The following is a 70,464-nucleotide window of genomic DNA, read 5'->3' on the forward strand; positions in this document are numbered from 1 at the left end:
CAAACTTGGTTTTCTGTTGGAATTCTGCTCAAGCAGGTGTTTGGGTTGCCTTACCCTGACTCCCTGTGAGCCAGGGGAAACAAAGCCTTTGTGTCTATAAAACCCAAGAGAGGACCAAACGCTTAAGTCACGCCAAGCCCTGGGACCCACATGATCTTCTCCCAGGCTCGTGAGCACAGGGACAGACTCACAGAGACAAGGACACTCAACACCCAGAGGGGCCGTTGTTACCCAGAAATCTTTATTACAAAAATATTTTGCAAGCCAAAAAGTTTAAGTTGCAACTATATACAAAATAGGGCCTGTTTCCTTCCCTGCAGTTTGAAAATAAACTCCCGAAACCATGCTCCTTCCATACTGTTGTTTCGACTGCTTCCTTTTCCTGGGGTTCGGTCCACAAGGTATGGGAATCTCCAGGCTGCCGGGCTGAAGCTAAACTACGTGACCTCCTTGGTCTCATTCCTTACTCCCCTTCCAAAATTCAAAATAAAATAAAATTAAAATGGCACCAAGAAAACATTTTTAAAAAAATTCTGTGTGTGTGCTCACATGTGTGTGCTCTCTCTGGGCAGAAGAGAGAGAGAGCAAGGTTTACAAGCCAACCTTTTGGAATCTGGAAATAGCTCGAGCCAGGTGGCTGGGCCACTGTGCTCCTAGATGCCACAGAGAAACTCTGGCTTGTGGGGCCAGAGCTGCCCACACGGCCTGTTGGCTCAGGCAGTTCCTGCATGCCATCATGTAAAACAGATCACTCTCCCCCAGAGAGCTGGGTCTGCCCTCGGCTCCTGGAGTTCCACCTGGAGGACCTGCTGATGGGCAGGATGGCTCAGCTTCTGCCTCTGACAGCCTGAGCCAGGAATCCCTCGGGCATCAAGTGGCTGGACCCAGGGGGCAGTGAAGATTCGCATCTCAGCTCTGAGAGCTGATCAGTTACACGTGAAGACCGAATAAACAGAGCTTGCAACACCTGCTTGCCCTGGGCCCAGCCAGGCCCCCACCCTGAATTGGAGGGGTGCGGGGTCCGAGGATAACAGGGTCATGGCCTCTGCCCAACCTCTTGAGACAAGAGCGACAGAAGGTGGGTCATTCCTGGCTTCACAGCTGCCCAGTCCTCCTGGCTGTCTTTGATTTATTCCAGTTTGATCTCGACAGGGTTTGGGAGCAGAAATGGAAGATTCCACTTTCAGAGATGAGCTCAGAGAGCTGGAATGGGGAAAACAGCCAGGCACAGCTTTCTACCCTGCATGGCCCTAAAGTGCTTGTGAGTGATGGAGGGGAGGGATGGCATCTTTCCTCTCCCCTCTTTATAGGTGAGCAGAGTGGGGGCGTTGGGTCTTGGCCAGACAGAGGAGGCAGCCTGGAGAAACACGGGCAGGTTCAGACTTAGCACACTGGGGGCTCGGAAGGCAAGAAGTACCAGCCTCGTGGAGAGAAAGCTAAGTGTCTCCGTGGAGCAGCCAACCTGGAACCTTCTTCCCAGCCCTCAAGCCTCTGGGACTGGGAGGAACTCAGTTTCCGCTGTAAGCGAATCCCTCCAGGACAACCGACCGTTCCACCTTAGACTGCACAAGACCCAACCACGCACTTCAACACATGACAAAGAGCCAGGATAACACTGCTGTTGTTTTAAGAAAAATACAGAACAAAACACCACAGATCAAATTTTCTAACACCTCAGTTTCAAGATTGCACATTTCACATTTCTCAATAATTTACAGGCGTCCACAGCGAGAGGTTGTGAGTTAGTGCTTGCTGAAGGAAGCGAGCTCAGGTATGGAAGGGGGAGGTGGGGCCACGTGGAGTATCACCGTTGGAGGTCCTTCGGGTCTCGAGGGCGGTGAGGAGGAGGGGCGTTTTGTCCCTCAGTCCTTGGTGGCGGAGGAATTTCTCAGACGGTCCTCTCCTCCTCGGGGCTTGTGGCTGGTCAGTGCAGGGAGGGGAGGCCAGGACTGCTGCAGTCACGGCACCAAGTCTCGGGATGCACGTCCAGCTTCTTCTCCATGGATGGGCAGTTCGATCTAAAGGGAAAACTTTCCCCAAAGCCCCAGGTGGGTGGTGCTGGGAGGAGGAGGGGGGTTTTCTCCCTCCTCACTCTGGAAGATCGGGCTGCAGAGTGTCAAGGAGGCAGTCAGTGGTCTCCCAAGACCATGACAAAGACCCACAGTTGGACAGAGGCGTGAGAGTTCTTGCAACCCCTGATGGCTCTGGCCAGTTCCCAGGTCGGTTCCTTGCCTCGTCTGGCAACACCAGCCTCCATGTGTGGCCACGTAGAGGGGCCATGGCTGCCGTGGAAATGCTGGAGAGCCAGCTGGGCTGCGGAGACAAGAGCTACCCTCACTGTTGGGTCCTGTCCCACCCTGGCCCTCCAGGAACTGGGCTGGCTGTCCTCATCAAGGCTGCCCGCAATGGGACAGGAAGGCTCATGGGGACGGACCCTAGAGATGACCACGGCCCTGTTCACTTCCTCTGGACCTGGACACTGGCATACTCCGAGTAGGATGGCTCAGGCTTGGGGGCTGGCTGCTTGGGGTTCCGGTTGAGGTGGACCATGTCCAGGTCGGCGTAGGTGAGGGTGTCCTCGGACACAGGTGGTGGGCGGGCCTGAATGCTGGCATACTCCGTGTGGCTGTTGGGTTCGTCGGCCTTGGGGGTGGACTTCTTCCCCTTGGGCAGGTTCAGGTCTGCATATGTGATGTCGTTGTTGTCCTGGATCTAAATGAGATGGAGAGAAGGTCATTCTGGAGCCCCCAGCCACTCACTCACCCTCAGTACCAAGTCTGGTTGCTTCTGTCTCTTCTTGGCCTCCACTGGCTCAGCCCTAATTCATGCCCCCTCTTCTCCAGCCAAGGTCACCTGTCTCCAGCCTTGCCCTTCCAATCAGCCTCCTCCTCACACGGCCTGAAGGGTCTTCCTAAGCGTCCGTGTAGTCGCCTCACGTCCCTGCTTCAATGTCACCCCCTCCTGCAGTTCTCGCCTGCCTTTCCCGATGCACTTTCCTCTGCCTACAGTGTCCAGCCCTCCTTCTTCTTGTAATGAAACCCAATCCACCCTGTCAATTTCACCCTAAGACCCTCCTCTCAGCTGGGTCCAGAGCTCCGTCTCTGTGCTTCCTCAGGCTGTGCTTCTGCATCACAGCACCCATCACCTAGGACTGTCTGTGCCTGTTTGGAGGTCTGAGAAGATGCTGACCCCCCAGTGGATGCGGACATTCACTCATTTACTCGTTTATTCAACAAAAATTCACTAGGCATCTGTTATGATGCAGAAACCAAGGCTGGCACAGAAGAAGCCCCATGGATGTTAAATGAACGAATGAATGAGTGGTGGATGGATAAATGGATGCCAACAGTTTCAGCCCTGCTCCTGGTGAAGCTGGGGACTGGGGGACAGAAGACAGGGGTGTGTGAGAATGAGGCCAGCAGTGAACAGGAGGTAAATGTTCTGTAGGCAGAAGTCGGAGTATGAATCCTGGTTCTGCCCTCTCTGGCTGAAGGACTGGGCAGTTCACTTAGCCTCTCTGGGCCTTGGTTTCCCTATCTGTAAAGTGGGTCTAATAATAGTATCTATTGCCAGGGTCACTGGGAGGATCCGATGAGATGGTCCAGGTAAAGCTCTTAGGACGGAGCCTGGCTCATGCCAAGTGCACATATGTTCAGCACGTGTCAGCTGTCATCTGCCACCTGGCAAACCTGAACCTCTCCCACATGCTCACCTTATTACCCACAACTGCCGCCTTGAAATTACCCATCATGAATGACATGCTTTGCTCCTTCTGTGCCTGGCACCTGCGCTGTAGAAGTGGAGGGGAGCTACCAACACCCATGATCCTACCTGATGCACAAAAATAACCTCAGTCCCCAACAGCTGACAGGCGCCCTGCTCTCACGTGGATCACCCGATTTAGGCCCTAACACAACCCCTCTTGGTAGGAATTATTTACTCTATTTTACGGTGAAGAATCTGAGAGCCAGAGAAGTTAAATAATTGGGTCAAAGTCACACAGCTAGAAAAGAGCCAAGGTCTGCTGGCCTCTAAAGCTGTGGTCTGACGGCCCACAGCACTGGGAGTCCTAGTCACAGGGCTGCAGGCTCCACAAGAGCCTTGCTCACTGCCCAGGGCCTGGCACGTAGGAGGTGCTCAGGAAGTCCCAACTGATTGTAAATTCTCTACAGGTTTCAGTGCTCTTTTGGCCATCATTTTTTCCCTGCAAAGTTCCAGAAAGAACTTTGACTTTGAAAGCCCCAGAAAGTAAAATGACGGGGGAGAAGGCCTTCCTGTCCCATGACTGGAAATGGTCTTGGATTTCTAATCACCACCTGAGTTCATGCCCAGGACCCGCTGGAGGCAGGAAGGGTGGGGTGGGGCTGTCCTGGGTCAGGAGAGTTTTGGCCTAGAAGCACCGTGCCTCTCACCAGCCCTGACTCTCTTCAACAGACTACAGATACGACGGTGACAACTGCCAGGGAAATGTCAAGGACAGCTGCCATGTTCTCATTCCAGGTTCAGGGTAGGGCTCAGAGGAGCCCTCTGCCTCCAAGGTCTGACAGCGTCAGCCGGTGCAGACAGGGCCAGAGTTCTCGGAAACAGGCCAGCCACGGTGCCTTGAAATCCCCTCAGTGATGCTGGGACAAAAGTGCCAGCTCAAGGGAGTGCGCCCTTGCATGAGGTCATTAATGACATGGGGTCTTCCCATCAGCAAAGGCAGTGCAGTGCTGCGGGTTACCCCGTGTGAGAGGCACAGGGCTGCAAGGGTGCTCCTGGTGGAAGCACTGGCTGGGCACGTGCACGGAGGCTGGATGGCGTGATGAACACTAAGCCCGACTCCAGGGCACCGTTTAGACAGAACACATGGTGGACGGTGCCCTTCCAAGCTGTGCAGTGTTTGGCACTGAGTCAGACAGGCGGGGACAGACTCTCGGTGGTATGATTTCCTTGCATCGACAGGAGTTGCAGATCCTGTTCTAAATTAAGACTCCTTCGCCAGGGTGGGTGGGTGCCAGGGGTGGAGGATCCTTGCTTTCCTGAGTCTCCCCCCCCCTCCCTCTGCTCCAGCTGGGAGAGTCTGTCCCAGCCTGTTCCTGTTTCCCAGGAAGGGCATCTCACCAAGCACCATACCTGAGTTGTTTCTCTAGTGTTCTTCTCGGGCTCATGCAACCTAAAAAGGAAAGAGACGCACAGATAAAAATACCCTCACTATCTCCAGTGCTCATGCAAATGGATAAGAATAACATTTAGGTTCCACTTCCTATATGGGTGGAGGACATGGATGAGCGATTCCCAACAGAAACACAACTGCTTATCACATGTTTTGACCAAAGGGCTTTTCAGCAAAGCACTACCTTTTTTTGTTTAACCTACTTTATCATCAAGGATCTTTAAAAATTATAATACTCGGTGCTGGGGAAGGTGCAGTGAAACTGGCAGGTTCACACACGGCTGGCGGGAGGGGCCGACCGGCACAACGTTTTCTGGAAGCCGCTTGGCAAAGTCAAGAGCTTGGAAGTTGTTCTCATCTTTTGACTCATAATCGCACACTTGGCCGGGTGGCGTGGGGGGGGGGGGAGTCAAAATATAGAAAAAGCTTTATGCACAGAGGCATTTACCACAGATCGAGATGGGGGAGGAAGGTTTACACCTCACAGCTCCACCAACTGGGACTGGTTAAGGAAATTAGGATAGATTTGTAGATAAAGACTTAAAAGGTTTATGAGGAAGTTTCTTTTTTTTAATTACAAATGATTACATTAAAATGATAAGTATAAAAGCAAAATTCTCTGTGGAACGATTTCGATTATGGAGAATGTGTGGATAACACTGGAAGGAAACATAGTAAAATGCTAACAGCAGGGGTCTTTGGGTGGTATTTTTTCTTCTTTTTAGTTTCCCATGTTTTCCCAGTGTTCTATATTATACACATCTAAGTCGCCATTAAGAAAGGAAAAGAAAAGGACCAATTGTTCTGGTTAATCAAAGAAGCTCTTCAAGCACTTGATTCGGTAATTGGAGGCTGTGGCTTGGCTCACTGCAGGGTCACAGTCAAGGTGGTGAGCAAACTAGAGCCACTGGCTCTGCAGGAGTTGTGTAAATTCTCAAGCTGGCCACTCTGGGGATGTTCGCCTGGATCATGTCAGAAATGAGCAATGGGGCTTGGCAGTGGGGTTATTAATGGATTTGGCATGAGCGTTTGGATCAGAAAGCAGTTCTGGGGCAGGACAGGCCCCACGTGGCCACAGCAACGGCCCTCCAGGAGCAGGGACATCATCTGGAGAGGACCATCACTCACTCAGCTCCGTCCATACCCCTCCTGCTTCCAACGGGTCTGGCTTCCCACTGCCTTTGGTTCAAGTCCAATGCCTCGCCCTGTTCGTAAGCCCTGTGCAGTCTGTCCCTGGCTGACCTCCCTAGGTGTCATTCACTCCCTCGCCCTCATTCACTCACTTATTCACTCACCCAATATTTCTCAAGGGCTACTTGATGCGGCCCACTTTACATGTCAACAACAGCCTTGAAGAACCCCCTCAACCACTTTTCCTCTTGGTTAACCTTTGTTCATCCTTCAAGACTCAACTACGTTGTCACTTCCTTGGGAAGGCTCTGACAGTGCTGGGCTGGCTGGGCTGCCCCTCCGTGACAATTTCAAACTTCTTGCATACTTTCCCATCTGGTTTGTGTGTCTGGCTGTCTGCCATGCTTCTTCACCACATAGGTATGGGTGTTCAAAACTGACTTGGAATGAATGACAATCAGGCTGCCCCAGGGCCTTTGCACACACATTCCTCCTTGCCTCTTCATCTGATTCACTCCTCTTCCCTCAGAGCTGTTTCAAATAGTTCTTTCTCAGGGAAAACTTCACTGAATCCCAAACTCCATTCTCAGAACACTGGGCTCCTCTCTCAGAGCAATTATTACAGAACAGAAGCAGTTAACCATTTTTTCATGTCTGTCTCTCCTCCAGTCCCTCCTGTCTCAGTGAACGGCATTGCTGTTACTCATCCCTGTGCTTGGCTAAGGAAGTGGGAATCACCCCTGATTCTCCTCCCTCCTCCTTTAAAACCTGTGTCTAATCCACTGCAAGGTTTGTCGACTCTGCCTCCAAAGTACATATCAAATCCCTCCACTCTGTCATCACCACGATCCAGGTTTTAAATTTCTAAGGAGCCTCTGGCGTCTCTGCTCTATTCCTGTCCTGCCTGCCCTCCACTCCCCACATGTAAAATGCATCTGCGATGTCACATCATTTTTCTGCTTAAAACCCTCAACTCCTTCCCACCACGCAGTGAAATCCATCTCCGAGTCCTGACTGCCTGGCCTGCGTGATGTGCCCCCACCAGATGCTCTAGTCCTCTGTCTCCGCCCTCAATCACTCAGCTCCGGCCCCCTTGCCTCCTCCATGGTCTCTGAACACGTCCAATTGCTCCTGACTCAGGGTCTTGGCACTGGCCATTCCCTCTGCCTGGTCCACTCTTGCCCCCGATATTCCCATGGCTAGAGCCTTCTCGCCCCTCAGCTGTCTCCTAAATGTCCCCTCCTTAGATGGCCTTCCCTGACCACCGACCACACACCCACCCCCTGCCCTCCCAACCTCTGCTCTGCGCCTGACTTTGTGTTATTTAGTCAGTGCCTGCAGCACATCATGTATTAACCTCCTAGCTTGCTTGGTAACTTGCCTCCCTGTGGACCACGAGCTCCATGTGGGCAGGAACTAGGCCCGTGTCATTCACCACCGGTGCCCTGACACCTAGTAATGGGCCGGTGCACCGTCACCATGCCATAGATGTTTGTTGAATGAATGACCATCTCTCCCATGGGATCAAAAGTGCCACGAGACCAGGGCTAGTGTCTTTTTTGCTACTCTTTGCAATCCCCCAGCTTAAGACCTGGCGCTTAATCCAGATGAATAAATGAAAGAGTCAGGGAAGCCTTAAATATTCCAAGAATAAATTCAGTGAATGTCTGACAAGTGAACAAATGGCCTACCGAATGAACCCCAGTGTCCAATTAAGGGAGCAGAGCCACATTTTTCTCTCATCTGAGCTGGGGAAGATTACAACGTTCTCCTGTACGTTCCTAACCTAGGGAGTTAGAAATAGCCAGTCTCCCCACTGGCCCTGCAACCTGATGGGCCCTTTGAGCTCAAAGTGGTGGTATTGCCCCCTCCCCTGCCCCGCCCCCTCCCGGGGTGCTGGGTTGTTACCCGTGCCAATGTCCTCTGGAAAGCGTCTGATCCCAGTCAGCCTAGCTGAAGCTGGCGGCTGCATGGGAAAGCGCCATTACCGCTCACTAGCTAATGCTTTGGCTCAGAGAGATGAAAGGGAGCAAGTGATCTCACGGCTCCCTCGGTAGGCTCATGCTGGAAAAATAAAAAACAGGCAGAAAACGGTTGGCTTCTCTGGGGAAGAAGAAACAGGCAGCAAGAGGCCCTGGATCAGGGATGAAGAGCCTCAGCTTCAGTGTCAGAGAAATCTGGGTTGACTCGTGCCTCAGCACTTACTAACTGTGGGGACTTGGGAAGGTCACACGACTCCTCTGAGCCTCAGTTTCCTCAACCACAACATAGGGACAATAATAAGCTTCTAGAGCAGGGGTTCTCAAAGTCCAGTTTGGAAGCAGCAGCAACAGTGCCACCTGAGAACTTGTTAGGAATACAAATTGCGCATCAGAAATTCAGGGGGTGGGGCCAGTAATCTGCATTTTAACAAGCCCTCCAGGGAATTCTGCTACACACTCGAGTCTGAGAACCTCTGCTGAATTAAACTGGGACAAGAGTAAATCATAGGATTTTTGCAATTATTAAATCACCAATGGGCTAATATAGGTAAAATCATAGATCTGTGCCTGGAACACAGTGAATGCTCAGTAAATGTTAGCCGCTGATGCTGTTGTCATTATTATTATTGACACACCCCTTTTCTTCCAGAAACGCATTGTCTAATTGAGGAAATGACATGTAAAAAATAGTGACAACAATAAAAACAAAACAAAAAAGAGAGATCTTTCCATATTTGGGGCTGCGAAGCCACTGACAGGGAGAGTTTCAGGGATTCAGGAAGTTAGAGATCGGGGATTGCTGTGGTGGTTTGGGATGGCATTTATTCATTCATTTATTCAACAAACCTTTACTAAGCACCTATTCCATTCCGGGCATGGTGCCAAGTTCAGCAGCAATTAGCAGTGAACCTGAGGGAAGTAACCCCTGCCTTCAAGAGGGGTGGGTTATACTATGGGGACAAGTGCAGACAACTTGGACACACTGGGGTGTCCATCCAGGGGCATCAGGAGAGCTCCCAGCAGGGGCCTCTGTCCCTGGAGGAGGTAATACCCTTGCTGAGCCCAGAAGGAAGAGCAGGAGTAACCAGGTAAAAGGAGGGGCGCCTACACTAGCTTCCATGTGGCACAACTCCCGGGGGCGCTGTTCAGAGCCGGCCGTGACTGTCGCCCCCTGAAGTTGTGCAGACCCTGGGTGGTTCGGGAGCAGGGGTGGGGAGCACATCTCAGGGAGAAAGGCCAGCGCACAGGGCGAGGAGAGCGAAGATGCGGCGTGAGGGAGGAGGTGAAGGGGGGCAGCGTTGGCTGAGCCACGGAATGTGAGCTCCGGGAGTGGCTGGAGGTAAAACTGTCCAACGCAGCAGGGCTGGACCACGAGGGGCTTGAGGGCCTCAGGAGGGCATCTGGACTACCTCGAGGGCCACAGGGAGCCACTGAGGGGTTTTAGGCAAAGGATGGAAGCTGAGCCTTGCGCTTGAGAAAGAGTGTACTTGGGTGGGAAGCGTGACAGGTGAAGGCCCGGCAACAGAAAGCACGTTTCCCTGGGGGCAGCAAGGAGCCTGGTTTTGCTGGATTGGTGGCTCTGCCTGTTCAGGGATGGGGAAGCTGGGAGGCTGGCCAGGGGTCAGAGCAGGAAGCCACCTGTGGAGGTCAGAGCAGAAAGCAAGGCTCTCTCCCAAGGGCACCACAGACTCCCGCTGTGGGGCAGGAGGGACACATAGTGCTTCCCGGGGCCCTTCAGACAGGTCAGGTGCTCTTGCTGTGTGCAACTGCAGTGCCTACTATTTCCCCACTGCATCTGTGGTCCCCAACACAGGACACAGCACCCCTATGCCCCCAACCTTGGTATTGTCCTTGACCCCACAATCCATCAGCAAGTTCTCTTGGCTCTACCTCCGAAATATATCCAGAATCTGACCATTTCTAAGCCCATCCCATCACCCTGGTCTAGGCCACCACCATCTGCTTGGACTACTGCAGCAGCCTCTTCTCTGCCTCCACCCTCACCTCCTTTAGCTTGGTCCACACAGAGTGGTCAGGGCGATACTTTTAAAACAAAGTCAGACCATCTCCCTCCTAAGCCTCCTCATCCAACCGGGAGTAAAACCCTGAGTCCTAACAGCTACAGGCCCTAGACCCCTGGCTTCCCGTCCAGATCCTCAGCTCTGCTTTGTAATTCTGAAATCCACAAAGCTCTAAAAATATCAAAAGATTTGCAAAACTCATTTGGTGGCAAAACCTGTCCGGAACCAACATGAAGCTATTTATAGTTTGTATTTATCGTCCTTGGCGTGGACGTTCATGTTTCCATGCAGGTACATTCACGTGGTCGATGATGGGGTGCTGCCTCTACTCTGCTGGGGTGAATGTCGGGGGCCTTCCCCAAAGCTGCAAAGTCTGGATTAGTCACCCATCTGCTGCATGGGCCGAGCTAAGGTGCGTGCGCCTGCACCTCCTGACCTCAACCCTCCCTGTCGCTTTACTCCTCCTGTTCCAACTGCTGGCCTCCCCTATCCTCCTGGCACTGCCCACCTCAGGCCTTTGCCTCGCCTGCTCTCTCGCCCAGCATGTGTCCACTCACAGGTCCCCAGCTCCAGGTCCCTGCTCATATGTCCTCTTTGGAGGAGGCCCTCCCTTCCCCTGCCCTCCCTGCCCCCCAGTCTCCATCCCCTTGCTGTGTTTGATTCGTCACCACCTGACAGGGCATTATACACTGTTTTGCCTCCAGGCTTACTGCCTGCTTCTCTCACTGGCATCTGAGCCTCGTGAAGGCCCAGACTGATTCTTGCTCACTGCTGTATCCTGAATGCTCAGAACAGAGCTGGTGCACAGTAGAGACTCAGCAAAAATCACCGATAATGTGAATCAACAAACTAATGTACCATCTGTGATGTAATGTCATCGGCTTAGCTTCTGACCAGGTCACGGGTTTCAGGAGGGCACAGATGCTTCTATCCTACTCATGCTGGCATTGCCAGGGCTGTCTGTGCCAAAGCACTCAATGAATATTTAGTGAACGAAGGAAAGAGCAAAGTATACAATTTGGATTCGGGGGCAGAATGTGCAGGAGGTTTCTGCCACAGTCCACATGGGATTTGATAAGAGTCTCACTGTCTGTGGACAGCAAGTAAGAAATCGGTGCCTCTGTGTGCAGAAATCCCCTCAAATCCCCTCATTTGAGATAGTAATTAAAGATGGACCTGGTGAGAAGAGCTTACAAAGGAAAGACACGGAACGGTTGACTGGCACAGGAGGGAGGGTCAGTGGGTGTGCATTATGCTTTGCAGTTTTGGAGGCAAACAACAAAATAACTACAAAAGCACCCTAGCCCAGTGATGCACTTACCTTGTAGAAGAAGTGGAGCCCTTGGCTGAAAGAGAGAAGAAACAAAAGCCAGTTATTTAACCTAGAAACACACTTTTCTCACGTAACTTTGTGTGTGTGTGTGTGTGTGTGTGTGTGTGTGTGTGTAGAGGGGGAGACAGAGGTTTACCTCCAAGGATGTTGGGAGGAATTATTGAAATCACCTCTAAACCACAGGAAACCCCATGTCCATCCCACTGGGGTGGGCGGCCCATTATCTTCCATGGAGGAAGACTAGTGAGCTGGGCCTTCCTGCTTTCCCATCTCTGGGAATTGCCAAAGGTCAGATCCCAAAGCAGCCTTCAGCCTGGCAGGGGTCAACTGCCCTACCTCTGTCTGAGCCTCTCTTCCATCCATCACACACCTTACCAGAGACCCTACAGCAAGCCTGGGCCCCCATCAGGGCCCTTCACCGCTGGAGAACAGGTTTTAGCAGGTCTGCTAGGTAGGGGAGTAAATGGGAATCCCACTTCTGCCACCAACTCACTTGCTGTGTGACCCTCTGAGGGTCATATTCCCTCTCTGAGCTTGGATTTCAGTGCTCTAACTCACAGGGTTGGGCTGGACATTCATTTTCATCTCACCACTTTCCAAAAAAGGATCTTGCTCAGAGATTTTAAGCCTGTGATATGGGGCATCCCACAGAGAAGCCACTGGGGCTCAGCCACCATTCGACTCTCATTTTGCTGTAAAATTGTAATTAAAAAGCAACACGCACGGGCAAATGTGCTCTGCACCACATTTTAACACGCTGGAGGCTGCCACAATGCAAGAATTCTCACTGCCAGATTGACGCTTGGTGCCTGAGCAGGTACTGGATTTTTAGTTGAGTGACACCAGTTAGATGCTGCAGCTCAGCATCTAACATTTGAATGGAGGCTGATGGGTTGCCAAGTGCTGGGTCATGAGTCATCTCAGGGAGTCCAGTGATGGGACCAATCATCTCCATTTTACACCAAGGACACTGGATGACTCCCTAAGGTCACACAACTGGTAAGTGATAGAGTTGAAATTAGGATATTTCACTGTGAGTATGAGGTAGAGGATGGCAGATACCTCCAGGGACCAATGGAGGGAGAAGGGGTGTCTCATTAGGATGGAGGTGAAGTGCAGAGTGGTCTCAAACGTAGTCCCTGGAGACCCACTGCCCAGGTGTGGATCCTGGCCTCAGCACTCACCAGTTGTGAGACCCTGAGCAAGTTTTATAACTTTCCCATGCCTCAGTTTTCTCATCTGTAAAGTGGGGTTAGGTCTGTGAGCAGTGCCTGGCACATCAGAAGGTCTGACTGAGGGCCAGTTGTCACTGTCTCTAGAGACTATGTGTGAGAGCTGGGCTCTGCACACAAGCAGACGCACCACGCAGGGCTGGGTGGCCTTCACCAGCATCTGCAGTTCTCCAACCCCCCGCCCCCTTCTGGAACGCTGGGTCACTGATGCCCAGGCCTATGGTTATGTGCTCACATGTGCCGGAGCCTGATGTGGTGGCCAGGGATGAGGCTCCAAAGGGGACTGGGACACTAGTGGATACCGTGAATGCTCCATCCAAGGACTGGCTTGTCACTCTTGGTGGGCAACAGACCCTGCTTCCCCACCTGAGGAGGAGTCCTTCCTGTGCGGGGGCTCCAGGAGTGTTAGGGAAACCACCCTGTAGATCATCTGGCAGAACCTCTTCTGGATTCCAGAGATGCGGGCCCTGATGCCAGCCCTCCTGGACGGGAGCTGGAGGCTCAGGCAGTGTCTCAGAGCTGAGTCCCTCCAGCCAGCCCAGCGGGGAGGGAAACTCGGGGACCAGAGGAAAGGGGGTACAGGAGGGGTGCATGTCTGATGCACAACATTCCTGTTGAGCTCTGCCTGGAGGTCTGGGCGCAGAAGCACAGCTCGGGACCACACTTTGCACTTTATAAGCTGCGGCACGTGGTGGGTCACTACCAGCATTTTTTAAAGAATATCGTACAAAATATGACAAAAAGGAAAATATCAGAGTTCCAATTTTATAGATGGGGTGTGTGTGCCTTGGGTTGAGACATGAAATGTATTTCTATCACTTGTAGCCAAAAAAGTTTCAGAAACACTGGCTTAAAATAGTCTCCTTCAAGAGTGGGAAAGAGAACATGTATCTTTTTAGGTCTGAGAATGTGTCAGAGCTGCTGTTTCACATGAGCTTGTTTGTTTCATAACTATCCTCCAAGGCCGGCACTGCCACACCCATTTTACAGCTGAGGAAATGGAGGCTCGTGGAGGCCAAATTGTTTAGAGCATAAAACAAGGGTCTGGAACCCTAGTTTGTCTGACCCCAAAGTCAGAGGTCTGGCCACAGCAACAACTACACACACACACACACACACACACACACACACACACACACACACACAACGTGCTTGCCCACGCACATGCATGAGCATGCAAACAAGGGGACGATGTCCTGGATTTGAACTTATACCCTCCTGCTGCAGTCAAAGGCCACACATCTTGCCACAGTGAAGGGAGCTTTCCAGGCAGGTGGCTCACGTTTCCAGGCTCATGTACAATACTGACGACAGGAGTTCACATTTATTGAGCACTTGCTGTGTGCTGGGCATCTTGCTAACATTGTACCCACAGTCAGCCATTTAATCCCCCCAACGGCCTCAGAAGTAAGTGGTGGTATTATCCCCACTTCCTTCTAGCCTCCTGCCAGGGTGCTGGGCAGGTAACCTGGACAGGTAAGGGGAAAGCAGAAGTCTGCCCGGGGCTCCTGGGAAACAGTTTCCTCCCTGAGGGCCTCTTGCCACCCTGGCATCTCCCTGCTTCCCACCTTGGTAGCGGTCCCGTGAGGATGTGAGGCCTGGAGCAGTGCTGGCTGCGGGGCTGCTGACCTACGCAGATTACAGCCTGGTCAAGGGCCCACACAGCCATGCCACGGGTACCTTTGGACTTCTTGTTACTGGGAGTAACTGGACATCTTTATGGCTTAAACAGTGTGAGGCATTCCCCTCTAGGAAGGACAGCCCAGGGGCAAACTCATGAGGAGGAATTGAGGGATGCACCCACCTTTCTTCTGTCTGATTCGGAGGAGGTAGAGGGCGGCGATCAGCAGGGCCACCAGCAGGGCACACACTACACCCACCACGATGAAGATACTGTTCCACTTGTCAGCCTTGTCTAGGACCACACAAAATAGAGGCTTCTTGTAGGAAAATTTAAAACAAAAAAAAGGAAAACCCACTGCCCTTATTCACCACGAGGCAGACTTCATTAACTGAAAACATCTGGCTCAGACATTTCAGGTCACATGGGCACATCCATGGGTCTGCACACACCTCTCCTCATGGGTTACCCACCGGCAATGCAAAAAACGTGCCGAGGTAACAGGGGGGAAACGCTGCCATCAGCCTCGGAGAGGCCCAGCTGCAGGACATGGGCAGGAACCTCCCTCCCGAGGAACAGACATATGTTCCTCCTCATCTGAGTGAGCCGTGGAGCGGCCACACAGGGGCGCAGGTCTGCCTGGAACTCCTAATCGTAGCTGGGGCATCACACAGCGCAGGGGGCAGGGGTGGCGAGGAGTGGTGGACGTTGTGTCTGGACATGCAGAGCCCCAAGGCTGTGCCCTGGTCTGTGCCCAGGGCCCGGGCCTAGGAGCGCTGAACCCAGGACATGGGACACGGAGACAGGACAGGGGTGGCGCCGGGCACAGGCAGGGGATCCCACATGAGGGCACAGTGGGAGGCCAGGAGCAGGTCTCAGACACATGGGTTCAAATCATTGCCCTTTGTGGTGTGACCTTGAGCAGGTCATTTAAACCCCCCTCACACACTGGCTTATGTTATTGAGGCCAATAGTAATCTCTACCTCATTGGATAGCTCTGAGGATTACCTCACTAACTAAACCAGCTCGCACATCAACCAGCTAACTCACTCTTTCATCCTTTCTAAAAGTATTTCTTGAGTGTCTACTGCATACCCAGCCCTGAAGCTATAATGCTGCGACAGCTATGGTCCTAGCAGCTGAGACTCAAAGCTGGGGGATCACCAGGGTCACCTCCCTCAACATTGCCAGAAGCCGGAGGAGCAGCCCAGAGACGGGCACCGACTTGTCCAAGCTCCCCAGCAAGACTGTGACACGCGGAGTGGATCCACACAACCTGTCCCCAGGGGCAGGGCTCATCCTGTGAAAACCAGCCATTGGTGGCACCAAAGGGCACCGTGACAGGCCCCAAGGCTTCTTTGGAGCTGTTCCCTTGAAGGATGCACGAAGGAAGGAAATGGACTCTATTCTAATCCATTCAAAGGGTCGCTACATACAAGCGTACAGGTGATGGAACATTCCACAGTGGTACCAAAATGCCAACTAGGTGCTGCCGTTTTGAAGAAAGAAGGGAGACACATCGACAACAGGTTGGATGGGGGCTGACGCTTTTCACTCTCCCTCCATCATCTTAAATGGGCCTAGAAATGTTCCCTGGGAATCATCCCATAGAAATAGCTGCGCATGTAACAGAATATGTACAAGGACATTTAGGGCAGCATTGATTTCACTTGAGATAAGCCGCAGACACCCTGAAGCCCCCGTCCCTACTCCCAGTGGGGCACCCTTGCGATGGCAGCCAGGGAGACAAGGCCCAGGTAAGAAAGAGCAAGCCAGAGGGAGGTGGGCGGACATGGAATGGTGAACACAATTACTGTTAGTGAAAGAAAGCAAGAGGCAGGACGCTATGGACAGGACGATCTCTCTCCTTCCCTACTTTCTTTCTTTCATGGATATTTATGTCAAAAGATCTATAAAGAATACACCAAACTCTAACAAGTGGTCACTCTTTTGGGTGTGGGGTTTGGGGGTGGGAACTCACTCTAAAGTTCTATTTTACACCTATTGACTTCTAGATTGTTCTATGATAAGCATGAATTACTACCTTTAATATTAAAAAAAAGATAAGGAACTGGGTCAGTTGGAGTGGAGGCCTCACCAAGAGGTTCTTCTGCATCCTGGTTCTTCTGGGGAGCAGAGGCCTCCAGGGTATGGTTTTTGGTGACCGCCGGTTGTCCGTCATGCTCCACCTGGCAGGTGAGCAGCACAGCCTCCCTGTGGACAGGTGAGTTCACCAGGATCAAGCTCGTCTGGTTAAAGGTCCCATCCTTGTTCTCTATGAGGGTCGAGGCCGTGTCTATTCGGGACACATTTCCGTTCTCCAACCAGGTCAGCTGTAGGCGCTGGGGGTAGAACTTGTTCACCTGGCAGGTGACATTCACCTGGTTCCCCGCCGTGGGGTGTTGGGTAATCGTCAAGGTAGGCGGAACTGAAACAGCAGAAGCAGAAGCTCTGACCTTATGGAACCAACAGGTCACAGGAGAGGGGCTGGATAACAGCTTCCAGCACAGCAAGGGAGTCACCAGAGGACAGAACCAGGCATGCAGCAGGTGCTCAAACACCGAGGGTCTCTGCATATAAATGAAATCATAAGCACCCTGCAGGGCACACAGTAGGTGCTCAAGGACTGAGCTCCTATTAGGTTAATAATGTGTGCCATCTACAAGCACAGCCCCTGACATGCAGGTGGAATATAATAACTGCAGCAAAACATATGAAATCACCAAGCACATAGGGGCCTGGCTTATAGTAGGTACTCAGTAGTTGGAGAAGCTATTGGAAAAGTAAAGGAAACTACTTGGCACAGTGCTTGGCTCATGATGGGTGTCCACCTGGCAGCTGCCATTAAAACAGTAGTGAGTGACCAGCTCATCTAGGAGCCTGGTGATGGGGCAGGACTGTCAGGAAGTAGATTCCAGGCAATTTGAGGCCTGGAGCTAAAAGCAGGGAGGAGGAGGAACAGGCTGGGGCCTTGGGGGCAGGTGTGGGCTTAGGCTGGCGTGAGGGGCTTCTACCTCGGATGGTCTCAGACAAGTTGGCTGTCCCACGAAGAGGAGGGTCTCGCTTCAGGGTGATGTGGGTCACCTCACAGATGACCTGGGAACGAACATCCCCCGGAGCCACCACCACCTTGGTTGTGCTGGAGATGCTGTAGGAAACGTTGTTTCCCTCTGGTTCCACGTTGGTCTGGGAGGCTGAGAGCTCGTTGCCATTTTTGAACCATTTCAGGGAGATGTTTCTGGGGGAGAACCCGTGGGATTTGCAGGTGAAGTTCACTGTCTGCTCAGGTGTGACCCTCACTGCGGGGCCTGACACCACGGGAGGAGAGGGTTTGGCTACAAAAGGAACATTTATAAATGATGAACATGATTGTAATTATCATCACTAATGATAAAACTGTGACACAGTTAAGAACCACCACACACGTTATTTTTTAAATTCTTCAGATAGTTCTGGGAGGGCAGTGTCATCATCCTCATCTGACAGAGGAGACACACAGGTTCCCAGAGGTGACTCTGAGTCAGGGGCAGGGCAGACATCGAATTCCAGGCCTGAGTTCAAAGTCCACCTACTTACATCTGCCAGGTGATTTCCCACCAGTATGGGCAAAGGAACAAAAGTACTGATTGGTCTTACTCTCCTATTATTTTTCCTAGCTGGGCTCCCCCTGGAAAACTTAGGTAAGTTGGCAGAAGTGTTTACAGAAGTAAATGCAGGGGAAGCGGGGTCATAGCGGGACCACATGGAAGCTGAACCAGGCTGGCCGTCCAACGAGAGGTGTGGCCACGGCAGCTCGCAGTTCCTCGTCTGTGAAAGGGGACAGCAGGCATTACCCTTCCCGGGCTGCAGTGAGGGTTAAATCAGGTAGTGGGAGCATTTTTGCTATGAGTAAAACACAAGTTGATTCACAGAACCAACAAACACAGATCTCTCTTTAACCGGGACTGTGTTTATATCCAGAGCTGTCCCTTCAGGTGTTTATGCAATTACTGCATAGTTTTCCTTCTTTCCACGAATATTCCACTAGGACTAATGTGCCAATCTTTGAACTTGAAAGGAAGGGAGCAAAGGCATGTTTTTCTGAGTCTGGGTTCCTCTCCTGGGTCAGTTTTAGGTTGAAACAAAGATCAATGAGTGCTAAGAAACCAAAGGTGGTTAATTTCTTAATTGTTATTAAATCAGAAGAGACATAGACACAGGCCTATGAAGCAGCAGAAGCACCTCTTGTGTCCTGAAAATGTACACAAATCAGCAAATCAAAAGTGAGGGCAGGGCTTCCCTGGTGGCGCAGTGGTTGAGAGTCCGCCTGCTAATGCAGGGGACATGGGTTCGTGCCCCGGTCTGGGAAGATCCCACGTGCCGCGGAGCGGCTGGGCCCGTGAGCCGTGGCCGCTGGGCCTGTGCGTCCGGAGCCTGTGCTCCGCAGCGGGAGAGGCCACAACGGTGAGAGGCCCGCGTACCACAAAAAAAAAACCAAAACAAAACAAAACAAAAAAAAAAAGTGAGGGCAGTTTCTCCCTGTAGAAGGGTCCTCTAGGGTGTCTCCAAATTGTTCATTATTACGTAATACCTCCTGTAAAAGTTGGCAGACAGCAACTATTATAAATATTTGCATTTGTAAATATTTAACTTGCTTCCTAAAGCTCATCAAACATTTTGAGGACATAGTAAGGAGGTGTTACTTGAATAAATCAAGTCATAAAAACACCTGCAGGCTTCCCTGGTGGCACAATGGTTGAGAGTCCGCCTGCCGATGCAGGGGACACGGGTTCATGCCCCGGTCCGGGAAGATCCCACATGTCGCGTTGCAGCTGGGTCCATGAGCCACAGCCGCTGAGCCTGCGCGTCCGGAGCCTGTGCTCTGCAGCGGGAGAGGCCACAACAGTGAGAGGCCCTCGTACCACAAAAAAAAACCCCACCAGCATCCTGGACGTAACTAAAGGAGCAGATACTGTGATCAGTTAGCACTTATAGAGAGTTTTGGGGAGCCTGATGCTGGGCTGATTCCTCTAGGAACCTCAGCTCTCTCATTCCCCACATCAGTCCTGAGAGGGAGGCTCGAGAGTGGGCCCCATTTATGGGATGAGGCTCAGGGAGGATGCAGCTGGCCAAGGGCACCCAGCGAGGAAAGGTCAGAGCTCATCTCACTGCACACAGGACTGACTGATTTTAGGGTCTCTGATCTTTACTCTTAAGCCTCAGTGTCTGATTCTAGACAAAGTGGATAAAGCACCACCTGGTAAGATGAGTGAGGATGTATGTAAAACACAGAGCCTGGCATATAGTTGCTTAATCAATAACACAATAACATCTTAATCATAAGATCTGGTCATTCCTAGGTCTGAAACTATGTATTTATTCTCTAAGTAAGAAGGCAAAACAAAAGTATTATGGAAAAAAGAAAAGTATCAAATCTTGTTCCCTGCAGTTGCCATGAAAAATCCACATGAATAAAGGAGTAGGAAACCACCAAATTATGATTCTCTCCCTCTTTTTAAAAATAATCCCCTCAGGGAAAAATTGGGGGGAACTGGCTTTCAAAACACACAAGGGATCATAGGCATTTTCCTGCAGGTCAGCCCTTTACAGAAGCTAGAAGCATTTTGAAAGGAGGGAACACAGACTTGGTCAGTGTCACTGTGGTGTACTGAGGCAGGAGGGCTCTGGGCTGAGCAGGGAGTGTCTGCAGGGATTCTAGCACCTGTTTACACATACACACGTGTTTAAAATATGGGAAAGTTTCCCCAGAGATGAAGCTCGGGTCTGAACAGGGTGGTGTGAGTGGGCAGGAAGCTCCTCTCAGCCCAGATGAGCTCACTGGGGAGGTGTCTCTGCCTCTCCACTCAGGCTGACTTCTTTGGGCCTCCTAAAAGCTGTCACCGTCCTGGACTATTCTGAAGCACCCACACCCGGAAGAACTGTTCTTACAACTCAGGCACCACGGGGGACCCACCTTTGTCAGGGAAAAACCACAGCTTTCCCTCTGTGACCTCAGAGAACATGTAGATCAGGGCTCCTCTGTCCTGGCTGGGAACCAGCATCCTCTGCGGGAGTTAAAACACTCACCTGCCCAGGCCCACATCTGGCCAATTAAATCAGAATTTCTAGGGTGGGGACAGGGTCTGGGGAGCTCTTCACTGTCTCCCAGGTGATTCCAATGAGCAGCTGAGGTTGAAAGGCACCCAGCCCCACCCCAACTCCAGTTGTACTTAGTCCTGGAGGGAAAGTGACCCATCTGAGGTCCTCTGGCTCCGGCACATCAGAGCTCACGTTGGTGGAATACGTTCTGGGTGCCAGGCTCTGCTCTAAGCTCTTGACATGTATCCTTCATTCAGTCCCTGCAGCAGCTCTGTAAGGGCAGTGCTGTCACTTATGGATGAGGACACCAAGCCCCAGTGTGGAGAGGGACTCATCAGAGGTCCCAGAGGCGGGATGGGGCAGAGCTGGGATGGAGGCCCAGGCAAGGGGGGCTCAGCCCAGTCTCTCAACCGCTGTGCACTGAGCTCAGTGATACCCAGCCCACTCCATCCAGGGCTTCCCAGATCCTCCTCAGTCATCACAGACTCCTGAAAGGCAGCGTGATTACCACCATTGCACAGATGGGGAAACTGAGGACTAGGGGGAACTAAGATATGCCCAAGATCACACAGCCTGGGAGGCCGGCACCAGCACTCCCTGAGGGGCTGTCCTGTCACCAGGTCGTTGTACCCTCAGGACATAATGCAAAGGCTGTGTGATTATCCTCTTTCTACACGTGAGCAAATGGGGCCCAGTACAGGGAACTGGGTCACAGCCTTGAAAAAACACCTCGACTGGGGGGCCCCTACTCTGTGCTGGTGATTTAGACAGAGCACCTCAAATCCTTCCAGCTATCCTGAAAGGAGAACATGATGATCACCATTTTACAGATGAGAAAACTGAGGCTGAGAGAAATGAAGGGACTGTCTCCTCACCCACCCACTCTGTCCAAGAAGTATTTCCTGTTGCCTCCAAGTTTTCATGTCCATCAGCAGAGCAAGTGCCCCACATTCACAAGCCCCCACACTGACCACCACCCTCCCCTTTTCTCTCTGAGATTCTTGACTTCAAGCAACTACAGGGAGGAGTGGCTTCTGAGTGCCCAGGCCTGGGGACCCTGTAGCAACAAGGGAAGATATGGGCTCCTGACACCTGAGTCTAGAATATGAACTCTTGCTCATGCAGGGCCCCCAGCACCCTCTAGGGAACACCTCCCCCTCCTCAACCTCAGTCTGCAGAGCCAGGAATGGGCGTGCATGGTGCTGCTGGGATTACACTGGTCCCTCTCTGTGCTGTCCACGCTACACTTCCTGGAGCTGCTCCCACATGAGGCCTAGTGAAGGAGCAAGATCGCAACAATGGAGAGAAAAACTCCTGATGCTTTTAAGTGTGCTGAGCCCTGCATTTTAGGAGCATTCAGCACATCATGAGACACTGTAGTATCTGTCTGATCTGGTTGTAAAGGTAGTCCTGCCTCTCACATAGGACTTTTTCTCATAGTTATTACTGAAGAACAGAACAACACAGGATTTTATAGGAGAGGGTTGAAGCTTTCTCTACACTCTGACAAGCACAGTGGGGGTGCAGAGAGCAGGGTGTGAGTCAGGATGTTGGGGGTTCAGTCTTGACTCCCCTACCTGCTCACCAGCCACATCCCTGAGCCTCAGTGTCCTTATCTGTAGAAGGGAAAACAGACAGCCCTTCCTTCTAAGCACTGGTTACAGGGAGAAAAGGCCATGAGGAAGATCCAGCGTCTGTCAGGCTGCTGTCCCCTGGTCCCCTCCCCTCGCTCCTTTCTCATCCAGGGAACCCTCTGGGCAGGCGGCCTGGGGAGGTAGACAAGCAGCCTCCTGGGAGGCAGCAGATCTGAGTGGTGGAGGAGCCACTTACTAGCTGTGATTGGCTGAGCAAGGAACCGACAATCTGGGAAGTTTAGTAATAGATGCAAAGTCAGGATAAAGGCACCTTCCCTATGTCCAGCCGTAATGTGGAGATTTGATTGCTACCACATCTAGGAGGGAAATTTGGCAATATCCACACGAATTAAAATACACATAGTCCATGATCTAGCAATGCCACTTCCAGCGGGCATCTCCCACTTGAGTAGAGTGACGCAGGACAAGATTATCCACTGCAGTGCTGTTCTAATATCCTAAGTTTGGGAACAACTTGATATTTGTCAACAAAAGACTGACAGACGCTGTCTCCATATGCTGAGTGCTTTGCAGCTGTTGACACACTGGGCAGCTCCAGGTGCGGATATGGAATGAGGGATTTGTGGCTAAGAATAGGGAGAGGTTCCCAGTCACCTTGGGCCTCAGGGCCTGAATGTGAGGGGCATTCTGAAACTTGGGGAATCCTATGAAAAGCCTCCCTGTTCAATGGATAATTCAAGGAGCTTTTACCTTGTCCCCTCTATGTGCCAGGCTCTTTCATGAAACCAGTTCCAATGGTGGTGCAGGAAGGAGTCTGGCCTGGAATTAGATTGGGTCCTGGAAGGATCCCCTCACTGACCATGTGACTGCGGTCTAGGTCCCTGTCACGTCTTGGCCTCAGGCTCCCAATGTGTACATTGGGGGTTGCACTGGATGGTGTCTAAAGGTCCTCCCTGTGCTGACAGTCCAGGATTCAAGAGTTAGTAAGAGGATCCAGGGTCTTTGTCAGAAAACTCTTAAGGAGTGCCTTTGCTGCCTCAATGGGGCGGCCCCTAAGTCACGCACATGGGGAACCTCTTCCCTGGGGAGGGACATTCTGAGATGACCCAGCTCTGCTGGGAGCCTTCAGTGACTGTGTGAGTCGGTGTCTGAAACACAGGAGGGTTTTCCCAACAGACGCCCAGGAAACACCCAACCTCTGGGCATCTCCTCTAGCCTGGGCCATCAGAGTAAACACTGAACCTATGCCTCTAGGAATTTCTTCTCAGTGTGATGTTTCTGAAGAGGAAATAAAGAAACCCTGCCCTGGATAGACTTCTCTTTGGAAGGGGAGAGAACATAAGTTTCATGGGAGAAGAGCCCTTGTCTGCTTTGTTCACTGCTGCTTCCACGACATCTGGAGCAGGGCCTGGCACACAGTAGGTGCTCAATAGGTGAATAAAGAGAAGATTCAGCCACATTGAGGGGAGCACTCTCTGCAGGCAGAGGAGATACCTGGGCTGTGATGGGGCAAGTCACTCAGACTTTCAGTTCCCTCATCCCTGGAAACAAAGGGCTAGACGGGATGGAAAAGGCAAGGGCTGTGGAACCAGGCAGACTGGGGTTCCAGACTTTTCCCAGCTTTACCAGTTGTGGGGCCTTTGGCAAGTAGCATGACCTCTGCAGGCCTCAGTTTCCCTGATCTGTACAAGGGGGTGAAATCAGATCATGATATAAGCACCCCCTGCTGCACTTGATTCTTTTTTTTTTTCTTTTTTCTCAAAGGGTGGAGGGCTTGTTGTCACAGACCAGGGGGACAAAGGAGACCCAGGCCATACTCACCACTCACAGTGAGATGAGTGCCTGGTCCAGACTTAAACTCCACGTCATCAGGGCTTCCTCTCTGGAACTTCACACAGTAGTACATACCGGCGTCTGCTGGGGTGATGTTACTGATGCGGATGGAAAAGTCCGTGTTGTTTCTCCTTGTAGTATCTGAAACATTTGTTACTCGAGGGAAGGGGCTTCCTTTGAGACTGATTAACTCTCGGCCTGGCCCTGTGCCCCTGAACCACTTGAAGGGTCCCACGGGGAGCAGGGAGGTCACGTAGCAGTGCAGAGTGGCCGTCTCTCCTGCTGCAACTGAAACTGACCTCTCAGGCTGAATCACCTGCAGCTCCTTCTCACCTGCCACTCCTGGAGGGAAACACAATCCAGTTACTTATTCATCCTTAGGTGATCCTGTAGGTTTTCTCAAGTGTTTATCAACAACAGTTTTCACTGACTTAGTGCACCATGAGCCACACCTGAACTCAGCACCTTGCACGTGTATCACACGTAACCTGCACAATGAGCCTGTAACGTGAGACCCTAATACAAGAGAGGAAAGTGAGGCACAGAGAGGTGAAATGATGTGGCAGAGAGTAGGTTTGCGTACTTGAGCCCGCTCTGGAAGTTATGTCTGAACTGGGCTCTCAATTCAAATCTGAATTTATCAGGAATAAAGAAAGGGGGCACAGTGTTCCTGAGAGAGGGAGCTGCCTGGGCAAAGGCTCAGAGGTAGGTGGCAGCATGGTGCGCGGGGGGCTCTATAAGGAGTTTAGATTCTGTTTTGGGTCTGGCTCAGGAAGCAGGCCCTGGAAAAGTACTCAGCAGTTGGGGCTTGTCCGGGCCGTGGACTTGTGAAGTACAAGGACTTGGGTGTGAGTCCCGGCTCAAGGCTTATTGCTGTGTGACCTTGGCTATCACTCAGGCGACCGTGAAGATCCCATAGGGAGGCCTGTGAGTATGCTTGATAATTGCACACTTGATATTGCTTGATACCTTTAGTTTGGGCAGGTCCCTTTCCTGCCCTCTGAGCCTCAGCCTCCTCATCTGTCAGTTACTATGGCCCCCTCTCCATGGATCTCTAGTAGGAACAAACAACATGCCTAGGCCAGGACAGTGTCCCAAAGAAGGGTCTGGTCTTTGGAGCCATCTGAACTGGTTTGAGACCTGGCTCACTTTTTATTCACCCATGACCTGAGTTTATGCATTGCTTTAGTATCAGTTTCCTCATCTACAAGATGGGGAGACCACCCCCAGGCCTCTGCGTGTTCTGAAAAGAAAATGAGATCACACGCAGAAGTCACTTAGCACCAAGCTGGGCACAGGGGAAGCCACTGTCATCACACAATGAATAAATGAGGAGGGTCGGCTGCTCAAACTTCACTCCCACCAGATCTCGCTGATGCTCTTTCAGGCCAGGCCCGGGCTGGATGCTGGGACACACAGGGGCTGGACCCAGGTCGGGCCTCCAGGGCTCCCAGGCTGGACAGCTGGAAGGGGTCCTAGAGGTTGGCGGTGGGGAGGGACCTGAGCCCCAAATTGGAGAGGACTGGGGCACATGAACAGGGACTCCCAGTAGAGGAGGTTGGGAGGGAGGGGGACACAGGAGGAAGATGGACAGGCCTGGTGAAGATGCTGTGAGAGGTGCTGTAGATGCTCGGAGTGAGGTGTAGCCAGGGCCTTGATTCTGAACAAGGTGTGGGGTGGGTAGAAAGGACAGATCATGAAGACCTTGGAGAAACACACACACACACACACACACAGAACCACCCAGATAGGCGGAGGGGCAGGCAGACAGAGATGGAGTGAGAGACTGAGAGGGAGGCGGGGGGGAAGAGAGAATAAGACAGAGACACGGAGTGGCAGCAGCCTGGCAGAGGTGTATATGGGCCAACTGGTCTCTGCCTGGTTGCTCCACTGACCCTTGATGTGACCCTGTCCTGTCCTGACCGAGGCCACCTGGCCTTGTGCATTGGACAGGGTTGCAGTTGATGCCCCGAGCAGCCCCTCACCTCTGGCTGAGCTGGAGAGAGACCTTGTGAATTTACCCAGCCACAGACTCCTTCACTGCAGGTAAGCCCAGGGCCTCAGGACAGGCCTCTCATCCCCTTCCTGTGGTCCCAGCCCTGACTCCCATGCCAGGGATTGCCCGTTTCTCATGGCCAGTGAGTGGAAATGCAGAGTGGCAGCCTGAGGACAGCCTGACCCTCATGGTGCAGAGAAGAAACCACTGTCTGCAGAGGACAGGGGCTCGGGGTAGAACTGTTGACCAGGTGTGTGGGAGGCACATGGAGGAGGCCCACAGAGGCAGGCAGGGACCCCGAGAGATCCCAGGCAGCATCAGCAGCTGCCAAGAGCATCCAGCCAGGACCATTCCTGAAGGGTCTGCATTCTACATTGGAGACTGGATTAGAAATGCCACTGGCAGGAAGCATGGGCGCTGAGGCCAGCAGGCTTGGGTGAGAGCACGGTCCACCCTCAGCCAGTTCAGCACCCGCCCTCCCTGGGCCCCCACTCCGTCACCCACAAAGTGGGGTACTGGCACCCACCCACCCCAAGATAGTCATGAGGACACAGTTGGAGATAAGTGCCTGCAGCACAGGTGCTGGTTAAACTTTAGTTTCTGTTCCCATTATTATCACACATACATTATTATATACTTGATTTTCTCTGGATTGTCATGTTCCCCCCAAGCAGGATGCAGGATCCACAAGGAAGTGTTTCCAGCCCCCTACCTAGAACACTGCCCGGCACACACCGGGCCTTTGATAAATACACGTTGAATGAACGCATTAATGAAGGAAGGAGGGATTTCACTTGCTCCTGAGCAAATCCTCTCCCTGAGGCTCTTTCTTCATCTGTTAAAGGGGTTGTCACAGGCAGGTCTGGGAGATGGCGAGCCTGGAGCCCGGGACTGTGCCTGGCCCATAGACACGCAATCAATGGTGGTTATTATTACCCTTATCAATACCACCGCACAGGGCTGTGAGTCAGCAGCTGGCGAGGGAGCTGGGAGCAGGAGAGGAGGTGCGGAGCCAGGCCTGCGGCTGGGGCAGGGCTATTCTCGTGCTGCAGCCGGAGGCCTGCAGTCACAGCCAGGAGGCGACAATAAAATCTGGAGTTGTGTGGGGCTGCACCCCCCCACCTTTTTTTAGCTCCTCTCAAGCTCTCTCCACCAACTGCAGCCAGATTTAGGAGGCTTAATTAATTAGCTAGTGTTTATAAAGCGTTTGAAGAATTTTAAAAGTGCGACAGAAGTGCCAAATATTATTTTAATCTGCTTGTGTGTGTGTGTTTCCAGCAGAGTCTTTCCCTCGCTTGCTTGCTTTGCTTTTTCTCTGCAGGTTCTGTTCTGGGAATCGGCCTTGTTAAAAATCACTCCCGCGGTTCTGGGCCTGGGGTCATCATGCTGGCATCACTGACAAACCCATTTCCCGCTCTCTCCTGCCCTCCTGGCAGAGAAAGCGATGCTTTAGCAGCCTGAACTGTCTCTGGAAGAGGAGGGCAGCTGGGCATCGTCACATGATGCTGGTGGGAGTGGAGAGTGGCACATCCTTTCAGGAAAGCAGTGTGGCAGGAGGTACCACAGGTGTGAAAGCTGTTCTCCAGCCTTTGCTGGGCTGTTCCATGAGGACATGACCCCGAATATGGAGTGGGGTTCCCATGTAATGATCTTGAAAAAGTTGGGAAAAAACCCAAGTGGCCAATGACAGGGGATGGTTAAATGAACAGTGGCCTGTCCACTAGATGGAATTACAGGCAGCCGTAAAAAACCACCACCGTGAAACTGTAGTAGTCTGGAAATTTTTGCATGGCATAATTTTAAATGATACTGTGGTTAGCAAATAAAATCTGTTTATTCCAAAGCATTTAGAGAAAACAAAAAAGTATAAAAAGAAAATAATAATCTCATAGAATACCATCAAAGATAACTGTGATCAACATTTTGATGTTGTTAAAATATGAGTGAATAAATATTTAAAATCATACTCAGGTTACTAAGGATATGTGCAAACATTTTGCTTCATTCGTTCAGGTGTTGTTATAAAAATAAAAAATTGGAAATATTCTAATTTGCAAGAAAAGGAGGCTGCTGATCCCCTGATGATCAAATCACATGATGACCAAGCCTACATGTAAGGATTATAATTATGGACACAGAAATAGATTTACAAGATCAGAGTCAGTTCCTGAGTGATGTTTTCAGTGTGATCCCAAACTTCTAGTTTTGAAAAAAATGTATATCTGATATTAAAGATTAGTAGTAACTAACTGTGAGTAGTAGACTTCCAAGGGATTTTGCTTTTATGTCTTCTGTTTGTGTTACTTGTGCAATAAAATAGCAGGAAAACTGCTTTCAGTATGATCATGACATTGTAAACTAAGACTATGTATAAATAAACAACTGCAAAAAAAAATAAAATAAACAACTGCAAGGTACTATACAAAGCTATAAAACACAGCTCTCTTTGGATCATGAATCTCTTTGGATCATGAATCTAATGGGTTTTTCCTTTTTTTCCTTCTATTTTGGGTATTTTCAGATTTTCTAAACTGGATGCCTATTAAAGAATATTTACAGTATCCCATTTTGTAATAAGAAAATACAGTGCTTGGCTCAGAACAGATGCTCAATAAACATCTGCAGACTGACTGATCGAATTGTCTAGAGAAAAGGCCTAGAATGATAAACATCACGATGTTGAGGTAAGTTATGACTAGGAAATGGGACCAGCGGTGGGTGGACACAGGGATAGGCATATTTTCTATTTTATAGCAAATAATATATTGAAGTCTCTCTCTCTTTTTTGTAGTGAACATTTGTTGCTTTTGGAAAAATATTAAGTAATGAAATAAAACACGTGAGTAAGTTATCTAATGGCAGAAGTCAGCACAGTGGGTGGAACTGTCCCGTGTACTTCTTGTAAGAGGAACCCTGTCCACAGGATGCAGGGAGCTCACAGCATGGGTGGACAGTGATGAATTACCAGAATCTGCTGTGAGCCAGGCCCTCAGCTCAGGGATGCAGAACGACTGTGTCCTGCCCTCATGGGGCTTGCACACGAGCAGACAAGGTAGACTTTAAAGAAATAACTCCAATGCTACATTTGGACTGAGCCCCAACCCTTTAGACAAGGGACTCCTGCTGGCATCTCTGACCCTGTCTCCTGCCCCCTCCCCATGACCTGCTTCCTCCCACCACGCCCACTTTGTCCTCCATGAATAGGCCAAGGAGGGTGTGAGAGATGAAATAAGATGGGGACTGAAAACTGACCATTGGACTTGGAAAAATATTTGATTTTTTTTGCAACAATCGTGTACTTTTTGAGATTAAGAAAATATGAAAACAATTTCATCAGAAGTGAAAAAATAAGCATGGATGCTTTTCTAATGGAAAAAAACAAATCAACTTAGAACTGAAACTTGCTGGGAGGGAAACAGGGCCACTGTGATCTCTGGGTGTGATTCCTCCTGCTTCATCAGGATGCAGAGGCAAAGCTGAAATGCACATTTCCCAAGAGCCAGCCTTTCCCTGATGGGTGCTCACTGCCACTTGCATGGGAGCCTGCCTGCCCCTGGAAGCAGTGGGTCACCAGAGCAGGGGTCTGGTGGTTACCCCTCAGATCTCCACAAACTCAAGGAGCCTGGGGCTTGGGAGGTTATGGCCGGAGGTCTGGCAGTGCCCAGGGCTCAGCATCCCAAGATGGCATCCACCGCGGCCCCCACAGCTGGGGCAGCTCAGCATCCCCCTTTCCTGACCTCGATCGTTTTCAGCCATCCTCAGGGGGCTGCTGGTTTATCCCCCCGACACAGCAGCACCTCATCAGGTGCTGCCTTTGGTATCTTCTGGGTTATGATTTGATGTCTGTGTACGAGAGTGTGTAGTGCAGGAGTGTGGATGGCAGTACGCACACAGGGGTGAAAGAGGGCAGATGCAGGAGTGGGTACACGAGTGCACAGGTGCGCCAAGGACACGTGTTCACACACATGTGCATGCGTGGGCATGTGCATGAGATGCTCGTGTGTGCAGGAACGTGCTCTGGTGCAGCTCAGAAGTGTGTCAGAAGAGGACCAGGGACCAGGGGCAGGAGGGGGCCGTGAACTGTGCCCAGGAGAGTATCTGAATGTGGGTGTGAACCTGTTGGTGGCATGAGAGGGTCTGTCTGCACCTGAGGTGTGAACAGATAGATATCTGGGAGGGGTGTGAGCATGTGGGTGCATAGAATGTGTGTGTGGGCAGGGGAGGATAGAAGTGGGATGTGTGCACAAGTGTGTGTGTGTGTGTGTGCGCGTGCACGTGTGTGTGCACGCAGGGAGGGCACGTGTGTGATGGAAATGGTGTATACATGAGTGTGAATGTGAGGGTGTGTGTGCTTTAAGTGCTGAGGAGCAGGGGCGCAGCGTGTGTGGAGACCACTGTCTGTGTACACTGTGTGTCCACGCACCCGAGTGTGTGAGTGTACCCAGTGGTGAACATGCCTGCCACATACAGGGTGGTGAGAGAGGAAGGAGGGCAGGGGAGATGCTTCCCTCAAATCTGGCTCCTGGTGGGCAAAGTGCTGCATGTCTCCTGGCCCAGGGTCCTGCCCTTGACCAGAGACTCAAACCTTTATTGAGCACCTACTGACTGGGCGCTAGCCGTAGGGCACAGTGGTAAAGAAGCCAGCCTGGAAATGCCCTGCTGAAGTTCATGACCCTGGGTGGGGCAGACGGTCCCCAGGATGCATTCAGGAGGGGGTTGCATGGGTGATGGCTGTGTAGACTCTGCAGTTCCCAATTGGGGAGCCTGGGGCTCTGATTCAGGAATACCAGCTGCAGCTAGGCACTAATTTTCCTCTGGAGTCATAATGATTCATTCATGCCCTTTCAAACCTCACTCTATTGCTAGGCCCTGTCCTAGATGCCACAGGACACAGAGCCAAGTAAGATGGATCCCCACCGTTGTGGGGCAGAGTCCTGGACACAGGCAATGATCATGTGCAGGGTGATCAGTGAGCAAGAAGAGGCTTGGGGATAGGGTATTGGAAGAGGGGTGAGATCTGAGAAGACTTCCTGGAGGTGGTGGTCCCTGAGCTGCATCTTGAAAACTGACAGAGGCTGGGGAGAAGGGAAGGCATTCAAGAAGGTGGAACTTTTCTTCCTCTGCACAAAGGTGCAGTGGAGTGAAAAGGGCTTGGCACAATTCAGGGATCAGGGCAGTCTTTGGGACATGCTCAATGGCTGTGAGCCAGCTGGGGAAGGGCTAGGGAGTGGGCTAACCTAGCACCTGAAAGGATGGCTTCAGTTACCATCTGAACAGCAGGTCATCACTGGGAGCAGTCTACTGGTACCCATTGGGTGGAGATGCCCCAGGTTCTGTGGTGGAAACTAGCACCTGCCTTGGAACCAGCACAAATGAGGATACACATGGCCTTGTGAATAAGGTGGGGGAGGGCCCAGTGGGCCCAGGGTACTTTCTCCTTCATCCCCACTCCAGGCAACTCAGAGAACTGGGTACTGTCCATACCCTTGCAGGGAAAGGGCAGACCCTGGTAGCCCCTTCCATGCAGCAGGTAAACTCCTAAGGTGCCAGGACAGTCCATAGCTTGGGCTCTGGGGCCAGAAGACCTGTATATCTCAGCCCTAGTGGAGTGACTTGGCAGAGTCACTTTTCTTTAAGCCTCCACTTTCTCACCTGTAAACAAGGGGGTACCATCGTCTCTCTCCCCAAGGCCAAATGTTCAGTGGTTGGAAGAGCTGGCCTGAGATCTGTACGTTTCCTCGACTCCCATCTTCCTCCTGACCCACAGCCAGCTATTAGCAGAGCTTGCTGGCTCACCTTCCAAGATCTGGCCAGACTCTGACCTCTCCCTACCACCTCTACTGCATCACCGTCCCTCACCTAGATCCTTATCTCAGCTTCCAAACCGGCTTCCCTGCTCCACCTCACCTCTGTGTAACATGTATCCTCCCTGCAGCCAGAGGAGCCTCTAAAACCTAAGGTAACATCATTCCTTTGTGCAAAACCCTCCTGCACCCTTCACTGTACTCAGAGTGAGACCCGGGATCCTTGTGGTGACCCCCAGGGCCCTGCAGCCTTGCTCTCAACCATGCCAGATTCTCTACTCACCTCAGGGCCTTTGCACTTGCCATTCTCTCTGCCTGGCACTCTCATCCCCTAGATATCTGCATGTTGGGTCCCTCACCTCCTTCTGGCCTAAGAGGCCTTCCTTGGCATGGTATATAAAACACTACGCCCCTCGATGTCCCTTGCTCTGCTTTATTTTTCTACAACACATATCACCCTGTATCTACAATACATACCACCTGACATTATTACAAGCATTTGTCAATTTCATTAGCATCTATCTCCCTACCCTAGATTTACTTATAAGCCCTTTGAGAGGGACTTAGTTTTGTTCCCTGCAGTTTCCTTCAGGTTTATACCAGTGCCTGGCATTTGTTGAATGCGTGTTCTGGTTTAGATTCTAACTCTGCCACTCATGAGACCCCGGGAAGTGTCTTAACCCCTTTGGACTTCTGGTTTCTCATCTGTAGAATGAGAATGATGATGATGATAATAATAATAATAACACTAGGGCTCTTCTAGGATGAAACAGGCTAATCTGTGTAAAGAGCTCAGTGCTGCTCCTGGCACAGAGGAAGCACTTGGTGCAGGGCAGTGTTACCATGCAGTGGATATTTAAGGATGAAGAGGATGACGGAGGATCACAGCCTTAAGCCTGAGAAGCTAAGGATTCTCTCTGAGGCAGAACTAGCTCTGCCCCAATGTCTGCACAAGACCACTTGGAGCTGGACCTGTGGGCAGGCTGTATGCACTGTTGGCGGGAGGCCGGGAGGCAGGGAGGGTCAGAGCCCTGGTGAGCATTTGCTAGGTTTAGATGGGACCTGGAGGCAATGAAGAAATGCTCGCAGCGCGGCCCTGTTTGTAAAGCAGCAGGGAAAGAACTATGGATACATGTGCGCTGTAAGCACCCTTCATATTCGCCAGGCCTGGTGGGGGCCAGGTGAGGCTGGGAGAGCATGCAGGGGCACTAACACCCCCCATCCACTTCCTTGACAACCTAAGGACCTCCTTCCCACCTCCCCATTTTGCAGAGGGAGAAACAGAGGCCCGGAAGTGAGGCTTGGAGAGGCTGAGAACCCAGGTGGTGTCCTTCCAACCTCCAGGCCCAGCTGTTACTCTAGGACAGGCCCTGGTGCTGCCCGGCCACGGTCTCATGGGTACAACGTGTGGATGAGGTCACATAACAGGGAGCCCTCATTTATTTAACTGTCACGACGGCCTAGTGGAGCAAGTGCTGTTGTCACCAGCCCCTTCCTACAGGTAAGGAAGCCGAGAACCTGAGAGGCAGGGAAGGAGCAGAGGCAGGCCTCAAACACTGAGGTCAGTCACGTGTGATCTCTTCCCCCTGTGACTGGGTCCCCTCTGGCTCAGGATTCTGGATTCTCAGGCTGCCAAGGACGTACACACATTTTACCCAGCTGAGATAAAGGCCCCCTTAAAAGGAACGCGCATTTATTAAATGACATTTGCCAAGGTTTCAGCACACTCTGCTGCTCACAGCAGACAGTCTCTGGACAAGATTTTTCCCCAAGCTGACACTATCGGCTGATGCCTTTTATAGTGCTTTTTGCAGTTCACAAAAGCACTTTTCACAGCTCTTAATTCCCTTAACCCTCAACAGTCCTTGTGTGGGAGGAAAGAGTGGTAGCATTTCCATTTTACAGATGAGGAAACTGAGGCTCAGAGCAGGGCAAGACACCTGCTCCAGAGCACACAGCCAAGAAGTGGCACATGTTGGATTCACTCAGGAATGTGCCCCAAAGTGGGTACCTCTCCACTGCCTCCCCTGCTAGAGAGGGGTTCTGGGTACCTGCTCCAGAGCACACAGCCAAGAAGTGGCACATGTTGGATTCACTCAGGAATGTGCCCCAAAGTGGGTACCTCTCCACTGCCTCCCCTGCTAGAGAGGGGTTCTTGGGTACCATCAAGATGAAGGGTGAGAGAGCTGGAGCATCCTGGCTGGAGCATCCGAGCTGGAAGGGACCAGCAGGAGAGCAGCCAAGCTGAGCCTCCACTTCACAGAAGGGGCAACTGAGGCCCAGAGGGGCAGTGTAGTGAGTTCCAAGTCCCGGCTGGTAAGCGATGGAGCAGGACCTCCACCTGCTCTGTAGAGCTCCAACCATAAAATGGTGATCACACAAAGATAACAGTAATAGTAATGATGGTAATGAGCATTGAGCACAGGTATTATCAGGAGCACGACAGGCTTCATCAGCCTCCGCAGGGACCCAGCAACACAGGCTGTCATCACCCCCACTTCACAGAGGGCAAGACTGAGGCTCAGAGAGGTACAGCCACTTGGCCAAGGCCACAGGGCTGTGGAGCAGTCTGACTCTACCTACAACTTCACCCACTGCACCACACAGCCTTGTGCAATGAAGGACCCGCTGGGGGAGGCTGGCGCCGAGTCAGGCCCTCCAAACCAAATCAAGGCCAAAAGGGCGTAGCACGAACTGCATCATGTTTCATGGTTTGCCTGCTCGTTCACCAGGGTGTCTACACTGGGGCAAGCTGTTCTGTATAGCCAGAATTTAAGTACCAATTCCTGGGTTTCTGGGCCCCTACATCCATCCCAGCTGGCACTGATATTTTGTGCTTCCTGATATTTTAAGGATCCCTATTTCAGCACAATAGGCAGGGATATGCAGTGTGGTCATGGCCCCCATTACAGAGGTAGGACTGTGTAGTGGTTAGAGCACAGGTTTGCTTTCCAACCAGGGTTACTGCCTGTGTGACCTCATGGCTCTGAGCTCCCTTTTTAAAATGAGCGTCTTTCTTCATTCAACCAATATGTATTAATCTGCCTACTGTTACCAGGCCCTGTGTAAGGTCCCAGGAGGCCCAGCAGTGAATAAGACAGACATAGTTCCTACTCTCATGTAGCTTATATTCTAGTGGGAGAGACAGGGCTGAAATAATTAAACAAATATAGAAATGGCTAGGAGTGCAAACGAATTTGGTACCACGATAGAGAATAACAAGCAGAGCCACTTTTAGAAACAGGCAGTTGTAAAAGGCATCTCCGAGGAGGTGAGATTGCAGCTGAAACCTGAAGAAAGCAAAGACCAAGGAAAGTGTTCCAATAGGCGAGAACAGCAAGTGCAAAAGCCCTGGGATAGGAAAGCAGCTGGTGCATATGAAGGCCAGAAAGAAGACTGCTGTGGCTGAAGCCCATGGAGGAAGGCAAGTGTGGTACTAGTTGGGGCTGGAGAGACAGATGTGGTCCAGAAAATGCCATGTCTCATGGATCATTGTAAGGAGTTTGATTTTATTCTAAGGGCAGTGGGAACCACTGAAAAGTTTGGAGAAGGACAAAGAGGATTTGATTCACTCCAGCTGCTATGGGTAAAGAGACTGGAGGGGCTAAGAGTGAAAACAGGAAAGCAGTGATGAGGATGCTACAGTGTTTAGGGGTCTGAGCGCAAATCCTACCTCTGCACTTATAAGCTGTGTGACCTTAGGCAAGTCACTTCACCTCTCTGAATCTCTCTTTCTTCATCTGTCCAATGGGTATAATAATAGTTCCCATCTTACAGAACTGTGTGGTGAGAATTAAATGAGATGATGTACAGAGTAATGATCACATCACATGACCTCACATGTTCAATGTCAAGTGCTCAGTGAACCAGATCCTACTTGGTCTAGCCCTGACCTCTCCTAAGTCCCCTAACTGCCTATCTCCCTTACGTCCAGACTCACTGGCTATTCCTGGAACACAGCTAACCCATCCCAGCCTCAGGGCCTTTGCACTTGCTTCTCCTTCTGTGTGGCCTGCTCTTCCCCTGATATTCTCATAGTTGCTCCCTCAGTTTTATGCAGGCCTCTGCTCCTCAGAGAGGCCCTCCCTCTCTCCCCACTCAACCTTCTATTCCCTCGACCTGCTTTAGTTCTCTTCATGGCACTTGTCTCCACCTGACATAATGTTTACTTGGGTCTGTTTTTCCTTCCTCACTAGAGTGTCAGTGCCATGAGAACAGGTATTTTTGTCTGTTTGCGGTGGCATCCCTAGCACCTAGAGTTACCCCTGGCACAGAGATTTGTATCCCTAGCACCTAGAGCCACCTCTGGGACATAGATGCTCAAAAATATTTGTTGAATGAATATTTGTAATTAAAATGACCATAATAAGGACAGAAAAGTGGTTGAGTAAACCAAGCCTTGGATCCAGCTTTATTTAACTCTCACTGGTTATGTGGCCTCGGGAGGAGCCCAGCTCAGCTTTGGGGAATCTCAGTTTCCTTATCCATAAAACGGGGATGAAGGATTCTATGCTTTTTGGCTCACTGTAAGGATTAGACAATGGCACACATCCAAGCATTGATGGATGAAATGATGCCTGATGTCTACAATCCTCCCTCCTCCCCCCACCCCCAGAAAAATGAGGGGCAGGTGAAACATGAATGGCAGATGAGTGTTGAAGCTGGGGTTCCTGACACCATTCCTCGTCTTGCAAATGTTTGAAATTTTCCAAAATAAAAAGATAAGGACGAGGCAGCACAGATTCACAGCTCAGCTAGTCCCTAGCACACCATGCACTACTTTCTTCCAGCATGGGCTGCCACTTCTGGAGGACAATGAGGGCTCTGAAGAATGAGGGCACTAGAGCCCACCGTGGCATCGTCACCCCCACGCTCCAGCTCTGGGTCCCTAGCCTGCAGGTTCATCCCTCACTCCTGGCTTCCAATCTCCCCCTGATCTGGGCACCTGATCTCCCTCAGCTCCTGGCTTACTCTGCAGCCATCTCACACTCTGCGTCCCCAGTTGGACGTGCCAGGAAATCTTACAGACACAAAGAACCAATTCTGTATAATGGCCAGCTTCCACCTCAGCTGTTTTGCATCTCTCTGGACTGAGGGCCTGGCAGGACACCTGGCAGGGAAAATCCACCTTGTGGAGGGCTCCATCAAAAGACCCGTCCCAGGAACGCCCAAGTTAACAGAAAAGCAGTTTCCGTTGTGAAAATAGATGATTCCTTCTTCAGTATGGGACAGAAGCACATCTTGGGAACACCCATCGCCTCTGCCTCCCAGAAGGATAATACACTGATTGACAGAAATACGCGAGGAGCGCCAAGAGGGCAGGACACCAGTACCCCAGGGCCTCAGTGTTTCTACCTGTCAGGGCAAAGTGACGCCTAGTGAGTGTACATCATGGGTGCTGTGGTCATCCTGACTCTGCCACTTACTGTGTGGCCTTGAGCAAGTTGCTCTGTCTCTCTGAGCCTAGTTTCCTCACTGGTCCGATGGATTTGATTACAACCATGCACATCACCCAGGGTAACTGTGAGTAGCCCTGGGATCATACATGCCCAGTGCTGAGCCCAGTAAGTGTCCAGAAACAATGTTTCCCGTTATTATTACTTTGGTATTTTCCAGGGAATTTGGGATCCTGTCAGATTTCTAGCTTTAACGATGGAAACTTCCAGCACAGCTCAGTTTTAAAGAGCCTTGGCCTGGATGACAGGGGGCTTGGCATGCCACCCAGGCCTTGCCAGGGATCTGCTGTGTGAACCTGGCCCGTCCCTTCCTCCCTCAGGGCTGCAGTTTTCTCAGCCGCACAAAGAGGTGCTGACTGATGGCTCTCTCAGGCCCCCTCCTGCTTTCCCAGTCTAGGAATCGACTATTCCAGCCCTGTGGATCCGGACAGAGACACCTAGAGGCAGACTGTGCCCATGGCTGGCGCTCAGTCCCAGTAACTATTCCATCACACCAGCTGGTCGGTCTCTGCGCAACTTGTCCTCCCCAACTGCACAAAAGCCACAGGGAAAAATGCCAATCTCGTGTTCACTCTCAATAGCTTTTGTTGTTCTGTGAGCACCTACTGTGTGCATGGAGCTGTGCTGGGCGCTTTACCAACATCAGTCCCGCTCCCATAGATGAGAATACCCAACAGAACGAAACAATGACGATTACAACACTGGTTGAATGTAACGTGCAGTAAACTGGTACTGAGCGCTTACTATATGCCAGGCATGGCTTCAAGCGTTATACATGGGTTGGCTGACTTAGTCCCTGAAATACAGTTGTTGATGTCATCTCCATTTTACAGATGAGGAAACTGAGACACAGAGCTCAATAAATTGTCCAAGTAGGGTATGCTGTGCCTGTACGTGGAGAGGCTACAATGCAGAACCACTATGTGAACCAGAGTTAAACATGCACTCACATGTGATAAAGCAAGGGGAAAGTGGTAAGTAACCTTAGATAAATCCTGGGGTGAACGTTCAGAGGAGGAAGAGATCCCACGGAACATGAGGCAGCACAAATGGAAGGCTGAGTAGGATTCGGACATATGAAGATAGGGACGTACAGGGAAGGGCATCTCTGGTGGCAGGAACAGCATAAGTGAAGGCACAGAGATGAGAAAGTTCAGCTGAGGGTGTGGATTTGTACAAAGGCATTTACCAAACTGGGTTAGGCCGTTTGTTAATGGGCATTAAGCAAACCCAATGCTTCTTGTTCATACGTCTGGGGAACCCTGGAGTAAACAAGGTCTGGCTGGGGCTGCTACAACTGCAGGCCTTCTCAGGGTCTCTAAAGTGCCAATGCACTTGAGCTGCCAGGAAAGCTTTGGCTGCAGGAAGGAAGCCTGGTCGTTTAGCAGCATCTCAACAGGTCAGCTCTTTGGAAAACATGTAGCTGAGAAATAGGCCCTGTCAGGGAGGGAGCCCAGGCCTTGTTGTAGGTTGTTTTTTTTTTTTTTTTTTAAAGAAAACTTGGACCCACTCAACAGTTTTGAGCAGGGGAGTGACATGATTAGAATTGTGTTGACAGACCAGAAATTTGAGCACATTAAAAAGAGGCGGAGCGGGGGGCACCTTCCATCAGTCCAGGACTACAAATAAGAAAATAATCTGTCGCACGGAGCCATTGGAAGCAGCAAGCGAGCGTGTGTGGGATCTGTACAACAGTTTTAGACTGCCTTCCTCTCACACACCCCCTCTCCATCTGTCGCAAAGGGCACCAGGAAGATGCAGGGAGGAATATTCCAGCTCTGGGGCCTCCAGAGCTCGGCAGCCCAGATCGAGGGCTCTGACGGGAGCCGCACTGCTCCCGGAGCTGTCATTTATGAGGACCAAGGGGCTACCAGTGCTTCATCCTCTGGGCGCTTTCAGAGAAATGACCATGGCTCAGTTAAAAACTTCTGCCCCAGAAGGAACCCTTCCACAAACCTCTGTCTGAGCTGGGTGGGGGCCTCTCTGGTTTGTTTCAGCTTGGACTAAGTAACCCTGATTAAGTCATTGACTTTCTTCCCTCAAAGGCTGCCTAGCCATGAAGCCAGGATTCAAAATCCAGGCTCCCTACCACTTAACTCCTTGGACAAGTTACTTCCACAGTTCTGGACTTTATTTTCCTCATCTGCAAAATGGGGATAACAGCCAACACATGCTTTGCTTCGCTGACTGATGGGATTACGCAGATGAGGCGCTCAGCACACAGCCTGGATATACAGGTAACATTCAAGGAACATTGGTTCTCCTCCCTTCTCTCAACACATGGTTCCCATCAGGACTTCATACGTGCTGGATGACAGCAAGTAAAGAAATGAATCACACCACGAGTCTCTACGGGGTTGGTAAAGGAATAATTAATGGCAAGAAAGTACCCAGAGAACACCAAGGCCTTCCACAGACTGAGCTCTTTGGGGCTGAAGCACTCTGCCCCCCTTTCTCTCCTTGTGAAAGAGGAAGTGAGATCAACTTCACCACTTAGGAAAGTACAGAGGAGTCACCGGCACGCTACCCTCTTCCGATGGATGAGAGGTTCAGCAGAGGGCGAGCTGTACCCCAAAGCCTGACCTTCTCCAAGTCAGAGCGAGGAGTGAATGGGAGTTTATCTGAAGTCTGTTCAGCAGGGGTCTCAGAGGTCCTCAGACCTAGGTGGGGCCAAGTGAGGAGCCTGCAGTCTCAGTGTCTGGCACCGCTGCTGTGCTGCAGAATCCGGCTGTCCAGATGTCCCCACCCCGGCCCCTTGCCCTTCTGCCAGCCTCACAATCTCCCTCGGTGAAGCTGTTTGAGGAAACAGGCCTCACGTTGGCTCCAAGAACACAGGTTGGTGACTTCACCAGCCTCTTTTCAGAATTTCCCTTTGGCAGCATTTGCGCTGAAAGCAATCTTTAGAAACTTCTTTCCCTGCCTCCCCCAACCAAGATAATTCACATGACCAGCCCCCCCCAAACAGTGATCATGTGAAGCCATAGCAATCATGTGACACTTCCCAGGCTGACAGTTCTGCCAGAGACACTAGTAGTCATTCAATCCAAAGCTGCCTTCCTAAGCCTGATATTTGAGTTTCTCAAACAAATCCATTTTCTTAGAAAATTGGACAACTGCCTCCTTCTACCTTCCTGCCCTTCTGTCCTGCCTCTCTTCTGCTTTGTCATAAAGTCCATGCCTGGAGCCCTGAGAGAAGGGTCTGAAGCCCCATCCTTCAGCCAAACCAGGTGAATTCCATGCCACGGGCGAGGGTGACCAGGACCCCGCAGAACCGAGTGAAGGATGCTGGGATTGTTTGAGCTCTGGCGGTGACACCCCTTCCCTACCACCCTCAACCAAGAAGTTTATTCTTACCCCCTAAGATTTATTTATTTCAAAGTTAATCTTTGCCCCTCTGCTGCTCCCACTTTTTCAGGCTATTGATGCTGAATGGATTGGAACAGAAGTTTTATGGCCTAAACTTTACCATTTTATAGATTGTTTTTATAGGCAAAAGGGGGAGAATTTCCTCCCGAGAAGGGTGTTGGTGTTCCCAGGTAGCCCTGGGAAAGGCAGCTGCCCACTTGTTAATCAGCGTCACCCCTCATTTGTCAGGGATGGTTAGAGAAGAGTCTGGAATAGACATTTAGAAATTAACTTGGGCCCAGTTCCCTGCTTCAGGAAAATTAAGCCCTTGAGAGAGACCCTCGTGCACTTCCAGGCCAGGAAGGACCGCAGGGCAGGGCCTCAGACTTTTGCTGGGTGTAAATGGCCAGCTCAGGCAGGAAGGAGTAGATCGGAGATGCCACCGTCTCACCAGAGAGCCATGAAATCTATCAGGGCTTCCTTCCTCTTGTCCAGCGAGGACCCAACTGTAATTGAAAGACTGGGGGAGGGGAGGTGGGGGGACGCCTGCGTGGGTTCCGGGGGCTCAGGGGAAACTGTGGGGCAGAGAGAAGCTGCTGTCCACCCCCACTACTCCCTCCACCCACTGTTTGCTACTTCTCCCTTTTTTACTGCTATCAGATGGTTACCAGTCTCTAGGCAAATGCAGGAGGGGGGGAGGTGCATACTGAGCTCATCTTTACCTCCTTCCTCAGGGGAGGGGAGGTGCAGAGACCCCCCTGCTGACAACACAGCTTCAAGGAGACAAAAAACCAAGATCCCCATTCTCCTCCCAACAACTCCTTTAATGCAGTTTCTCCACCCCCCCACCCCCTCCCAGGAGACTCAGGGTGCTGCAAAACGCCTTTAAGAAGCAGGGCTCCTGAATGGTGACCTCACCCCTTGGCGAACACACGGTAGACTTCTGAGCCCGCCTGCTGGATACAGCCAGGTGTTTGATGTAGGCCAACAAAAAGACATGCTCAGAGCCACAGGTAACAGCCCCACAGAGCACCTGAGCTGCAGGGAGTTGCCTGGAAGCCTGGGGAAGGGAGGAGGAAGAAGGAGGGGCCGGAGAGCAGCAGGGAGCACGACCATCCAGTGAGAGGCTTTGGCAACCACGGGGACAATCCGCCGTGTTTTCACTACAGGATCTGTGGATTGCAGCAGCTCACCCCAGGGTTACCCTGGCCTCCCTTCCTCTCTCTCCCTCATACTAACACTGTTTTACTCTGCGCACAAGAGGGATAGCTCACTCTTCCTTAACTGCAACAGCCTGCTTCTGTTCCATCCCGTCAGTACTGGAAGGACCTCTGCCCCTTCTCTTAGACTCTGAAGTCAAACATGTGGAAAACATAAGAGCTTATAGAGAAGTCAGGGGCGCCTTGCTCTGAAAGCCGATGACAGCCTGACTCCGCCATCAGATTGGGCAGGGGCTGGAGAACCAACTCATCTGGGTCTGTCCTGGTGCCCAGCATAGTGCCGCACAGTCAGAGTCGAGAGAGGCTGGGTTACATCCTTGGCTGTGTGACCTTGGGCAAGTCGTTGTCCCTCCTCTGGGCCTCAGTTTCCGCATCTGTAACCCTGGTTACGGGCACCTCTCCCCCATTACTGCTCGACATTAGCCGAGTGGCGGTCTGAGAGGCCTGAACCCGCAATCTGGGGACGGCAGCGGTGGGGGGGTGGGGGTGCTTACCTGACCAGGCGCTGGCCGCAGCGAGCAGCAGGCAGAGCAGCGGCCTGAGGCGGCCGGGGGCCGGGCGGGCGGGCTCCATGGGCCGCGGCTGCGGAGCGAGGAGGGAGAGCGGCCGTGAGTGCGCGCTCGGGCGGGCGCGGACTGGAGCGGGGAAATGACTAAGGCTCCCCCCTCTTCTCTCCTCTCCTCGCGGCCGGGCTTCCCCCCCCCCCCACCTCCCCGGTACGGGCGCCTGGAGCTGCTTAGGAGCCGCCGTCAGCGCCGCGATTTTCGGAGAACCCCCGGGCCCCCCGGAGAGATCGAAAGACGGAGAGGGAGAGAGACCCCAAGCACGCGAGAAACGAAGCCAGGGACGGCCCGAAAGAAGCGGCAGGAGAGGGAAACAGACCCAAGGGAGCCAGGCAGAGAGCCAGAGACACAGAGAGGCGAGAGAGGGGGAGAGCGAGCGAGCGAGCGAGCGAGCTCGGAGTGAGCAAGGCGGCGCGCAGATCGAGACAGCGCGGGAGAGGGAGGACCGACGCTAGGGCAGGGCGAGGGACAGCGGGCCCGGACTCCCCCGCCGCTGCCCACCTGCCCCGCCCGGGCTCCTCGCGGCGCCGTGGCTCGCCTCCTCTGGCCCACAGTCCAGGCCACGGCCCCCGCCCTCCTTCCCCTCCCCCTCCTCCCGCCGGCCGCGCGGGAAGCTGCGGGGCTCCAGCCCGGCCGGCACCTCAGCAGAGCGCCCGCCGGCTGCGCGCCCCGGGAGGGAGGGTGGCGCGCGCGGCCCCGGCACCCCCGCACCCCCTCCCGGGCCCAGGCTGCGGCCCCCGCCGGGGGCGCCCCGCTCGGCTCGGGACTGGACGAGCCGGGGCTCCGACAATGTGCCAGTTCAGAAGCCCGCGCGGCGGCCCCGGGCCCAGAACCGCCTCCCCCTCGCCCCCTCCCTCGGCCAGCCGGGCTCGGACCTGCGCCGCCGGGCCGGCGAGGGCTGCGAGACGGTAGAAGAGTCGCCGGGGCTGCCCAGAGCCCGGGCCCCTCTCTCCACTTTGCGCAAACTTGTTTTTCTAAGGTCAGCGCCGCGAGCCGGTTACATCGTCCTCTTAAGGTGGACTGGGGAAGTTGCGGCCGGCCTCCCCTCGCCTCCGGACTCTGGCCGCGGCCAGTCCCCCGCTTCCCGCCGCGGGAGGCTGGAGGCGGCGAAGGAGCGGGGGAGTGAAGGGAGGGGGAGCCTGTCTTTCGCTCCTCCCCAGTGGCCCTGCTCCTGTGCCCCAAAGCCGAAGGCCCCTCTCGGGGTGGGTGAGGGCCAGAGGGGCCTCGATTCTTTCAGAGCTGGGCCGAGGTGAAGGAAAAGCAGGAAGTAAGTGAAGGTAGGGGGAAGGGGGGTAGGAAGGAGAGAGTGATGGTACAAAAATAGCGTGTGTGTAGGAAGGACTTCAGTACCGCCTGGAAAAGCTCGCGGGGAGGAGAGGGAGTAGAAGAGGGGCTGTGGCCAGGAAACCCGAAGGGAAGGGTCCGGGCCTCCCTGGGCAGGTGGGCTCTCTTAGCGAGGTTCCTCTCTGTCAAGGACGGCTGACTCAGGGGTGCGGAAGGCTCAGGCAGCGGTGCGGGGCCAGGGGGAACTTGAAGGCCTGGGCTTCAGGAAGATGGCCGGCGGTGAGGAAGATGAGGGGATGGGAGGAGAGCAGGGGCCAGAGGCCTGGAGGCAGGACAGAGCCGGCTGGTGAGAAAAAAGCAACCATTCTCCCTTTCTCAATCTCTCTCTCTGTTTCTCCCCTTCTTTGAGGGAAAGCTGTGTACCCAACAGTAACCAGGCCAGAGATAGCAGGTGGGAATCCTCTGGACACCTGGCCAAAGAAGGCTCCAGAATGTGGGAGGGAAGGGAGACCAAGACCCTCTGCTAATTGTAAATAACAATAGCCGTTTGGCTTCAAAAAGCCGTTAGGACGATATGAAGCAAGGTGGGAGAAGGGCCAGTTCTATAAACTGAGTGGGGATTGAGGCTCAGAGAGGGAGGGGACTTGCCCAAGGCCACACAGCAAGGCCTGGGTAGAAACCAGATTTGAATTTCTGATTCCCAGACTAAAGATCTTTGTACAGTGACAGCCCCCATTTCTCCCCCACCTCCCCGGACCCTACCCCAGCCTCCCTGTCAAGTGCCTGGTTCTGGTATGATGCTAAGACAAGGAGGCAGGCAGGGTGCTGCCTAGGTTCAAATCCTTCCAGCCACCTCTTGTGAGCTGTGTAGACTTGAGAAAATATCTTGTCATTTTTGTGGCTCAGTTTCCTCATCTGAAATGAGGCCAACAGGAGTATCAACCTAAAAAGACTGGTGTGAGGTTTAGATGAATTAATATTTATACAACACTTTAAAAAGTGCCTGGCATGTACCAAGTGCCACATAGCATTTGATAAATAAGTCAAGCATTTGACAGCAGTCCTTGGGAACCCACAGGGATCTGGGCAGTATTTGAAGTGCAAGGGGATTTTCTTTTCTTTGGGTGGGGGAGTACAGCAGTGACCCACGCCATGTCCCTGTCCACAAGGAATTTACATTCTAGTGGGGAGACAGATAGGTAGACAAGCAGAAATAATGAACAACAGCAGGTCGAGCTTACACAGTGAGAAGGATGCACTTGTTTAGATAAGGGTAAGGCCTCCCGAGACGCTGGGAGCTGAATCACAAAGAGGGGCAGCAAGGTGAGGATTTGGGGATTTGTTCCAGGAAGAGGGACAGCGCATATAAAGGCCCAGGGGCCAGCTTGGCTGGAGGGGAACGAGTGAAGGATGGGGGAGAGTGGTCCAGCTGGGTGGCCTTGCAGGCCTTGGTAAAGCGCCTGCATTTATTGTGCAGGAAAGAAATCGTTGGCGGGTGTTAAGCATGGTATGCCTTACGTGTTTAAAAGGCCACTCTGGCTATAAGTGGAGAGTGGGCTGGAGGGCAGGGAGTGTGGAATCAGGACACCAGTGAGGAGTTTTTCTGGGATCCTCCTAGTATCTGAGGTGAGGGTAGGGAGTCTCTAATGTTCAAGGCCACATGTGACTGAGACCACGAATGTGACCAGTGGGGCTTCTGGGAAAATCCATCACCCGAATCCATCTGGGTGGAAGTGGGGGCCGGGGCCGCTACTGAAGGTCAGAGATGAGGCAGCTTCTAGGCTTTCAGAAGGCTCTGCTGTTCACTGTACACACACACACACACACACACACACACACACACACAAACCTGCCCGGGATTAGGAAACTGCGGATTAGGGAAGGATAATAGTGGAACCAGCTGCTATTTCTATGTAGCACCTTAGGCCAGGGTACCCAGCAGGGCTTCCCAACACCCTCACCTCTGCCCCAGGTGGGGGCCCTGGCCTTGTTCTCCTGACCCAGCATCCACAAAAAAGTCACCCGTGGCTGACTGTCAGGGCTGGGAGGTCACTGAGACCAATGGGCAGCTGGATATACTGAGGTGGGGGGACAATTTGCCTGAGGTCACACAGATTATGGCAGATAATTGAGGTGAATCAGCCCCCTTCATAGCAGGCATCTTGGGCTGCCCCAGATTAAAATAAAACTGCCTTCGCACCTGTCTCATTCATTCACACGCTCATCCATGTTTATTGAGCGTCTGCTATGTGCCAGGCACTGGGCTGGGCACTGGGGATGCAGCAGTTGGGAAAAACAGACAAAAACCCCACCCCAAGGAACTGACATTCTGGTGGGGCAAGCAAGTCAGTCTGTAAAATAGCTAGTCTGTGGGATGGGGATAGGCTGCAGGGTAAATAAAGCAGGGAAGGGACCCAGGGCTAATGAGAGGGGAGGGCATCAGGGGAGGCCTCAGAAGAGGTGATATTTGGGCAAAGACCTGAAAAATGTGAGCTGGAGCCAGAGGTGACTCCATCCAGGCATTGGTCCTCAACTGTCTGTCACTCCCTGGAGTAATGTGTCAGCACATCTCCGGGCTGGACCTTCCCTCCACATCCAGGACCAAAGCACTGCTCACCCCTCCCTGCTACCACTTGGGTCTGAGCCCCCATCATCTCCCACCTGGGCTCCTTCCCAACCTTGTCTGTCCTCCACTCAGCAGCCAGAGGTCAGCCCATATCCCTCTGCTGCTGTCCAGCATCGGTGGAAAGAAGATTTGAATGAGTGTGTGGAGGGGAGGGTCAGGGTCTTGAAGTCAAGACTGCCTATTTGACTCATTGGATTTGGGGAAAAAATTTTTTATGAGCCTCAGTGTCTTCATCTGTGAAATAGGAATAACAAGTTCTACCCCTCATCAAGGGGTCGGTGGTGGCACAAATGTGAAAGCAACTGTGGTGGGAGCATATCTGGAGTTTGCCTCCGCAGGTGGGGTGATGGTGCCCCGTGTGTGCCAGGACCTTTGATGCTTCAAAGCCTTAGCAACCCCACTATGTCTGCAGAGGTGAGGAAACAAGCCCAGGGACAGAAAGCAACTGGACCAGGGTCACTGCCAGGGCACGCAGGAACCTGCAGGGACCCAGTGCTGCCAGGCACCAGCCCTGTGGGCTCTGCTCCTTGCTTCCCATCACCCTGGGCTTGGCGTCAGCATGCAGGCCCGCCAGCCACCTTTGTGTGGAGCCTGTCATGAGGCCGGAGCTGCCAACGACCTATTTTTCTGGGCAAGAGGAGCCATTTGGAGTTAGAGGCCTCAGCTGTGGAGCCAGAGCAATAAAAATAAAACCAGCAAGGACTCCTGGGTAGCCTGGATCAGGGCACCAACCACCCCAGAGAGGAGCTGCTGAGGGGCTGGAGAGACACCGGTGGGGGCCAGAGGAGGGACTGTTCTCACTGTACCTGGCTCTGTTCTCCAACCCATAGGTGGGTCATCTCCAGAGGTCACAGAAACTGCAGTTCAGAGGGTTGGAGTGACTTGCTCGGGACATGGGACACACAGCTAGTGAGTGACCAAGCCGGTTAGGATTCAAACTCCGTTCTCCAAATAATACCGACAATTCCCATTTGTTCAGCATCTACTATGCTTTACAGGCATATTTTTGCGACATATTCAAACCACACCTGGGTACTCATAATTCCTCTAAGCTGCCTTAGAGGGGTCTCTGGTCACAGGTCACCTTGCCAGACCACCCTTTTAAAAGTCATCTCCGCCCACCCCAATGTGCTCTACCTCCTTCCCTACTTTCTTTTGTCTTCATTGCATGCATCACGACTTGCCAGCATTGTGCATCTGCGTTGCATGTAGTCCATCTCCTTAACTAGCTGCAGGTCAGTCTAGCCCTGGGGCCCAGTGCCTGGCCCTGGGGCCCAGTGCCCGGCCATGGGAGCACATCCTATGGCTCAAACCCCAGCACTGCCTCAGAGCAGCTGTGGGGCAAGTTACTGTGCCCATCTGTGCCTCACTTACCCAGATTCAGGGATTGATGGAACCAGACCTGAAAGGTCTCTTGTAAGGGAAATGAGTTAATCTGGGAAAAGATGTTGGCTGTTGTCATTGTTTTCTCCCAGCACTGCAGCCCCAGGGCCTTAATAGTGAACAGTAGGTTATCAGTAAATATCTATTCAATTACTAAAGTGACCTGCTCGAGATCACATGGTAAAACATCTAAGACATCGGCAGTCTGGATTTGAGGGAGGGTTTCTCTGAGCCTGTGCTTCAACGCACCCTACTTTATAATCACCTTTCCACAGCCCCCACCTTCGGTCACAGCTGAATAGGAATCAGAGATGAGCAGGTGTCATCCTCACCTGGAAGGACTGTTAAAACATGGATCCCAGGGCCCCACCCCCAGAGTTTCTGATTCAGTAGGTCTCAGGTAAGATCTGAGAATCTGCATTTCTAACAAGGTCCCAGGTGATGTGGCTGCTGCTGGTCCAGTGGTTCTCAAAGAACCACTGAATGGATGGGTGGGACTGTTTCGTGAGCCCAGTTTCAGCTTTCCTGTTGTCTATCCCTCTGTTTTCTGTCCTCCCAGCCCAGGGGAAAGCAGAGGGGGCAACAGTACTGGTTTAGAGACTGTAGCTACTGCCCCAAAGCTGCGGGGCTCTCACAGATCACAGAGCCAGGGCCTGGGGGAGCCGTGCTGTAATTAGTGCTTTCCAGGGGAAGTCGGCGACTAAGCGACTTGGCAGGCAAGCAGGCAGGCAGGCAGGAAGCTTGCCTGAGCTCGTCAGGGGTGGGACTGCACTGCCAGGCCCTAAACACTGTTCTCAAGCTCTGGGGATCTGTCTCTGCCTGGAGCTGAACCCAGCGGTGCAGAGCCTAGCCTGCCCCTACACCTCTGGGTGGGGTTCCCCTGCAGGGTGGAGATGCAAGGGTGGCATCAGGACAGAGTTGATTAGCTCAGCGTGTACTGGGGGACCTGTGTTCAAGTGCTGACTCTGCCTGATTATAACTACTAATCACAGCTAAAATGTAGGACTGTTAACTAAGCCCCAGGCTGGAAGGATTTCAGTGGATTCTCTCACGCTCCTCTCACTCCAACTTTCTTATGTGGACACAATTCTTATCCCCATTTCACAGATGAGAAAACCGAGGCGCAGAGAGGTTAAGGGACTTGTGCAAGAGCACACAGCTTGTGAGTTGCAGAGTTGGACTTTGAATCCGGGAGTTCTCATTCCCCAGCCCCTGCTCCAAACCTCTGCACAGTCTGACTTCTGTAATACTTTGCTGTGAGCCTGGAAGCCCCACAGCACACTCCCTGGGTCTCCATCACCATGGAGGGGCTTGCTGATTTCCAGGCCTCTCTGTGGTGCTGAGCACCAGGCCTGCTGACGTGTTGCAGGCATGAAAGTATCTGGTGAATGAAATAATGAATCAGCAGATGAGTCTGACTCTTTCCAGTTGTGATGGGACAATACAGTTCAGTGGCTGGGAGGTATGCTTTCAACTCCAGGTTCTGTCCCTCACTAGCTGTGTGATCTTGGGTGGATCTCAGACTCCATTTCCTCATCTGGAAACAGGTTGAGGGCAGGATTAATGAATATAAAGGGAGTGAGGGAGGGAGAGAGAGAAAGAGAGAGAGAGAGAGGGAGAGTGCAAATGGCAGTGAGAAGCCAGTTTGGCACCTGCCTCTATCCCGTCTTCTTCCATTCCTGCAGTTGCTTGGGTGAAATAACTTTCCTGTCTTCCTTGAACCCTCTCTTCCTCGCCCCCGCCCCACTTACAGTCCTGCCTTCCAATCCTCTTGGCTCAACCATCAAGAGACCCAGAATCTGATCACTGCTCACCACCCGTATTATCTTCTGGTCCCACCTGCTTCCTTCCATCTCCTCACTGGTTTCCTGTCTCTCTCTGGACTCCTCATCTGGTCCTTCCTTCAGTCAAAACCTCCAACAGTCTTGCCTCTCATCTCTTGGAATAAACCCCAAAGTTCTCAGTGTGACCCACAAGGCCCCTTGTGATCTCACCCACTCCTCCGTCTCTGACCTTGCCTACCCCCTCTCCCCCAGCTCACTCCACTCCAGCCATACTCATCTTCTCTGTATTCCAGGAATACACCAAGCAGGTGCCCGCCTTAGGGCCTTTGCACTTGCTGTTCCCTGTGCCCAGAGCCCACACTCCCCAGCTAACCACCCGGCTTGCTCCGTCTCTTTCTTTGTGTCTCTGCTCAGATGTCCCCTCCTGGGAGAAGCCTGTCCTGACCACTCTTTCTAAAAGTGTGCTATCATTTTTTACCCCCCAACCCACTTTATTTTTCTTGGTGGCATGTAACTACGACATACTCTTTGGTGGCTGGAGCTTTCCCCCAGGCCATTCGAGCTCCATGCGGGCCTCTTTGCTCTCTGGCACCTGGAGCCTTGTCTGTGCAGAGCTGCAGAGCGGGGGCCCTCCGTGCCAGCTGCTGACAGAGTGAAAGGAGCCTGGCAGGGAGCAGCTCTGTCCACAGGCGCTGGTGGCTCCCCTGAGGGGTGCAGGTTCTTCTGCCCCTGCCCCAGCTTGGCCTGGGTTTCCTCAAGAAACAGATGTCCTCCTTGAACTTGGGTTTCCTTCCTAGGCGGGGAGGCCAGGACTCCAGTTGGCCTCATTCCTGTTCCCAAGAGGAAGTATCTGTCCCTGGGCAGGAAATGGCCTGGCTCTTACACCACACTCCCTGCTCCCAGCTTCTGATGAGTTGGCGCTGTGGCCTCAGGGCAGCGGGTGTCCATGCTGGCACCACGCTGCCACTGCCCCGGAGGGAGGAGCGCGGTGAGATGGAGGTCCCCCCAGAACTCATTTCCAGAGCTCCTTGGCCTCTTACCCCATGGGAACCTCACAGCCATGCTCTGCAAAGACTGGGCCTGCACGTCAGCCTTGCCCGGCTGGAGTTTGTTCCACTTACAGCTACCCACCTGCACAGCTGAGCAAGCAGAGGCTCCAGGAGAGGCAAAGACTGCTGGGCGACATGTTGGGCCAGTGGAAGCAAGGTGATGAACCCAGATCTTCTGATACCAAATCCTTTACTCCTCATCTTTATCCACAATCCACCCTCTTCCCTGACCAGAAAGAAAGTAGTAACGGTCCCCATGGAATGGATAAGAAGACTAAGGGGAAGAGAGGGAAACAGGGTGGCCCAAAGTCTCCCCACCTAGATGCCGACAGGCCAGATTGGAAGGTATTAGTCTGTGTTTGTCCTCCTAGTGTTTCTTCTCCCCAGTTTCAAGCAAATACTGGGACTTAGTAAACAGCTGTCGTAGGGATTTGGCAGAAGGGTGTCCAGAGTAAGGGCTTCTTGGTTTTTGTAAAGTCTGAAACTGAAGAAATTGCCAGAGAGCAGTGGGAGAGGCTGGAGGGAGGCGGATGTATTGTATGTGGCTGCTGGTGGGTCCCAGACTGGAGAGGGTGCTGCCCTTCCCCCGGTGGGATGGGGGGTGGGACAAGGCCTCAGGGCAGGCCTCCTGGTGGCCCTGGGAGGCCAGACCTGGGTTCCAAGGCCTCTGGCCTTGCCACACTCTGTAGTCCCACAGCGCTGCTGAGCTAGCGGACCCCTTGGAGTGGGACAATTCTCGTGGCCTGCATTCAGTCAACAGATATTTGTTGAGCAGCTACCTTGGGCCAGGGGCTGTGCTGGGTGCTGGAGGCATTTACATTCTAGTGGAAGAGATGGGAAAATGAACGCATGAGTCATGAAATACCCTGCGTGCCATGTGGGCAGTGGTAGCTGCTGAGAAAAAGGAAGCAGGGTGAGGGACACAGACTGATGGTGGTGAGGGGTGCTGCTATCCTGTGCAGGGTGGCAGTGAAGGTCTTGCTCAGGGAATGGAGTTTCCTGAAGGATGTGAGAGGGAGACCCACAAAATGAAAGGAACAGCCAGTGCAAAGACCCTGGGGTGGCACAGCACGGTCAAGGACATGGGCCGCTGTGGGGGCTGGGGTGGGGAGGTGAGCTTGGAGAGGAAGCAGGGCTCACAGCCTCACAGGCAAGGCAAGGCCCTCAGCTTTCACTTGGAGTTACAGGGGAAGCAGTGTAGACAGATTCCTGGAAACCACCTCAGATTTCCTGGGACTCTCTAAGACTCTGGAACTGAGCAAACTCTCGAGAGGAGGGAGTCCCCACAATGACCAAGGGTGAACTTGCCTCCCCTCATCCCAATGGATAGGATCACAGACCAGAGGAGTTTAACGTCAACCAGGCCTTCCCAGACTTTAACCCAGTTAAATGTAGATTCTGACTCAGTAGGTCCGGGTGGAGCCTGAGACTCTGCATTTCTAATAAGCTCCCATGTGAAGCTGTAGTTGCTCGTCCACAGACCACACTTTGAGTAGCAGGTGCCCAGCTGTGCCCGTGGCCTGAGAATACTACCTGCTGTTCAATTTCAAGCCTAAATCCTTGGGGTGTCCTTTGAGCCTGAGGGCCTGAAACTTGTAACTGTTGCTCACAAGAACCAATGGCTCTTTCCCACCCCATGCAAGCCCCACCCCTTCCCTGGGAGCTTGCGGGGAGCAATGGACTCCAGAGCCAGCCTGCTGGGGTCCACACTCCAGCCCTGCTGGCTACGGGTGGTGTGACTTCAGGGAAGAGACTTTGCCTCTCTGTGCTCAGTCAGTTTCTCATCTATAAAAAGGAAAAAATAGCCTTTTTTTTTTTAAAGGGCTATTTTGAAGATTTAAAGAAATAATATATATCACAAGTCTGGCACACAGGAGGTACTAAATAAATGTTAAACATCACTCCCTGTAATTCTGCCTGTCCTTTAAGGTGTGTAAAAAGATGTATTTTATCTTATTACTTCAAGTTTTTCTATTTTTGTGTCTGTCTATGAAGTATACATTAGTCTAAAAGTATATAGTACATTTAAAAAATACACAGATAAATGTACATTGGGGTGCATATTTAAAATGTTTTTACTGATAGGGAATATGATTAAAACATTTTTGAAGACGACAGATTTTAAATAGAGAGTATTAGAGCGGGAAGGAATTTCAAAGTCCTTCAGTTCCCCCATCACTACCTCTCTCATCTGACATGCAAACCTCTCTGTTACACTAGATTGCCACTAGCAGTGGGGAGCTCACTACCTTTATCGGCAATCCAGTTTATACAGCTATGGGAACAGTTTCCTGAACTCGGTGCCTACCTGTGTTTCAGCTCCTCTGAGCTCCCACAACCTAAATGAACTGCTCCCTCCACACTTAGCTCTGCAATCTCCCAAGGGCCCAAAGCTAGGCTGTGTGCATAGGAGGCCTTCAATAATGTCCTGTGAATGAGTGGGAGTGAGGGTACACTAACATCTCAGTGCTGTGTCCTCCTGGGAGTGAGTCCATCTATATATTGTGCATCTATTTGTTTGCATTTGTTTGTCTGTACATATGTGTATGTGTGAGTTGCCACTGTGTGTTTTACTGTTGTGGCATGTCTCTATGGATGTGTGTGTGTGTATGTGTGTGTGTGTGTGTTGCACTACAAATATCCATGTGTGCTGTACATGTCTTTCTCTGAGTCTTTGCATGTCTGTGTGTTCAGGGGTGTGTCACTGTAGGGTTGTGTGTCTGCCTCTGGTTTGTTTGCATTGTGTGTATTACACATGTGTGAGTCTGTGCTGTCTGTAGATGTCCACGTGTGGTGTGCATGTCTCTCTCTGTGTATCTGTGTGCCTGGGGCCTTTCTTTGTGTGTTTCTCTGTGTGTGTTTGTGTGTGTGTGTGTGTCTGCATGAGTGTGTCTGCCCTCCCCTGCTCAGCCATTTCAGGGAGCCTGGTAACTCCCTGCAGCCTGGTCGACTTAAGGCCTTCTGACTGGCAGGCAGCAAGGGTTTCACAACCCTCCTATCCTGCTCGGCTGGGCTGCGCTAATCACTGGGTTACATGCAGATGGCAAATGTGTGGCTGCCAGTCTTGGAGGAGGGACTGTGTGTGTGTGGGGGGAGGTATGCAGATGAGCAGACACCGAGGAGGAGTGAGAAGGCAATTTAAAGGCAGAAAGGGGAAAACAAGCTTCCTTGGCTTTGGAGTTAGGGTTGGGGTTCTCTCCAGACACATGATTTTTATTAAGAGGACACGATGGCTGACATTTTCTTTCCCCCAATCAACCTAGCATCTTAGAATCACAGGATCCTAGAATCCTAGAATCTTCCATCTATAGAATTCTAGAATCTCAGCCTGGGCTTCCCTGGTGGCGCAGTGGTTGAGAATCTGCCTGCCAATGCAGGGGACATGGGTTCAAGCCCTGGTCTGGGAAGATCCCACATGCCGCGGAGCAACTAGGCCCGTGAGCCACAACTACTGAGCCTGCGCGTCTGGAACCTGTGCTCCGCAACAAGAGAGGCCGCAATAGTGAGAGGCCCGCGCACCGTGATGAAGAGTGGCCCCCTCTTGCCGCAACTAGAGAAAGCCCTCGCACAGAAACGAAGACCCAACACAGCCAAAAAAAATAAAATATAATTAATTAATTAATTAATTAAAATAAAAAATAAATTAAAAAATAGAATCTCAGCCTCATGCAACTCTAGACTCTTAGAAGCATATTTAAGAACTCTAATCCTCTTGGGATCTTAGCATCTTCAAATGTTGTTCTTCTCTCCCTCCTGCTTCTCTTGCTTTTCTTTGTATAGAATCATGGCCAGGTAATGACTTTGAAGGTTCATCCAGTCCACCCTGACACCGCCCCCCCTGCCCCCACCCCCCCCAACATGGGGCAGGGCAGTGGAGAGAGAGGCCCAGTCAGCTGGGACGTTTTTGGGGATGTTGAACTGGAATCTTCCCTGGGCAAGGACTTGTCTCCTGAGTGGTCTGGGCTCATATTACCCCTCCACCTTCTGCAGGAACTGAGACAAAGGCGCCTTTGTTCCCAGGGAATGTTTTCAGCCTTTCAGCAACTTGTGTAACAGGCTGCAGGTGTGAGGAAAGCCTAGGGGCGGGGCTCCTCTGATGGCCTCAGCGGTGGAGGCTCAGTAACCCAGTCTGGGGTGCAGTGGGCACCAAACAGGCAGCCACCCTCCCCAGGATGTCCACTGAGGTGTCTCCTTCCCCTCATGGCTTCTCAAGATGACAGTTTAAAAGGTCAGATTATGTCCCATCCCAGGGATCCTGGGAGCCATGGATGGTCCCTGAGGGAGCTCACTCCACTCACTTTGAACTCCAGGACTCAGTCAAACTCTTTGGCGTGGCAGCTTTTCAGGACCCAACTACTAGCCATCCCATCTCTCCCTCCCACATTTGACCAGCCACACTGAACTCCCTACTCACCTTGAATCTATTTTACATCTTCATGCCTTCAAATCTTTGCATGGGCTTGTTCCCCTCTGCCTCTTCTTCAGGGTGCAAACTCATTCATCCATGGAGCGCAAGCTCCCACTCAATTGTAAGTGCCGTGAAGGAAAAAGTTTGACTTATGTAATACTTTATTTCCCAGAATCTACAACAATGGCACACAGTAGGTTTTCAACAAATGTTTGTTGAATGACTAACTGATTGAAAGTATCCTTCACAATTTCTCCTCTGAAACCTCTATTCTCCAACCCCTTACAGGTAGGTATTTCCCTGGGGCCCAGAACTTACCACCTTAGGCTATGGGTCTTTTCTTACATTGTCTGTCTTCTTTACTAGATGAGGAACCCCTTGAAGCTGAGATCATGTCTGGTCAATGTTTACCTGCAGCATCCAGTTCAGAGCCTGGCACCCAGCAAGTGCCCAGTAAACACAGGGTAGTTGCCAGCAGCCCTGCTTGGTGATGTGCAATCTCCTTTTGGTCCCAACTGCAAGTGCTGGTCCAAGCTGTTGGGAACATCTGCTTCAAAGTCTCATTTGCAATTATACGTTCCTAGGCTCTCGCCACTTAATGTTTAATAACTAGACAGCTAGCCTTCTCTGGCAGCCACTTAAGCCCCAGATTGTCTCTTGTCTGAACTTGGCCCTGAGTGAGGCCAGGACCGCTCTGGGGTTAAGTGTAAAGCCCATATCCTGAGTCTGGGGCCAGCATAAGGTGGTAGCCTCAGAGAGAGGCTTGAAGCTCCTGGATGACCTTACCAGGCAAGGCACGTTGGGCATTGGCTCCAGCTGGCTCCACCTCTCCTCCCTGCCATATAGGGCTGTGCCTGCTCATGCCCTCGTGGGCTGGGGAGGAGGAGAGAGGAAAAATGTCAATGGGACCTTCCCTGACTCACATCCAAGCTGGGCGAGAATGAAGAAAGGGGGATTCCGCCTGGGCTGTGTCCCAGCAGGAAAGGTGGGTCTATCCTGTGTGGCTTCGCCCCCAGAGGCCAGGGCCAGTCCACGTGAGGGCTGGTGGCGCCACAGAGTGGGTGCTGGCAGCTGTGCCAGCCTCTTTTGGCATAGGGCTGGGGAGTCCTTCCAAGTGGGCTGTGGAAGGGGATGAGGCAATGGTAATGACCCGACCCTTGGGTTTGCTCAAGCACCTGCCCAGCACTGGGAAATCCTGTAGACTGTGAGGCTGGCCTGCTCTGCAGCAGACCTCTGCAGGGTTGCTTGGGCGAGAGAGTGAGCAACAGTCATGGGAAGGCTGGGGAAGAGGATACAGCAAACACAAAGGCTCTGAGGCTGGGCTGCTGGTACCGCTGAAGCCTGGGGTCCAGAGAAGGGTCAGGAAATGAACTTCAGAGCCAGTTTCTCAACGGATGCTGGGGGAAGGTGCTGCTGGAATTCACACCTGGGAATCATGGACTTTTCAGATCCCAGACGGGAGTTAAAAGAGTCAGGAGACTTGGTTTCCAGGTCTTTCTCTGCCTCTAGCAAACCCAATGACCCTGGGCAAGTCCAGGCAAGTCCTTGCCCGGTGTTCAAGCTGCCACTGCACTTACTGCACAGCATGACTGCCCGACCCCTGCCAGGGTGGAGAATCCTCCTTCTCCCCTTTGAGGTCATCTGACCCAACCCAGGAAACTGAGACCAGAAACTCCACGAGCAGAGTCGGCAGGGCGGGTCCGGGTAGCAGGTTGGGCTTGGTGCAGAACATTCCACTCTTACAATGGGCAGTATTTATCGAGCACTTACTATATGCAAGGTGCCACGTTAAATAAACCCTTTACCCACACCCATAATCTAATTTCATCCTTCCTTTTCATCCCCTCCTTCCCTCACCCCCTTATCCATTTATGACAGTTGTTGACCTTTAGAACCCAATTCTGGTCCGTTTGTCTCTTTCCACCTCAGTGCTACCTCACTGCCCTGCCATCTGCTCACGCCGGGATGCTGTATCAGCCTCCTCTCGGCTCTTCTGCTGCACCTTGGCCCCTGCAATCCATCCCCAGCCAGCCTCCAGGAGGCCTTTGAACAATTTAAATGGGATCACGTCCCTTCCCTGCTTTTGAACCTCCAGGGCCTGCCATAGTGCTCAAAATCAAACCCAGGTCCTCCGGCTGACATTGCTCAATACGCCCTGTCCCTCAGTCCTCTCCATCCTGAGGTGGTACCATCCCCACTGCCCACTCTGCTTCAGCCACACAGGACTCCTTCCTGTCCTCGAACATGCTGGTCAAGTCCAACCCAGCACTCCGCGCTTGCTCTTCCCTCTTCCTGTGACCTGCCGCTGACTGCTGGCGAGGTGATGCCAGGGATGTGCTTTTTGATTTTGCCGCCGGCTGGGTCTCCAGCCTTGAAGCTGGGGCTGAGGGTCTAAGATTGAAGCCCAGCCTCACCCACACCCATCTGCCCAAAGGCCACCTGCTGCAGCTCCTGTCGAGGCTTCTCAGCCCCCTGGAAGCCCCCAGTCTGATTGCTGATCAGCGATCCTATTTCCTGCCCACCCTGTGGGTTTCCAGCACTCCCTTCTCTCTGCCGCAGTCATTGTTACACAAGTTAATGGAATAACAAGACACTTTACCCATTATCTGATGCAAATACCTTTTGTTGCCAGAGTCAGCTCCACAGCTCAGCTCTCCCTGCGACCTAGCCCATGGGGCTCCTGCTCCAGCCTCCAGCTGAGACCAGGTGGGGGGAACCCCCTAGAAGTCCGTCCAGTGCTCGGGTCCAGGAAGGAGGGTCAGGAGGCACCAACCCTTCTTCTAGCTACCATAGAGGAAGCCCACTGTGTGCTGGCCTTTTGCATATTCAGTCTTCACATGACTGCGTGCAGTTCCGACCCCCCTCGTACAGACTTGGAGATGGAAGTCTGTGTCACCCTCAAACGGAGTCCAGTTAGGGTCTGTCTGGACAAGCACTCCACAGCTTGACCCCATCCCCCGTTCATTCCTTAGGGCTTTATCTGTGTGATCCCTTTAGAGCCCGTTTCTCTATTAGGTACTATTGGCATCTCTATGTATAGATGAAGATGAGGAGACAACTTGCTAACTGTCAGTAGGTGGGGCTCTGTGCCCTCGCTCGGGAGCACAGGAAGGTGGATGTGTGAGTGTGGGGTGTGGTGGGGGTAGGAGAGCCCCCAAACCTCACTCCCTTGGAAGCTTCCATCCTGTGACCCCGCACTACCAGAATCACCTGACCTAGTTCACGTTTAGTGCCTCAAACATGTACAAGGCACCTGGAAGTTCACCAGAGACAAGACGGACAGATCTCCTCCAGATGACTGTGTGACTCTCATAGGACAGACAGCAGGACAAGCGATGGTTTCCCCTCCCATCCATCTCCCCCTCTCCCCGACCTGTCCCCAGTCGAGGATGTGGGGAGGAGAGAAAGTATGTGACAGTATGCAGGGGAGAGATCTGGTCTGGATGGGACACCCAATGTGGGTGAAGGCTCTCCCCCCTCACTTCACCTCTCAGTGGGTGACATCAACCATCATCAGCTTTGAAGCTCCGTTCACCCTGATGACTCCCACCCAAGTAACCCCACCTTCTTCCTGGACGTTCCTCCTGGATGCCCCACGGGGCCTCAGACTCAAAGTGCCTGTAAAGGACCTCACTGTCTCCCCCACTTGCTCTTCTCCTGGGTGTCTTTGTCCTCCCAGTTTCCAGAACGTTCTCACACCCTTTGTTTGCCTCCCTCCCTCTCCATAGCCACCCAGCCCCAGTCCCGCCTGGTCTGCCTCAGAAGTGTTTCTCCGAGCAGCCCATCTGCCCCATTCTCGCTGTAGCTGCCCCAGCTCAGCCCCACCTGCACCCTGAGCCGAGGGTCTTCCTGCCTCCAGTGTCTCCGACTTCAATCCGGCCTCTCCAGGCCATAGGCCAGGCTTTCCGAATGCGAGACTGTGTCCTCCACACTTCAGGGGCACTCTGGCTGTCCTTGGGATGCAGTCCAACTCCTTAACCAGGACTTGAAGACCTTTCTAAGTCATCAAGTACTCCCCCAGGACCCTGTGGCTGTCACATGGCATTTCTCCGAATATGCCTCCTGGTCTTTGTGTAAGAGCACCATTCTCGCCACATCTGCCTGGCGAACTCCTGCTCATCTGTCAGAGCCCAACTCTCAAGGGCCTCCTCTAAGGAGGCTTTTCCAACAAGCTCCCCCTTCTGGGTTGGGGTCCCTTTCCTGTGCTTTCCCAGCCCATGCATGCCCCTCTCTTAGTGAACATCCTCATGAAGTGGCAACTTGTGCCTGCTTCTTCCTTTCTCACCAGACCTGAGCTCCAGGACAAGGTTGGGGTCGGGGCGGTGTGTGTGTGTGGTGGCGGGGGGGGGGGGGGCGGTGTCGGCGGTTGGAGATGGGACTCTGACTTTAGCTTAGCAGTAAGAGGGCAGGCTCTGGAGCCTCCACCTGAGTGCATCTGGGTTCAGATCCTGGCTCTGCCACTTTCTAGCTTTGCAACCTTGTATAATGGAACTCTCTGTGTCTCAGCCTTTCATCTGTAAAATGGGCAAAATAATAATATTACCTCCTATATGGGGTTGTTTTGAGAATTGAATGAGCATAAAGTACTTAGAAAAGTACCTAGCACATGGTAGATGCTCAATAAACAGTAGCTCTTATTATTACTCCACATCCCACATAAGCTACTCTTCTGAAGGTCTATTCGCCTAACAATTAAAAAGCTAGTTCTGTCTAGGTCAGAATTATCTCTAAGCCAGTTGTTCTCAAACTCAGATGAGCATCAGAATCAATTAGAATTGTTTGAGAAAGGCAGGTTAGTCAGCCTAGCAGTTCTGGGACGGGCCTGGGAGTAAGCTTTGTAGCAGGTTCCCTGCATTCCATTCTGAAGCAGGTAGTCTGAGGTCAGACTCAAACCCAGTGCTCTACAGGGTGATAAAGGAGAGCTTTGCCAAGGAAACATGACTCCTGTCACCAGCCCCTCCTCACCCCCACCCTCTGCACTAGCAGGGAAGTTTTGGGATGTGGCAGAGCAGTCAAAGCCCTGCCTCTGAGCCAGGAGGCCTGGATTCTAATCCTGGCTTCCTTCTTCTGGGTAAGTGGCCTCCTGTCTCTGGGCCCCATTCTCCTCTCTGGAAAGTGGGGATCCCACCTCTCTGTTGTGAGGGTAGGAGGCTTCTCCATCCAGAGGTGCCCTGAGAGAGAGGCACAGTGAGGGCTCAGCAAGCCAGGGTGGGTGTTACCTTCGCCCTGCAGCCATTTGTTTTCCGAGGCCTGCTCTCCCTGAGTGTTTTATTTTCTGGCGATGGATTCCAGCTCATGTCTGGGGCCTGCACCTGCATACAAATGCCAAGAGGACAGGCGGGACCCGGGATCTGTCCCCGCCTGCTCTCCACCAGGCACCAGGCTGTGAGTTCCCAGCAGGCCCGGAAGTCCCAGCGTCTCCTGAGAGGCTGGGACCACGATGCCCTGTCGTGGCCGGAAGCAACCAGGATACCGGCCCCTTTCAGAGCAAGTGTCCCTGTGAGAGAGTGGCCGCTGGGAGGTCTTCAGGGGACTTGGGAGCTGCTGGGACAATCAGTTGCTGTTTGGGGAGTGAGGTTGGCAGGGCCTTGCCCCTTGGCACCGAGCCTCTGCCAAGCCCCTGCCAAGCCTGGGCCTGGTTTTCCACTGCCTGGCGGTTCCAGGACACTCAGGGAGGGGGCCCCGGGGGATTCATTGCTCCTGTCCCCAGAGCCTTAGCTGTGGTTGAGGAGGCCTGAGCAGGTTTGCAGAGCAGCGAACATGCTCTGCCTGGGCCTTCCTGTCTGCTCAGGCTAAAGGTGGAATGCTGGGCTGCCGGGGTCTGCACAGGCCATGGGGATGCACGAGGCCGACTGGGGAAACAGCAGTGAACAAAACAACGTCTCCGCCTCTATGCAGCCTATGTTCTCACACAGGGAGACGTAAAAGCTGGACACAGCGCAAGGGAGAAAAATAAAGCAGCATGAGGGGACACCGGTGATGGTGCAGGGACTATTTTTGCTGGAAGGATGAGCGAGTGTCTCTCTGAAAAGATGACACTTGAGCAGAGACCCAAAGGATGCAGTGGAGTGAGAGAGACAATGTGAACATCTGGAGGAAGAGTGTTCAGGAGGAGGGAACAGCATGTGCAAAGCAGCTGAGCAGGAAGAGGACCTGGCATGTTTGAGAAGAGCCTGGAGGCCAGAGCAGCTGCAGTGCAGGGATGGAGAGGGAGGGGGAAGGCAATGGAGCCAGAGGGGTGAAACTCCTCACAACCACCCGGCGGTGGTCCCACCAGCATCATCTCCATCTTACAGACAGGGGAACTGAGCTCAGAGAGGTTCGACAACTTGCCTGAGGCCACACAGCTGGTACACAGAGACACCTGGTCCGATACCACTCATTCTGATGCCAGAGCCTCCTATCACCGTCTTATGAAGATACTCTATTGTGAAGTACAGGTGGTGCCTTGAATCAGTAACCCGGGGCTGGTTGTTTTCTCTTTCACATTCAGCAGGGCTGCGTGCTGGGCACCCAGGAGCAGGACCATCTCTGAGGACCTTTCTGGAGATCTAGGGTCCGACAGGCCTGGGTTGTTATCCTTGCTCTGCACTCACTAGTCACTGGGTTTTTCTGGGTCTCAATTTACTTATCTGTAAACTGAGGCTTTTCTCTCTATCTCAGAGGCCTGGCAAGAGGCAGATGAGCTCAGGACGTGGTGGGTGATTAGAAAACACGTACCCCTCCACTCCCTCCAGGCCCTTTAAGTTGTGGTCCTCACACCTCAGAGCAGCCTTCCCTGGGCATGTGTTCAGGAGGAAGCATCTCTTGCCAGGGATGCTGATCTGCAGGCCTAGGGGGCTGAAACAGGCTTCCCAGAGGTGTGGATATAGGGGCTTGGAGGACCATGCCCCGGGGTAAAACCTTGTACAAATAGGAGCCGTTGGTGGTCCCCTCCCGGTCCTTCCCAGGACTCTCCCTGCTTTTCCTTTGCGGCATCCGTCACGCTAGTAATTACTTGCTTAGCATCTGTCTGCTTCTCTGGGCTGCATACTCTCTCTGCTGGCCTTGTTCATGGCTGGGTCCCCAGCACTAAGCAGCCTGCCTGGGGCATAATAAATGTTTGCTGGGAAAACAAACACACAGACGCCTGGCTGGCTGAGTGAATGCATGGATGCTCTTTGGAGCGGCTGGACTCAGTGTACCGCCGAGCTCTGGGATCTAACACAGGCTCTTCAGGTACACACTTCTTGTGTGACCTTGGGCAAGTCACAGTGTCCTCTGGAAATACTAGATAGGTTAGTGAGGAGCGGTGGCACGCAGAGGATCCTGGAGAGCTCTGGAGGAATGTGTGCACAGGCAAGGAGGCTTGTTCAGATTACGGCCAGGTGTCCGAGGGACCGACGCTGGCCCTGCACTGGGGTGTGTGTGGGAGCGTGGTGGGCACTGTGTGTGAGGAAGCTAAGGCACAGAAGGGGAAAGCCCTGGCCTCGTGCCCCTCAGCGGGGGGAGGGAGGGCAGTTCCCAGCCCCTCGTGGGGACCAAGTCCACGGGGTGATGCCAGGGAGCAGGGGGACAGGGCAGCCTCCCTGGGCAACCTTTCAGGCCGGTGCTGGGGGCCTCAGGTTGATGCACCCAGACACAGGGCTGGAGGTCTGAGGAGCCCGGGGCGCCGGGGATGGAAGAGGAGGGGGAATGAGCGCTCAGACAAGGGCCCTGGCGCTGCAGGGCAGCTGCTAGCACAGGGGCTGTGGATGGAGTCACTGCGCAGACTTCCCGCTCACTTCTTCCCTTCCTCGCAGAGTGTTTCTCAACTGGGGTCACGGGGTGTTTGGGGAGCTTAGCTCGGTGGCTGGTGCGTGTGCGTGTGTGTCCAAGGGTGACTCAGAGCGGACCTGCGCCTCTGCGAGATGGAATTCTATCATGGAAATCGTTTGGTGACCCTCGGGTGGCATGAGGTCACACAGCAAGCTGGCACTAGAATATTTCGAGCTCGTAGTAATGAAAGCAAACCGCAGTTTGGCGTGTCTTCAGGCTTGAAAGCCGCAGCGTTCAGTCATTGTGGCTGTTATCGTCCACTGCTAATGGGGGCTGCTGCTCCCACCCTGGTGAGGGAAAGAGGACTCAGAGAGGTTAAGTGACTTGCCCAGCGTCACAGGGCGGGTAATGGGAGGGCAGAGTCCATGGTGCAGTTTGGCCTCTCCCCCTCCCCCAAGGCCGGGCTCCTCCCCAATGGATCTGCTCTGAGCTGTTCCTAAGCACTGGTTTCCATAGCAGCAGGGCCATTCCTGCACAATGGCTCCCCCCACCTTCCCTGGGCTTTGCTGCTGGGGGGGCTGCAGGGGAGGGAGCTGCTCTGTTTTGGGGGACAGCCGGAGTGCCAGGCAGGGAGGAGCTGATGGGCCATTTGGATGGTCTTGGGGCCCCCAGCCCTTACAGAAAGGCCACTCTTTTTCAATTCTTCCATTTTGGCTCTGGAGTCGGGTTCACTTCCAGGTAGAGGGTCGGAGAGATATGCAAACACCAGAAACAGAGAATGGGAAAGACAGAGACAAAAGAAATCATACAAAAGCCAAGACAGAAAAAAATGTAGAAGCATGCACTATTTTCCAGACAAATCATTTCATTTCCTCTTTACAACCTTGGGAGGTGGGTTCTGTTTACTTCCATTTTACAGATGTGGAAACCGAGGGCAATTGCAGTGCTTCTCAAAGTATAGCCCAAGAGCCACCCTATCTCAGCTGGGAGGTGGTGGGAGAGGGTCCTGGTTAAAATGCAGGTTCCCTGCCTTACCCTGGACCTATGGAGTCAGAATCGCTGGAGTGGGGCCAGGAATCTGCATTTAGTGAATTCCCCAGGAGAATTTTCTAGAGAGCAAAGTTTGAGGTGTCCGCTGTCAGGATGGCTGTTCTGCCCTCTGCTTAAGTTTACGCAACATGTAATGCTGAGCCAGGATTTAGGACCCAGAAGGGAGTGAGAAAGAGAGGAAAGTGACAAAGAGAAGCTTTTCAAAGCAAGACAGATATGCCTCAGAAGAGAAGGCAGAGAGCAGGAGAGGAGTAAGGCAGGAAGAGACATGTGGCGAGAAGTCTGTAGACTAAGAGAAGGGTCAGGATCTGGTGGGACCAGGGTGAGCTTTGCTGACCACGGACTGGCCATCACTCTGAACGCAGCCCTAGCTCGACTCTCACAACAGCTCAATGAGACAGTCCTGTCACTGCCATTCTGGACGAGGAAACTGAGGCATGGAGAACAAAGGGCAGAGCCAGGCTTTGCACCCCACTGCCTGGCGTTGGAAGAGGTCATGGCTCTAACCATCAGGCCAGTCTCTCTCAGCAGAAAGCTACTGGGGGGGAGGGGAAACCAGGTGGAGAGTCAGGCTTCAGCTCTGAGGCGCAGCGGAGCTCCTTTTACCCCCACACCACTCCAGGTCAGAAGCCACAGGCTGGTGGCCTGTCTGCTTTCAGTCTCCCACCAGGTGGACAGAGGAGGGTCTCAGACATGGGCCCAAATCTTGGCTCCAGTACTTACTACTTGTGTGGCCCTGGCACAGTTTCCTCACCTGCAAACTGGAGATACGAGAAAGAGCTAAGACGGCTGCTGTGAGGCCTCATCTGAGATGGAATATGAGATGTGCACAGAGCAGACCTACTGCTAGTATGTGCTCAGTAACTGTCAATTATGGTCAGGAAGTTAGCTGTCAGGAAGGATCTAGAAGCCCAGGGACCATATAGAAGGCCCTCACTAACGGTGGGTTTCTTGGGGCTCTTTGCCCTAAACTGGGGCAAAGGAGGGGGAGAGGCTCCCAGTGAGTCCTGCTCTTCTCTGAGCCCAGGAAAAACCTACCAAACCCAGAATCATTGATAGAGCAGAAACAATGACTCACTCACACTCCCATCTGTTGCTACAGGCCCTCAGGCCCTGCGAGTCTCACCAGGTCTTATCCAGAGCCCAACCTGTGACTCCTGAGAGCTCACACCATCTTCTCTGCCCAGGTGCTGCCCTGGCTCTGATGGACCATTGTGTCTGCTGGGCCCCTGCCAGGGATACTCTGGGTACCTTGGTGAGGTACACAGCTGATGCACGGGAGCCCTGGGGGGTGCCCCATTCACCCTGCTGGGAGGAATGAGTCCTCCCATTTTACAGATGAGGAGACAGAGGCTCAGAGTAGACTCGCCCCAGGCCAAACACCCAGAAATGGTACAACCAGGACGCACACCCACATCTAGCTGTACTCTGGTTGCCTCCAAGGAGTATTTATTGAGCCCTTGTTGTATACCAGGCACCGGTGACACACGTGGCCATTACCTGCATCTCTCTCACAGGTTGGAGGCAAGCTGAGGGGGAAGGAGGTCCTTCCCGCATGGTGAGATGGGTGCTGTGACGGCAGCTGACATTCACCAAACACGCCAGGTACACCCCCAGGGATTCTTCACGTATGGACTCGTTATCCTTCTCCACAGGTGGTGAGCATAATTTGAGTGGTGAGGAGCAGCCAGCCTTGGTCCAGCACCTGTTCTGAAATGTAGATGGTCCTAGGTTGAGTGGGAAGTGGGGTGGGGGAGGTTAGGAAATGAGCCTTGGGTGGTGGTGGGTGGTGTGAGTGCTGTGTCTTTACTCTTGTGACAGCGCAGACCAACTAAAGCTCTGATGTTCATTAACGCTATGACGTCCCCATGCTGCATTTTACAGGATTGGACCTTTGGGAGTCCACTAACATGAGGGTGAGTCTGTTATTATTATCCCCATTTTATGGAGGCATAGGAATTCTAAGTAGGGAGGATTTGAACCTTGTGCTTCAGTGCTAAGACCTGTTCCCTGATCCTGCTTTTTGGTTCTTTGGGAAGGGAGGGATGAGGGCAGGTTAGGGCTCTGGGTGGCTTCCCAGAGGAGGTGGGGTATAGCCTAGGCCAGAAGACAAGCTGGAGTCAAGACAGAGAAATGGGGAAGGGAAATGGGACCAGAGCCCCAAGGGTGAGGTGTGGGGGGCCAGCAGGGGGCTTGCCGGTGGGGCTGAGGAGGTCTGGAGGGCTGAGTGAGCAGAGAGCATCTGCCCGGGTGGGCAGGGCTCAGGGGCCCCCTCAGGTGCCCCCGCAGAGGGGAGGAGGTGGCTGCAATCTCATCTGGCCACCTGGGTTCCGCTCTGTCAGTAAGATGAAAGCGGGGTGAGCCCTCCTCTGCTTAGGATGCTCCCTTGGCTCCCAGTGCAGGTGGAGAAAAGTCAAAGTCCCTGCAGCGGCCGGCAGCGCCCTGTCCTGCTGACCCCCGCCGCTCCTTTGATCTTGCCTCCAGTCTGTCTCCCCTGCTCATTTGGCTCCAGCCATACGCTCATGGCCCCTCTGCCTGCAAAGCTCTCCCCTGAGATAGGTACATGACCTCCTCGCCTTGCCAAATTCCTTTTAGAGCGGCCTTCCCTGGCCATCCTGTTTAAAATTGCATGGCCTCTTCACCTCACTCCCTATTCCCCTTCTTGGTTTAATTATTACTTTTTCACAACACTTATCGCCACCTGATACGCTAAGTAATTTTACTTATTTATTTAGTGTCTGGCAGCCCCTATGATAATGTCAACTCCGTCAGGACTGGGATCTTGTCTGTTTTGTTCATTGCTATATCCCCAGAGTCTAGAACAGTGCCTGGCACATAGTAGGTGCTCAACAAGAGCAATTGTTGAATAAATACGAATAGCAACAATGATCTCATGTTATCCTCATCATATCCCTCTGCAAGTCATTTGCTCTATTTGCTGATGAGGAAATTGAGGCTCAGAGAAGGCAGATCACACAGCAAGTAAGGGGATATGGTGGGTGCCCAGCTCCCCCACAGGAAGGAAGGATTTACTGCCCGGCTTTTGGTACATAGTGTAACCCCAAAGATCCAAAATGCAGCATAGGGCAATCACAGGGCTAATGAAATCAGAGCTTGTAATTGGTTTGCAGTGCCACAAGAGTAAAGACATGAAATTCACACTGCCCACCACCACCACCAGAGAAAGGCCCGGTGGTCACAGGGTATCATGAACCTGTCTTGCATTTACTCATTTAATTTCCCCAACAACCCTCTAGTGTGGTTACTATTACTATCATCCTACTTCATAGATGAGAAAACTGACTCATCTAATTAATGAAATAAAATCTCATAAAATCCCATAGCTAATAAGAAGCCAGAGGTAGAATTGGAAGCCAGGTCCTCTGGTCCAGAGCTCAAACTATTAACTACTACATTATGCTGCTTGGGTGCCCGCCTTCATCCTCAGCCCTGGCGTGCACCTTGAACGTTATCCTAGGAGTCTTCTTCTAGATCCCTGGAGCCTGTCTCCTGTAAGTAGGACTGGGTACAAGGAGTTAACCTTTCCTGAGATGAGATTTCAAGCTGTGAAAGGGAAGCCTTACCTTAGAAGCGTATCAGTCATTCCACACCCACCTCTATGCCGAGGCAAGGGTGAGAAGTCTGCTGGCACAGCAAAAGCCTTTGGAATATGATTTGCAGTGGGTCCCCTCCCGTGGCCTGCTCTGCCCAGGCTCCGTCTCTTATATTGAGTCTGGGGCCAGCCAGAGACCAGAGAGAACTGACTCTGAAGGGTTTGGGGTAGGACAAGTCCTAGCCTTCCCTCTGAAAGCCTTCCCCAGAACCCACGTGTCTTTAGAAAGTTCCTTTTTACTCTGGGGCTATTGGCTGAGGACCTACTGAGTGTCCTATAGCCTTACCATTAGAACCTCACTTAAGCCTCACAACAATTTTGTGCATCTGGTCATTTTGCAAAGCCAATCAATCAATATCTATCAAGCCTGGCACTAGACTAGATGCCAGGGACCCAGTATAGAGAAAGAGGGCAGATGAGGACATCTGCCTATGGAGTCTATGGTCCAGGTGGAGAAGACAGATGAGGAAGGAGGCAATAGTGGGTCGAGTAAAGAGAAACCCAGGGGCCACGCAGGCACAGAATAGGAGCTCAATATATATTTGCGGTTGAAAAGCTCTGAGTCTCTCGCAGGATCATAGCTTTCAGGTACGATCTCCAAAGTGCTTCCGTACTGTATTGATCAGGGCAGGGCAGTTGCTGTAACAGACAGCCCCCAGATCTTAATGACTTAACACCATAATGTTTATTTCTCACTCATGTCTGCCCTAGGTGGGTCAAGTCCTCACAGTTATTCAGAGGTCCAGGCCCTTCCCTCCAGTGCCTCAGTCACCCTTTGGGGTCTGGGATTCTTTTCTGGGTCTTCTGCATCCCTCAGCAGAGGAGAGGAAAGGACAGAGTGTGGAGGAACATGTAGGAGGTTTTATTGGCAGGCTTGGAAGGGACTTATGACCAACTCACCTGCTCTGTTTGGGGATCCAGGTCATGACCTAGGAGTGAACGAGGAGTGGTGTCAGCACCCAGAAATTCCTCCAGATGTTTCAACGATGGAGACAATTTTCCTAAACAATGAGGATGGTTAGGAAGGGGGTGTGGATTTGGGGGCGGTCACAAACTTCTAACCAATAGATGTCCACTACATGATGCTAGCCAGGATTCTTTCGGATTCAGCTGATAAAAACCCAACTTGAACTCACTTAGAAAAAAAAAGGAATGTATTGGTTCTGGATGAGGAAGTCATTTTCAGGAATAGCTGGACAGAGGGATTCGACACACTCATCTGTTCTTCTTGGCTTTATCCTATGAGCAGGCTCTCAATATGTGGTAGGGAAGATGGCCACTCACAGGCGCCCCAAGATCAGTAGGCCTGGCAGAAGAGAGGGTTCCTTCCCCCACACATCATATACCCATGTGTATATCTGCATATCAAGCCCAGAAAATCACTTTGGTCCTCCCTGGGACCTGCGACCACCCTTGTTTGGGTGGTCTTGATGGAAGCCCCGTGAAGCCCACGTGGTGTGGGGAGGTGTCATTTTCTCAAAAAAGGGACCCAGACAGATAATACTGTCAAGTCCACTAAAGGGGACCTTACTAGAACTTTCCAAGAGTGCTAGGCCTATCACGCTGTCTTAGATGTCAAAGGGGACAGGAAACTTGAGAAAAAATCAGTGGCTAACGAATATCCTTATTAGTTGCCAATTTCTAGGAGCCAGATTTGGGCCATGTGATTTTATGGTGTCAACGTGACTTTTCTTTTCCCCCCACTTAAGTTCAGAATCAGTAGAAGGAGACATGGGAGTCAAGAGGTGAGCAGATGTGAGCTTTGGAGAAAGAGAATGGGGCTTGGGCCTGCAGGCACATGCAGGTGCCAGCGTCCACCCTCAGCATAGGGCACCTTGCCTCCCCAGTCACAGGTAGACAGACAAGCACAGACCACTGTCCTCAGACCCCGAGGGCGGGAGGATGAGGAGCTCGACCCCTGCTCTCCGCTCACCGATGCAGGATTGCGGCTCTCACGGTGGTCCCCACCCCCTTTCCCGACAGTGGGGGTGAGGCCAGGCCCCCGAACCCTGGGAAGAACCAGCAAGTGTCCGCTAATGGGGAGAGCTCCTGCTTCCCAAAGAAGCAGATGAAATTTGTGAGGGGCAGGGAGTCAAAGAAAGAAGCATGTTTGTTTTCCTTTCTTTGCAGAAAATGACTATTCAGATAATACAACCCACTGTGAAATTTTAAAAGAAAAAAAAAAAAACAGGAAAGAATTGTAAAAATGCACACTACTTTCCATTCCACCATCTAGTGTTAACTGTTGTTACATGTTGGTGTATATCCCTTGGGCCTTTGTGAGTGTGTGTGTTTAAACAAAATTAGACTCATCCTTTATGCATAATTTCCTATCCTGCTTTCTTTAACATTCTATATAAAGCATTTCAGCACGTCCATGAGGCCCTAGGCAGCACGAGGGTGGGGGCAGGGACCATGTCTCTTGGATGACCGCTGTGCCCCAGGGCCTAGCATGTGTGCCATGCTCAAAAAGTACTGTCGAAAAAACCCAATAATAACAGGAAATATTTATTAGGTGACTTCTAGGCATCATGATGCATCATCTAATTATGTCCTTACAGCAAGCCTATGCAGTTGGCACTTCTAGGAACCACATCTCACTACAGATGAGGAAACTGAGGCCGGGAGAGGTAATGTCCCTCCCCTGAGGTCACACATCCCTGCTATGTTTCTGCAAGAACACACCCTTGAACATGCACTTTTCCCACTCAATACATTCTCTTGCCACGTTCCACTTTTAATCAGGGACTGAGGGGGCAGCTCTGCTTCACTGAGACAGGACTCTCCATTTGGAAGGAAGGTCTGGCCCAACCCTTGTGGGTCCTGAGGGCTGCACTGGGCCTGCTGCCCAGCGTTGGTCAGTCTCCACTTGACCAGCCTTAGCCAGCCTGATCTAGCACGGCCCTGGGTCCGTCTTTCTTTGGGGCGTGTTGCCTTATATCCGTACCAGGCCGCGTGTGCCAGTGCCCCTGCCCATCCTCCCAGATGTCGGGCTCGTCCACTGTGTGTACGCACTGGGGCAGAAGCTGGAGAGGCCCCACCTTTGGCCCCTGGGCCTTTCTTCCCTGTTTCAGGGCACACTGGCCTTCGTGGGGCTGCCAGCACAGGAGTCTGTGGGCACTTTCTCTGGCCCCTGGGGCCTGCTCTAATCTCCAGCATGCATG

The 70,464-nt window shown here is 52.4% G+C and overlaps 1 protein-coding gene across 3 annotated transcripts; it reads right to left on the minus strand.

The window, feature by feature from the left end:
• Positions 1-220: 220 nt before the first annotated feature.
• Positions 221-43,695, minus strand: LOC131741426 (tyrosine-protein phosphatase non-receptor type substrate 1-like). 3 transcript variants are annotated; one of them, XM_059038360.2, is made up of 9 exons: positions 43,242-43,695; positions 42,298-42,385; positions 23,971-24,324; positions 17,491-17,811; positions 16,575-16,904; positions 14,659-14,769; positions 11,611-11,635; positions 5,116-5,155; positions 221-2,712 (listed from the first exon to the last, which is right to left on the minus strand). In XM_059038360.2, exons 2-9 carry the CDS (start codon positions 42,374-42,376, stop codon positions 2,458-2,460), a joined length of 1,515 nt encoding a protein of 504 aa, XP_058894343.1. In that variant the 5' UTR covers positions 42,377-42,385; positions 43,242-43,695; the 3' UTR covers positions 221-2,457. The 3 variants fall into 3 exon arrangements, with proteins under 3 accessions (XP_058894343.1, XP_058894344.1, XP_066869267.1); XM_059038361.2 differs by lacking the exon at positions 43,242-43,695 and adding an exon at positions 42,868-42,924; XM_067013166.1 differs by lacking the exon at positions 43,242-43,695 and adding an exon at positions 42,686-42,874.
• Positions 43,696-70,464: the final 26,769 nt, after the last annotated feature.

The sequence above is a fragment of the Kogia breviceps genome, chromosome 14 (assembly GCF_026419965.1).
Source record: "Kogia breviceps isolate mKogBre1 chromosome 14, mKogBre1 haplotype 1, whole genome shotgun sequence".
NCBI lineage: Eukaryota > Metazoa > Chordata > Mammalia > Artiodactyla > Physeteridae > Kogia > Kogia breviceps.

Bases quoted from the DNA above. Each gene is read 5' to 3' on its own strand.
- LOC131741426 (XM_059038360.2), bottom strand. From the start codon at position 42,376: ATGGAGCCCGCCCGCCCGGCCCCCGGCCGCCTCAGGCCGCTGCTCTGC. The intron at 24,325-42,297 runs GTAAGCACCCCC...GTTTCCCTCCAG, and splicing joins TGCGGCCAGCGCCTGGTCAG to GAGTGGCAGGTGAGAAGGAG. The intron at 16,905-17,490 runs GTAGAAGCCCCT...CTGCTGTTTCAG, and splicing joins CTTGTCTGAGACCATCCGAG to TTCCGCCTACCTTGACGATT.